Source organism: Capsicum annuum, chromosome 7 (assembly GCF_002878395.1).
Source record: "Capsicum annuum cultivar UCD-10X-F1 chromosome 7, UCD10Xv1.1, whole genome shotgun sequence".
Classification (NCBI taxonomy): Eukaryota; Viridiplantae; Streptophyta; class Magnoliopsida; order Solanales; family Solanaceae; genus Capsicum; species Capsicum annuum.
The window spans coordinates 89772447-89844535 of NC_061117.1; the positions used below are offsets into that span (position 1 = coordinate 89772447).

The 72089-nt window shown below is 36.8% G+C and overlaps 3 protein-coding genes across 3 annotated transcripts; 1 reads left to right on the forward strand and 2 right to left on the reverse strand.

Annotated features, from left to right (window-relative positions):
- Positions 1-11259: 11259 nt before the first annotated feature.
- On the forward strand, positions 11260-14423 carry LOC107877928 (peroxiredoxin Q, chloroplastic). The gene is made up of 4 exons (XM_016724741.2): positions 11260-11698; positions 11795-11932; positions 13176-13265; positions 13923-14423. The coding sequence occupies exons 1-4, from the start codon at positions 11510-11512 to the stop codon at positions 14139-14141; spliced, it is 636 nt and encodes a 211-aa protein (XP_016580227.2). The 5' UTR covers positions 11260-11509; the 3' UTR covers positions 14142-14423.
- Positions 14424-14506: 83 nt separating this feature from the next.
- Positions 14507-19282, reverse strand: LOC107877927 (probable flavin-containing monooxygenase 1). Its single transcript, XM_016724740.2, has 5 exons — positions 18614-19282; positions 17373-17613; positions 15569-15747; positions 15124-15473; positions 14507-15043 (listed from the first exon to the last, which is right to left on the reverse strand). The coding sequence occupies exons 1-5, from the start codon at positions 19055-19057 to the stop codon at positions 14701-14703; spliced, it is 1557 nt and encodes a 518-aa protein (XP_016580226.2). The 5' UTR covers positions 19058-19282; the 3' UTR covers positions 14507-14700.
- A 5367-nt stretch (positions 19283-24649) lies between these two features.
- Positions 24650-25369, reverse strand: LOC124885744. The gene has a single exon (XM_047393996.1). It carries the CDS (start codon positions 25367-25369, stop codon positions 24650-24652), a length of 720 nt encoding a protein of 239 aa, XP_047249952.1.
- Between the last annotated feature and the right edge of the window lie 46720 nt (positions 25370-72089).

Below are 72089 nucleotides of genomic sequence, written 5' to 3' on the forward strand. Positions count from 1 at the left end.
TGGAGGATATGGCTATTTTGGATTCCTTATCTTATGAGGAAGTCCCAATTGAAATTTTGGATCGGCATATTTGTTGGCTGCGAACAAAGAATGTATCTTCGATAAAGGTTTTATGGAAGAACCACAAGGTTGAATAGGCTACCTACGAAGCAGAAGAGGACATAAAGTCCAAGTATCCGTCCTTGTTTCCCATTCTGAATAATTGTTCTTAAGGTATATGTATTCCTGAACATCTTAATTTTCTAACTTTGTTAAAGAAAAAGGTTATTTTCTTAGCATCTTTGTTTTTTGTCCATGTTAAAGGTAAGAGTAGAGGTATGTGGAGTCAATCGTGCTACCAAATGCCCTGTCCCATCATTTAATGACAAATGATCCTAGTGGGGGAGATTTAAAACACCTCGAATTTTCGATCCTTGAAAATTTCTTAAGCTTTGAGTTCACTGCCTTGGTAACAACTAACCCTACGAGTCATAGGGTGTCGGTATGGGTCCTGGGGACCAAGTCGTAACCCAATTAGTAAGTTTGTGTCTTGATGCTTCTCTAAGTACGAGTGGCTCACTAAGAGCTGTAAGAGTATGTCACGAGTCGTTAGGTGTAATCGTAGGTTTTCCAGTGTAGGTCTCAATTTAGGTTTTGTGTTGACTACGATTGGACCCTATAAGTCGTAGGGTCCTATTATGATTGCTACCATTGAGTCACAAGGATAATAGTTTAGGGTTCCTTGGTGGTACTTCCTTGGTCATGACTCATGGTAGTCATAAGGAGTGGCTACGAGTCAAGGGTTGACCTGTAGTCAAAGGCGACACTTTTTCAGCTTTTAAGTTAAGGGCATTCTCAACATTTCCCCTCTTACCCAACTTGAAACCCACATCTTATAACCCTCTTAGGGTGTCATTGGCACTCAAAAACACATCAAAGTAATTTCTCAACACTCTCAAATTCCTCGAGGTCAAAAACACTTAGGGTTTTTAGGAGGTTGATGAATTAGGGGTTTTAAGAGTGATTTATCTTCATACATCTTACTATTTCAGGCAAGTTACTCTTCCCCCATTGTTAATTTTGTAAAAACATGTGTTTTAAAGTATTATCCATGAGATGTTTATGTTAGTTTTGAATCAAATGTTGGGGGTTTTGAATGTTTGTTGTTGAACAATGTTTTCCTATGGTTTACATATAATTAATCATGCTTTGAATATGGTTTTGAATTTATGGGTGCATGAGTATGGTGAATGAACTAGGGAATTGTGATTTTTCCAAAGTGGTTATGACCCCAACCCCATAGTGTGAAATTATTTTTGAGTCATGAGAAAGGTTGGAATTTGTAAATTGAACTAGTCTTGAACTATTGCATGATATAAAGATGTATTTGAAACATAATGGTCTGATATAATGAACAAAGGGATTCAGTGTCCCCCACGGTGTATTAATGAACAAAGTGAGTTATTTTCCCTGAGTTAATGGATAATTATTTTATGTTGTTATTACTTTGCAAGTGTAGTTGGTATAACGATACCAATAATGTATGCCTTAATGTGAAATATGGCTCATGAATGGGATTGTGTGATAAAAGTCTTAATTAGGCTATAATAAGGGTTGTATAGCTGAGTCGTGAAAGTGGAGGTCTAGGTGACCAGTAGAGGTCAAAGTGACCAGGGAGGTTCGAGTACCCCTCATTATTATTTCATGATTATGGAGGTTCAAGCACCCCGTAAATCATTACATGTTCGGGTACTTAAGTCATCTTAATATATGTTAGGAGGTTCGAGTCCCCCATGTGCATATATATGTATTATTCTCAGGCCCGTGTGGCTACACGCATTGGGGACCTACCAGTGGGTGAAAGCTTGGGGCATATAGCCTGTGGGTACTATTATATAACGATTGAGCCCATAATCTAGGTTAAGGTTTTAAAGTGCATGCTAAACCTTGTTCCCTATGCTAGCATGAAATGTATATATGTATTTATATATGGTTATATTCATTGGTTGACTTGGTTTAAATTGAAAGCATTATTTATCTTTATCCCTGAGTTACATTCTAGTGTTCAACCCCGCTAACCGTCTCCGGACGTTGTATCCCCACGAGATACAGGATTTGCCATACTTCTACTTCTCTTGTTTAGTGATCGTGGATTGATCAAGAGTTGACTTGAAGTGGTGAGCTTCTATGCTTTGAAAGGATCCATTTTAGGGTTATGTTTTTCTTTTGAGTTATAGACTATTGGATACTTTTTTTGGCTATAGTCGGGGACTTGTCCCGATACTTTATTGATATTCGGTGTGGTAGAGGCTTTGTCGGACTACTGTGGACTTGGGATGGTTTGGTTGTTTGTTGGTTCGGTTATACACATATCATAATTTCTGAAATTTTAAGTTCTCTTATCTTATTATATGTTTGAAATTCATTCGACATGGGTGTAAGGTGGTCTACGGTTAGGTGTTGGGGGTAGTCTCCAATCCGTGTTGGACTTGAGATACCCGTCATGATTAGGCCCTGATTTGAGTCATGTTAGCTGTTTATTATTATTGTGCTCTAAAGGTAAGGCTAAAGGGGTGGTCTCTGGTCCATGGTGGGCTTAAGATGCCCGTCATGGCCAGGATCGGATTTAAATCGTGACAATTTACTACGTTAAATATGATAAGTCAAACAAAAAAAAAACCAATCCTAAGATAAGAGTCAACAAAACATATCAAGTGTTATTGTGTAATGCAATGCATATGGTGAGTTGATGATATGTTGGCCAATGTACTGGTACACAGTCTATGTTTCTCAATTAGTCGTGATTAATGAGGAATTCGTGAAGTCCACGTATTGTCTTTGGATCCTATTTGTAGGTCATCAAAGATTATAATACCATTGTTCAATTCAGATTATGTCAGTTGGCAATCAGAAAGTATTTAAAAGAAGATAATTATATCTCATAATGATATCCAAAATATTCGGATCCTACTATAGCCCCTCGGATACTAATCATATGATTTATTAATTAAAATACTTTAGGTATGTAAACTAATATGAAAATATAAATAAATGTCCCAGATACGGAAAAACGTAAGTCATAAACTATAAATGCCTTCTCATCAATTTAACACTTCAAGTATACCTCATTTAATGTGTTTCCAATACATACTATATTAAAGTCATGAATAAATAAAACATTTAATATCAATCTTTAATAAGTTATGAATTAGTAAAAATGCAATATAAGTTTCAATTATACACACATACACACACTTTACTATATATATAAAAATTTTAAAACTCTATAGTATATTTTTAATTTCTTGCACTCTTGTTTTCTTGTCTGATAAATTAATTCTTTGTATTGATATTTTAGTTTAAATTATAGTTTTTACTTTATAATTTTAAGAATTTATTAGACAAGAATTAAAAATAATTTTCCTTGGGAAACACAATTTGAAAGAGAGAATCAGGCCATAGTTTGAATCAGATTTTCCCTCCATACCTTCCTGGATCATCACCTTAGGCGATGCCCCAAATCAACTCAAGAGCCCAAAAGCCTAAGATTTCAATTATTAGATCCTCAATTACTGCACCACTTTTAGAGAAAATAAAGATTACCGCACCAACAAAAAAGAATGAAAAATGTCGTAAGTAAAACTTGATTTATAGTTTTCTAGATAAATACTCCATTTGTCCCACCCTTTCCTTTTACTTCATCCAAAAAATAATGTCATTTTAATATAATTAGGAATAGTTAGTTTTAAATTTTACTTTTTACCCTTAACAAAATGATTTAAAACCACACAAATATTTAAGGATTGTTTTAGACCATAAGTTTTAAATTTTTTTCTTAAATATCATGCCAATTTAAATGATGCCAAATAAAATTATACATAAGGAGTAACTTAACATCCAATGAACCAATCAAAGTGCAGATTTCTAATTTTCTAGGAAAATAACTTAACATTTAACCTATTCCAAATTTAGCTTTTTATAGCATGTGTAAGAAAATATTATTATATTAATTTTTAAAAAATATATATATACAACTAATTTTAGAGAGAAACCACAAACCACATGCCCATATTTTAGATATAAGAACGCTTCTTATTGATGTTAAAACGATGAAAAAGTTGAAATTATTTACTAGACAATTCTGAACAGTACTAACTATTTTTCGAAAAGGCAGTTATTAACTCTTTTAACTATAAATAGGAAAGGAGTTGTAGCATTAATTAAAAGTAAATAAAATCCAGTTTTATTCTAGAAGGGTCAACTTACTACTATATATAGTAGGTGATACTCATTACACTCACAAAAGATTAATGATAGTATTTCTCTAATTCCTCATATGTTCTCTTATGTTACTCTTCTTGATATTTTCTTCATTCTGTACTTAGTTACAAAGTTTTTGATATCAAGAATTCTAATTGAGTTCATGGTATTAGAGTCCTATAAATCTAAGAATTGAGAATCAAGATTCAGGACTTATTGACTTTGATTAGATTCTTCTAAAATCAGTAGTTTAAATTGAGTAATAACCTCTGCATACAATGGCATATCCAACTGGTGCAGGAGGTGAACCCTCCAATACCAATGTTGTAGCTACTTGCTATTAATGGGCCATGAAAATTGATTACAATTATCTGTTGTTTTTTATTATACTGATGTAAGTGGACTCTAAATTATTTTTTTTAACTTACTAGAATTGAGAATTTCTTTATCTGGTTTAGATCCATGAAGTTTTATTTGTTAGAAAGAAAGAAATTGGGGTTGGTCAATAGGTCTAGTTCTAAAGATAAGTTTATTACATAAATGGCTAATCATTGGAAGAGGGTAGATGGCATTGTGATGTTGTGGATTATGAATGTTGTAGCTAAGAATTTACTTGATGGGATCATATATGCTACTAGTGCTCAGGTAATTTATAATGATTTTTATGAAAGTTTAAACAAGATTGATAGTTCAAGAATTTTCAACCTACACTAGAAAATTGCTACTCCATCTTAGGGAACAACTTCTATCTCCATTTATTATTCAAGGTTGAAAAATTATGGGAAGAGTTTGAAGCACGTATAAGTGAAACTCTAATACTTCAAGAGATTATGTGACTCATCTTCAAAAATTAAAGTTGTTTCATTTTCTAATGCTACAGGTAAAATAGTGAGGTCAGTAGACTCAATTGTCTCAAATGAAAATCTCAAATGCATCATTGACACTGGAGCAACTGTCACATGGTGTCTAATTTAAGTTCTTAATCAAACTTCTGTGAAGACACCTTCTTTCTAAAGAAGGTTTACTTGCCAAATGGTGATATTTCTGAAGTCACTCATATTGGATCAAGTAATATCATTGGACAAGATACAATAACAAATATGTTTTATTAGACTCGGTTCAAATTCAATTTGTTATTAGTGTCTAAACTCACTGAATTATAATGTCTTATTGCTTTTTATCTTAATTTTTGTATGTTTCAGGATCTCTTCAATGGAAAGTTTGAAGGTATTGGAAAAAAAAAGAATGGTTTTTATCTCTTTATAACCTCTACTACTAGTGATACTACTAATTGGGTTGTGATGACTGATATTGCTATTCGTAATTCTGTCACTTTACACATAGACTTGTGCCATAAAAGATTAGGATATTTTTCTACTAATGTACTCAAAAAATTACTGCCTATTAGCAGTGATGTCATATTTGATAAAGTTAATAAATCTGAAATTTGTTGTTGTGCTAAACAAATAAGAATTCCCTTTCCTTCTAGTTTTATAAAGACTTTTGCTTGTTTTGATCTTGTGCATAAGGACTTGTGGGGGCTTACAAAGTCCCTACATTTGAATGGAATAAATACTTTTTAACTATAGTTGATGACCACTCAAGGATGACTGGATATTTCCATTTAAACTAAAATTTGATGTTTGTGTACTAACATCTTAGTTTATTCAACTTATTGAGGCTCAGTTTAACAAAACTATAAAGCTAATCAGGTCTGACAATGAGAATAAATTTGTTAATTCTATTTGTACTGATCTTTTTTGTTATAATTCATCAAACAAGTTGTGTTTATAGTCCTCAACAAACTGGGGATGCTAAGAGAAGCAGAATCACATATTAGAAGTAACAAAAGCTATTAAGTTCTAAGGGGCAACACCTATGAAATTTTGGGGTTTGTGTGTCAAAGTTGTTATGTATATCATAAATAGAATTCCTACTGATGTGTTAAATATCGTATCTCCTTATGAGAAGTTGTATGGTATGAAACCTTCCATACAACACAAGCGTTTTAGTCTATCAATGTTATGCTAAAATTGTTCAACAAATTTATAAACTACAGTCTAGGATAAGAACGTCTATATTAACGAGCTACTCTGAGACACAAAGGGATTCTCTTGTATGATCTTACTAATTACATATTTTGTTAACAAAGATGTCAACTTGAGGAAAGATGTATTTTCCTTCGAAGTCAGGACACTTGAGCGACAACAACAACTAACCACTAACAAGATCAATGACACTTTAATGAGTCTCTCTAATGACATGCCTATAGAAGTGATGTTTTAACATGAACCAATTGATTATGAGTATGCTCAATAACCTATTGTTGTTGATGATCATTTACCTCAATAGGTTATCAATTAAAAGCAGTACAACTTCGTACTGTATAGATAGAAGTGGCTACTAGAAGGACCACAAGAGATAGGAAAACTCTTTTATGGCTAAAGGACTTTGTCTCTTTGATATTTATAGCAAAGTACCATATGTTATGAAGAAGTTCTTAACTTATGATAATCTCTCAAGTGAGTACCAAACTTATATAGCCAACTCTTTCACTACTGAGGTTGTAAAGGATCCTAGATGGGTAGAGGCTAAAAAAATGAGATTGATGCTTTAGAAAAGAATCAAACATGGTAAATTACTAGTCTGTTTGAGGGAAAAAAAACCTATACGGTGTAAAAGAATCTTCAAGGCGAAGTATAAAGTAATTGGAGAAGTAGAGAGGTTTAATGCAACACCAATTGCTAAAGGCTATAGCCAACAAGGAGGCGACATAGACGTTCAAGAGACTTTTTTACATGTAATAATAATGAAAACAATAAGAATAATGCTTACAAGTGCAACACAAAAGCATTGGTTAATAGATAAAATAGATGTATACAATACTTTCTTACAAGGAAACCTTCATGAAGAGATATATATGGACTTGCCACAGGGGTTTATGAGCCAGGGGAGAAACAACCAGTATGCACACTTTTGAAATCCCTATATGGATTATAACAGGCTCCAAGACAGTGGAATGCTAAGCTACCTAAAGTCTTAATCAACATGGATTTTAAACAAATTCAGTTTGATAGCAACCTGTATATAAAAAAATAAGATGAAGAGACTAATATTGTCTTAGTATAGGTGGATGACATGATGATTAAAGAAGATACTCTGAAGCTAATTGAGGATACTAAAGAGAAGTTACAAAAGGCTTTGAAGATGAAGGATCTTGGAGAACGAAAGTATTTATTAGGAATAGAATTTTCTAGATCAAAAGGTGACGTTTTGATGCTCCAAAGGAAATATGCACTGGAGTTGATCTCTGAATCAGGCCCTGGAGTAGCTAAACCTGCAGCAACACCTTGTGTGTCGTGACCCGAACCAGGGACTAGCCGTGATGGGTATCTCAAGTCAACTGAGGACTAGAGACCACCCCTTTTTGTTTAGCCAAACAGAACATAATATAGCTAGCAGTGGATAAATTTTGAACATATAACAAGATAGAATATTGTAAGCTCAAAGAAGTCAAGAATAACAACGACAATACCCAGTCCACAGTAATCTACAAAGTCTCTAACAAAAATAAATCAATCTAAGTCGGGACATTCCCCCGACAACAGTCAAAAATAAGTTCAAAGCAAAGTCTATGATAATAGATAAAGAAGAAATAACGACCTTCCAAAAGAAGGAGGCTCACCACTTCAAGTTGACTGCTGACAACCCAAAAATCCTACAATTACGCAGGAAAAATAGATATGTCTCTAGTTACTGCATCGCATGGGGATACAACATACGGAGATAGTTAGTAGCTTGAGCGCTAACATGTAACTCGGGAAGGGGATAACAAAATGCCAAGTCAAAACCACAGTAAGAATCCACATGCACATATTTTACAGACATACATACATATTATATATATATATATATATATATATATATATATATAAAATATTTGGGGTAGGGGACAAGGTTTAGTATGCATTTAAAATATTATCCTGGACTATGTAGCTCAACCGTCATAAACAAGAATCCACGTGTTGTGTGGGTTTAGCTCCCCTTACTGAAAGGACCCCATTGTGCATTTGTCGCACGAACCGGAGGTATAAAGGAAGACCAGGGAATGCCCTAACCTCATGTCAATCCAGGTATATATATATATATATATATATAAAGTTTGTCACAACACACGGTCATCAAGACCAACCCTCATGCTGGCAAACGTGAGTTTTCAGTACAAGTTCTTTAAGACTCACCACTTCACGGCTTATTCACATAACCCCCTTTAAGCCCATATTAAAACAAGTTTCACATAACCCTTTCATTAAACCATGGAATTACACATTATGGCACACCACATGTATCTTCACACCTTTATACTTTCAAGCTTACACTTATGCTATTTTAATTGCTTCCCATCATCTTGAGGGAATGCCTCGACCCCCTTTGTTCATTAAATTAAATTTGGGGAATGCCTCGACCTCGAGGCCTTGATTTTAGTTAAAACACGGCTAACAGGGCCTTCAAAATCCATGTTTATTATTTAACCATTTATGCAATGCAATAGTATAGGTGAGTAAGTCAAACCAAGTGACAATTCCATAATTCAAAGCCATTTGCACAAGTGGGTTGAGAGAACATAATTATTCAAAACCAATTCCATGTTCAAAACATCAATTTAGGAAAATACCTCGACCCCTATTCCAATTCCCTCACCTATGCACCCCACTATGTCCAAAAAATTTAATTCAAATCATGAACAACTCATTAAAAATCATGGGAAAATAATTCAAGGATCAACCATTTCAGAACCCTCAACTCGTGTCAAAACCTAAATTCAAATTCATACAAATAAACCATTTAAAGCACACGTTTTTCATAAAATAAGATTTTTAGAAGAGTAACATGCTTGAAAGTACAGAGAATTATGGAGAGAAATCAACCCTTGAACCCTTAGATGACCAACTTTGAGGAACCCTAGAATGTTCTTGCCTTAGGGATTTGAGAGAGTTTGAGGGAGTGCTTATTCTTTATAAGTGTTGAAAATAATGCCCCAAGGGTGATTTATGGTGTGGCTCTTAAGTGGGTATAGAGATAAATGTCCAGAGTGCCCTGCATTAAAAGCTGAAAACTTATGCTAGTGACTACGGGTTACTACACGACTCGTAAGGACTCACTACAACTTGTCACCATGAGTCATAGTCTGGATAATAGCTGAGGGAGCCCTCTCTCGTGACCTCACGACTCACACCATATGACTCATCAAGAGAACTTACGACTCATAAGGTCTTAGTCATAACTAAGACAGAAGTATTTGGGGCACACAGTGGTCACTACGACTCGTATAAAGTCATTACAACTTAAAACCTCCCAGTCGTAGTCACAACAGAAACTTTAGGTCCATACACTAGTCAAGCTATGATTGGGGTCGTAATACCCATGTAGTCACATTACGACTGTAGTCATGGCAGTAAGATCAAAACTCAGGGAATTTTCTAAGGACCAAAATTTGGGGTGTTACATTGTGACACAAATATCAAACTTACAACAAAGGAGTATGATAGTTATGTCTATATTAATCATACAATAGTTAATGATCTATTGACAAATCAATATGGTTATCAAAGGCTCATAGGAAAACTCTTGTACCTTACCATGATCAGACAAGACATTACTTATATTGTACATACATTAAGCTAATTTTTTTTAACAACCAAAGAAGTCTTCCATGGATGAAACTATTAGATTGGTTAGATATATCAAGAAGGAAGTGCTACTATCTAGTTAGGGGAAGAATGAAATAACAACATATTGTGATGCTGATCGAGCATCATGTCAAAACTTAAGAAGGTCTATCACTGGTTATTGTGTGAAACTAAGATATTTTATTATATGTTGGAAATGTAAGAAACAAAACATCATATCTAGAAGCTCAGCTGAAGCAGAATACAAAAGCATTGCTGGAATAGTATCTGAACTAATTTGGCTACTAGGTCTTATAAAGGAGCTGGGTATTAACACCAAACTACATACTGAGATTTATACTAATAGCAAGTCATCTATGATAATTGCCTATAATACTGCGTATCATGAGAAAACCAAACACATTAAATAGACCATCATTTCATAAGGGAAAAAATCAAAAAAGGTTTGATAACAGTCAACTACATATCTACCAAAGACTAGTCTGCAGATATCCTTACTAAAGGACTTCACAAAGTACAACAAGAGTATATTTTGTCCAAGCTAGGTATCTTAAACATTTTTGGTATTATCTAAATTGAGAGGGAGTGTTAAAATAAAAAAGAAAGTTGAAACTATGTACTACGCAATTATGAACAATACTACTATTTTGATTGTGTTAATTGTAAATAGGAAAGGAGCTATAACATTAGTTAAAAGTAGTTAAAATTTCTGTTTATTCTAGAAGGATCGACTTACTTACTATATATAGTAGATGATACTCAAAGTACTCTCAAGAGATTAATGATAATATTTCTCTAATTCCTCTTCTTCTTCCTCCCGTCTTCTCTTCTGTTACTCTTCTTCATCTTCATTCCATACTTAGTTATTGTGATCAATTGGAATATATGTTTGAGAACATATCACATACTTTTAGTAGAAAATCAATTAAACCACAATCAGAAACACCTCAACTTAAAGACTAGTTGTTATACTTAATCATACTATTTGTGTTTCCAAATAGTTTCTCATTTGTATTTTTGTTTATTGAGAAAATTAGTAGTTGAACAGAGAAAGCAAAGGATGTAGTGGCGAATGGAAGGGAAAAGGGTATGAGAATTTAAACTTAAAACCTGAAGATGAGTTTTGAACCCCTTAAACTATCACTAAGTCAATCTCTAATCTTGTATATTTAACGCGCACACACATAGTGTGTGTATGTGAGTGTGTGTATACAACACATTAAAAATTAAAAAAATAACTTAGACATAAAATAAAATTTTTTACCAAGAATAATTTTTTATCACAAGAGTTCAAGTGAACAACCCTGTCCATCCTAGTTCCACCCCTGCCAAAAAAGGACGCTCATCGCATAAAGAGTAACTGATAAAATCTGTGTCCCACACGAAGTAAAATTTCTGTATTTTTTTAGTAGGGTCGCAATCGGACATATACTGAGGGTGAACAATGCACCACGTCAATAATCCCATCTCATCTTCGGTAGCCAAACTCTAGTCACAAGCTTTCCTCTTTCTCCTTATCTGTCTAGTATACAAGACCAACAATCTCAGTTGTGTCTTTCTTCACCATCACATATTCCAAAATGGCTTCTCTATCCATCAAGCACAGTCTTCCTTCTCTGCTCCAATATGCTCAAATCCCTAAAAATCCTCTCTCTCAGAACCTCAGCATTGTCTCCAGATCATCACAATCACAGATTTATGGTCTTAAACTCCTTAATCCACCTTCTTTTCCAACCCCATCTTCTACTAGAACTTCCATTGTTGCTAAGGTAAATTGCATTGCGTTGCATTTTTTGTTTTTCTTTACCTTCTCTTGGCTCTTCCATTTTCTTGTTTTTTCGGATGAATTTGTTTTATGGTTGTAGGTGAATAAAGGTTCAGTGCCTCCATCATTCACATTAAAAGATCAAGATGGAAAAAATGTGAGCCTCTCCAAGTTTAAAGGCAAGCCCGTGGTGGTTTATTTCTATCCTGCTGATGAAACTCCTGGTTGTACCAAACAGGTAAAGCCCATGACACTGATTTTTTTTAGAACTGTGGTGCCCAAGACAACTTGCAAGTACCTCGATTAGTTTCAATGGATACCTGCCACTTTCCGTTAACTTTGTCCACCAAGACTAGACAGAAGAAAAGCAACCAGCTAGCAATATTTCTGTTTCTACTGGGGATTTGACCCCTAGACTTCATGGTTCTCAACCTACCTCATCGACCACTAGGCCACTACCGTGACACTTCTTTGAGTCATTCCTTTTGGTTGTTTTTAGTGTTAGCTGTGAAATTTCACATTTATGGGAAAAAGAATTACAACAAGTTGTTTGAGACACCACTCTGCTCGTGTATTGAATTGGAGAAACAATTATCCTACATAGTGTACTGATGAACAAATTCTTGGAAATCATGAGTTCTAGATTAAACTTAGGTACATGGTTAATGATTATATGAAGCTTGGCTCGGACTAGAAAGGATAAGGTACTTAAGTTGCAAGGTCATGTATTGAATTACCTTACATTCTGACCTATTTGTAGCTTGTCAATACATTAGGTCCTCTGTCTCATTGCATTTTACTCTTTCGAAATATCCTCTGTAGAAAGTTTATTCAGATGTCTCTTGTCTCAAACCAACTAATAGAAATTAATTATTGCAACCCTTTAAAGGACATTGTCATGAGAGGTTGATTTTAAGTGGTAGCCAAACACGGATATAAATGAACTATTTGAACAATGTCATTATGTGCCTAAACACCTTTAGGGCTCATTTGGTACGAGGGATAAGGGACTACTAATCCCCGGATTAATTTTAGGATGAGTTTATTCCAAGTTTGCTTGGGATAAAATCACCGGATAACTTATCCCTGGATGAGTTATCCGGGATTGTAGTGTTATTTTTATCCCTATTGAGGGTGGGTTAACAATCCCGGGATAATCAAAGGCTAGTGTAGGAGACGAATTCCATTTTAATGACTTTGGTTGCTCTTCCTCGTACAAGTAACAAGATGGACTTCCTGTTTGAACCATCGTCTAGAAATCACCGGAGAATTGCTTCATCCTTCTCATTTTATATCTTTCTAGAATGGGATTAAATTTCTACAATCATGACCAAAAGTTTTTTCTCCTTTCTATAGTATAGTTGTTTGTCGAGTTACGGCAACAAATTCATGAGTAGTTGATAGATTTACATTGAGCTATTATTTTCAGTTTCACATCTTCGTAGCAATGATTTTCAAATATATGTGAAAACTGTCTGCAGGCATGTGCCTTCAGGGACTCTTATGAAAAATTCAAGAAAGCAGGGGCTCAAGTTGTCGGGATTAGTGGTGATGGTCCTGAGTCCCACAAGGTATTACAGATTTACTTAGTGTGTTAAACAGCTAAATATTCTTTTGTCCGGAACTCTTTTTCTATTATAGGTTATCAGTTAACTGGAGTGTGCTAGTTCTCTTAAACCAAATTACATTGTCCTTGATCTTCCTTTGTAACGTTGTGTAGGACATTAATTATTTGAAACATCTGTTCTATTCCACAAAGAATTATATATGCGAATAGTTAGGAGTAATTTTTATATGTTCTTCAACTAGTCAACAGGTAAACAATCTGGTGGCTTAGTGTCGCAGAGTTGAGATACAATTTGTTATTAGGGAATTCTAGCATAACTTATGCATTGCCCGGTGAAAAAGGGAAAAAAAAAGAAGGAAAAGTAGTAGTCTAACTGTTCCTTTTAAATTATGAGGATCCTTTGGGTGATTAACATGGTAAAAAAATTTCAAGGAGCATCTGTTATGATTTCTGCCAAAGTACAGTCCAAACGAAATGTCTGAATTTGTGATTGTATTTCATTTCTTCTCATGTCAAGGATAAACTCCAATTAATCCTGTATTTTGGGCTTCTTTATTTATTCTTTTCTGTTGTATTCCCATCACCTTTGTTTAATGTATCTAGATTAAGCTGCATTTGTTGCCAACTCCTTTGAGGATAACCGAGGTGTTTGATTCTGCAGGCATTTGCAAAAAAGTATAGACTCCCATTTACCTTGTTGTGCGATGAAGGCAACAAAGTGAGGAAAGAGTGGGGAATCCCAGGAGACCTTTTTGGTACATTGCCCGGAAGACAGACTTATGTTCTTGACAAGAATGGAGTGGTTCAACTCATATACAACAATCAGTTTCAACCTGAAAAGCATATTGATGAGACATTGAAGTTACTTCAAAGTCTTTAAACATCAAGGTTTTCCTTTCTACATTCATTTCTTACCTCTAGCCAATGATTTCTTGCACTTTTGCTGCCACTAAATGTGTGCCAATTGTATGTGATCTGATAAGCTGTGCAACCCCTTTTATTTAATAGATGTCAAAGGATCTGTTAGTTTAGACTTTAGAGTCATGCTACAATATGTTGTAGAATGTTGAATTCGGGTCTCCCGTGAGAGATAATTTTGTATATGGGCCTTTGCTCAGGTTGTAGTAACTGAATAATGGAGAATGTTCTTCAATTGCTTTAACTTTGACACTTCTTACAGTTGTTGAAACCCCGACAGTAGTGGATCATATGAGTAATTGCAAATGAGAATGGAGTCACTCATCATGATCTTGAAATATTAACCTTTATTCCTTATTCTGATAAAAACAGAATTTAGTCATAAGCTGCGGTATTTTACATTTGTGGATACCTTGCTTGACCCTTCATACATGTGATGTTTATTCATTATGATCAGATAAATATACTGCATAAGCAGTAGGTATACATGAACTAATTAAGTAGGAATCTTTCAAATGACGCTACTTCCCCTCTGCATAATCTTGGCTGTTGTAGGGGCTAAAGGCTTCAGCCAACCAGTTCGTCTTCCTCCAAAATTGCCATCCCATCTCTTGGCAGATTTCATCACTATGGTTGATACTGAAAGTGGAAATGCAATTTCTCTTGTAGAATCTTGTCGTCCTCTTCATAATCTCCATCTCTTGTGTTATCTGTTCAAGCATTTTCTCAACAGATGGAAGTTTAAATAGATCATCTACAAGTCGTGAGAGCCATATGCAACGTATCTCGGCTGAATGCAGGTTTGAAATACTTTCGAGGTAACCCACGAAAGCCATATTTGGAATCAATGGGTGGATTGTACCCCTGTCAAAATAAAGACTTTTCAGTATATGCACGGTGATATTCTCATAGGAAGTGTTTCATTAGGAGAGTGCCTTAATTACCTGTACAAGGGTATCATGCCCGAGGGGAACTCTACCAGACTCCGAAACGGATCTGGTAATATGGCTTTGAGCTTTTTGTTCCCATCAAAACCAGTTGCAAGTATGACAACATCAGCTTCCAACTTGGTGCTGTCCTCGAATTCAACTCCTCCTTCCCAGAACCACCACTTTGATGTTCTTTTGAACACGATTTTACCCTTATCAGCCTCGGTGAAGAAATTCTCCGGCAAGATAGCCATCTGACATGATGCATAATCTTCCTCAAAGGGGTGCTCTGGTTTCAGTCCATACTTCTCTAGTGGAAGTTTCCATTCCAAATATGACTCGATTAATTTGGAAGCAGCTCTTCTCTGTCCCGATATATAAGCACACTTTTGTTAGTCCTAAGCCAAATGATGCACTAGATTGAGAAAGAAAAATACATAAAAAAAAAAATGGGACTCACCATGGGAGAAAGCATGTGACAAAGCATGGTCCTAAACAGGCCTTGATTAGGTCTTTGATGGAGAAACTGAGAAGATCTAGTTGAATAGAACAAATAAAATGGCAGACCCCAAATAGAGTAGTGTGGAACTGTCCAATGCAAAGTCCGAACTACCATTGTACAGGGTTGGCCTTCAGGTCCTATAAGCAGTTACAAACAAAAGTTAATTATGTGTTAGTCTTCAGCTAAATCTGGACCATTATCATTTTTTTCCCTTGTACACAATCATACAGTACTTGGAGCACGTTTTCTAAGGTCAAAGTACCGTTTTCATTTCTACTGCCAAAATTCTGTATTTAATACGTGTGGCTTTGAAAGGAAAACATATCTGTGATGTTGTCGTGATGTCAAAGCATCAGACCTGAAAAATCAAAAAGGTGCCTTTAACATTTTAGAAAAATTTCAAGTGTTTCACCCCTTATTTTGGTCCTCCTTTTTTGTCGACATCTCAGAAAAACAAATATACTGCCTTGCTTTACGCCACGAAAAATTACTCCAATAATTATGAAAGATTTTGACTATCTTATCCTTATAAGATATAATTTCCGTTGATTGAATATTTACTCAATTTATGTATCATCACCCCCGTTGAGTTGTTTGTAGTATTCTTCAAGAACAATTACTACTATTAAGAATAAAATAAAAGAAGAAGAAGATAATTACTCTTATTTTTGATAAATAATTTGAGATAGATATTTTTATAAACCACAGTAGAGATAACTCAAGAGGAGTTGTTATAAAGTTGAGGCTTACTTGGACATTCATGAGTTTGTTGGAGTTGATTTAATCAATATGATAACTATGGCGAGTCACCCACCACAATTTAATTTCCTTTTATGGAGTTAGACAAACCAACGTCCCTCTCGTTGCCCCTTTTTGGACATTACGCTATTTTATATTTTTGATGTTATATTTTGCTGATTGTATCATTCTCTAGTTGCTCAAATTGTTGCCCACCGCACTTTCAGTTACTATTTAGAGCCCAAAATGGAATACAAACACACCACAACACAAGCACACCACCAAACAATCAATAGATGAGAAGCCATTTCATATTGTTAAGAAATTGGAGAAAAAAAGAATTGAATCAGAAAGATGTTGACGTGACACCATCCGATATTGTCTGACATACTGTTTGGAAAAAATACAGGCAAGTTCCCTTCAGGATCCAAGAAAGCAATAATATAATACAAATTGGCTTTGCCACTTTTTCTATGAAGTGGCTTGAATTTATAGATTTGAAAAATAGGCTATTCTGAAATCGTTGATATTTAAAGTTAAACTGAAAATCAAATTTTAAACACTGAAATTACCAAGTCTTTTCATATAAAAAGCACTCCCATGTCCTTCCTGACGTGGGACAATCTCATTTTATATAATATCATAAATTATTTAATACAGTAGTATAAGATATTTAATTTCTTTAGTGCATATAATTTCGGCATCTTAATCAACAAGCAAAATTCCTATTCGATACACTAGGTTGATCATAACTCATATCCTTAATTAGGACAAATGATATAAAGTTTTTTATACATAATCTAGCAATTCATAAAACTCTCTATAGGACTATCAACGTTTTATTAGTTCTTTTAGTTCAAATTTAGGATTTTTATATTCTTTATTCTTTCTTGCATATTATTAATAAAATGTTCTGTTAGGTAATAGTAACAGAAGTTACAGAACAATGTTTAACAAGAAAAAAAATGAAGTTTAATAAGGAGCGTATTGTTTGACTTAAAAATAAGGAAGATAAAAGTTTTACCTTGATTAGCTTCAGCACATTCAACAGCAAGATCAATAGCTGATTTTTTATAGCCCACGACCACAACGCTCTTCCCTTTCACAAGTTTAGTAGAGGCTTCTTGGTCAAGTTTAGAGTAATCAAGGGTATGTAGGACTTCACCCTTGAACACTTCTGGCCCTTTTTTCTGTGGGAAATTCGGTATATTTGGAATATCTCCGTATTTACCGGTACACATCACAAGAAACTGAAAGGCATACCACTGAAGGAAATAAAACATGAAATGTTGATTCTGATTAGCAGAAGAAATTGCGTAAAAAATTAGATAATGTCTTTCCAAACTTTTTAAAAGTATATTCTATAAGAATTTGATCACTGTATTAAAATCCAGAAACCTAACCAAAAGGACCAAACATCACTCGCAAATGTTCTCGGCTGACAAAGAATTAGTGTATCTTGGCCCAAACTTCTGTAAATGAGAAGAGGATAGTGCAAGCCAGAGACCAAATCCCCATCTCTTAGCCGATATGGGAGACTCAACACTGTGGCTCACACTAGAGACTGGATATCTGAAGTGTGAACAATTACAGGACCGGACATCCATAAATCATGAATTGAAATAGATTTGATTCTGATACCATGATAAAGAATGTATATTGGGCTTAACTCAACCACAAAAGTTAGCTTATAAGGAGAGGATTATCCACGCCATATAAATAGACCAAATCCCCCATCCCTTAAATAGACTCAACACCAGCTGACCGCTAAAGGAGTTCTTAGTACTAAATACCATCTTCCCTCAATTTATGTGGCATCTTTCGAATTTCGAGAGTCAAATAAATTTTTCTTTTAACTGCAATTTTTTTTCCATACGCATTTAAATACTATGAATTGTCAATTACTAGGACTTAATAACTTCTTTGAGATAATTTTCAAATATGTATATATTTTAAAACATTAAAAGGTTCCATGCCAGAATTAATATATGGCCAAAACTTACAAGTTAGATTCTTGAAATTCAATTTTCACATAAAATAGGATAAACGGAATTCAAATATTCAATCATTTAAAATGATGGAAAGATTCCATGTCAGAATTTATGGAAAAATTTACAAGTTAGAATCTTGAATTTTCATTGTACCACATAAATTAGGACGGACGGGAGCAACCAAAGGAAACAACTCATAATTCCATACAAAACCTAGAGAGAAAAAAATGGTGTTTTATGATACTTTAAATTTATAATGAAGAGAAAGAAGAACCTGTAGGGTTTCATATTGATTGGTTCGAACAGCAACCTTCCAGACTGGATTGCCAGTCAACAAACTTCCATATTTTCCATTTCTGCTACCAGCAAAATAATTCATTTCTCGGTCACCCACGAACTTGATTTCCACCACCTTAGAGTTGAAGTTGACAAATTTCAAGACATCAAAATGTTGAGCATAGGAGTACAAGTATTCCAATATTTCCTCATAAGTAGGGAAACTGGTATTATCCCTTTGAGTCCATGGGAAATCAGAGAATTCATAGTCACATCGAGGGGTCTGCAATTTAGTGGACCTATAAGAACAGTGCTTCCACACACCTCCTATACAGTCCGTGGCCTCGAACACCATCGGCTCGTACTTGGCTAGCTGTTTAGCGGCTGCTATTCCGCTTATTCCAGCACCAATTATTCCAATTTTGGAACGGATGATCGCCATTACCCAATTTTCAAGGATATTAAAGTAGAAGTTGGAAATGACAGGAGTTTATCGCTAGAGAAATAGGGTGGTTTGGAAGTGATGGTTTAAGGTGGTATTTATAGGTGTTTGCATGAGATGAGATGTGAAATGAAGTGAGAAATAAGAGAGGTAATTGCTTGAAGGCACGTGATTAGACTTGAAAGAAGGAATCCAAAACAATCTTCATATTAGCCAAGAAAGGTAATCAAGTTATACCTGTAAAGAATTTACCATCAGATTATCTTTGAAAATGTGGAATTTGCGACTAGAATATAAAACAAAGTACTTGATAAAACAAGAATAAGTAACATGATGATGTAAAAAACATTCTTATAACACACGATTTTATGATTAACGTAAACTTAATTATTTATACTTAATGTATAGTTAGAGTTAATAAGTACCTCAAACTAACATATTTTATGATATCATTGACCTTTACCTCCTTGGCTATTGTTTATTGTGTTATAGTACTAGTATCGTTGTTATGGGAAGTTTGTTAGTTATGAAATGGAAATTCCTTCGGGTCAAATTATTCAATCTCCTTAATTATATTCTAAAATGTACAGTATCTGTTAAACTTCATTGCATCTTTCGGTGCTTTTCTTTAGCATCTGACTTTCCGAGAATTCCACAGCTGGTCGGAAGATCAAGTTTGCTGCCTAATTTTGTACTTCCTCTGTCCCAATTTAAGCGGCACAAGTAAAATTTCGAGAGTCAATAATCAAGTTTTTCTTTCATTGGAATTTTTCTTATAGCTTTTAAATATTTTAATTGATTAATTAATTTGTGTGATTTATAGTTCTTTTTAACTAGTTTTCAAATATATAGATTTTATTTCAGGAGGCTTGATTAAAACTTCTATTACCATTAAAATTTAAAAGTTTCAATCTCAAATTTCCAACGGTGACACCTAAATTAGGACATAGGGAGTACTATATTATTCTTAAACCTATACTTCCCTTGTTTCATACTAGTTATCAAAATTACTAAAATTATTTGTCCCAACATATACGTGTGATTTTACAAAATCAAAATAATATTAGTAAGTGGGTGTTTGGATTAACTTATTTTTAGGTGCTTAAAGCTTTTAAATACTTTTTTCATTTTGATAGTGTTTCGCAAAGTCAAAAAGTGTTTTTAAACACTTATTTTTAAATCAAAAAGTATCAAAATAAGCCAAAAGTAAAAAATAGGATAGTACCAACTTATGGCTTTTGCTTTATAAGTTTCATCCCGTTTTGCCTTCAATATTATGTTCTTGAAAGCAACAACTACTATAAATCATAGAAATTATAAGTATGATGAGATCAACAAGTAGTTGTTGATTGATATTATAATTGTTCAAATATCAATAAGATTACCATGGCTTTATATATATTTGAGAAAAGGATCAGATCTATCTCTCTATTTTGAAAATTGGCTAAATATATCCTTTTTCAAACTTTGAAATTAAATTTACCTCGTTGTCATACTTTGGGGCCAAATTTACCCTCAATATACGTTGGGGTCATATTTACCCTCATTGTTAAGAAATTTTCACATGTACCCCTCTTTTAACAGAAAACTCAAATCAACGTTAAATGATTCAATTTTTAAAAATAAAACACACCTTAATCTAACCCGCTCGATTTGACCCACAAAAATACACAAATAAATATAACTTTTCTCTATTCTTTTGGTCGAATTTTTTCAATCAAAAAAATATACTTCTCTTTCAACATGCAACACTGGTAGATTGTTTATAAATAAACAAAAGGTAAAATAGAATGGGATAACACAGAAGCATGGAACTAGGAGAAGAAGTATGTCCAGTTCCTGCATTGCATGAGGATATAACATCTAAAGACGGTTAGCGGTTGGGCGCTAGCATATAACTCAGGGATAAGGGCTAAAGTAATGCCATAAATTCAAACCAAATCAAAATCCATGCATATCCACATATTCATGCATATCCACATATATCCACACACACACACACATATATATAAAGATGTTGGGAGAGGGAACAGGGCTTAGTATGTAATTTAAAACCTTATCCTGGATTATGTAGCTTGACCGTCATGAAATCCACCCACGGGCTATATGGGTCCAGTTGTAACCCCTAATCCTTAGTGCGTGTTAGCCGTATGAATCAGAGATACCATCGAAGGCCGGGGATTCCTATGTACCCTTCACCAACCATGATACAATTATATATACACTTTGGGGATTTTCTTATATCTCATAAGCACACAGTCATTAAGACAAACTCTCACGCCGGCAAATATGAGTTTTCAGTATTAGTCCTTCGGACTTACACCCTTACGCCTAGCTAACATAACCCCCATTAATGTCCAATTATGATAGCAATCAACCAACAACACAAGGAAAACAAGAGAACAACAACAATATAGAAACAAGGCCCCACATGGCTTCACTAGATTAAGAGAGAACAACAACAAGATTACAACAACAACAACAAGATAGATAGTTTGACATACAATATCCCAAAGTCTAAGAACCCTAATATGTATCAAATATAGGAACCCTAATACTAAGAGATATCAACTCCAAACTCTTACTTAGACCCAAGAGGAACTCAATCACCTCAAGAACCTAAGTTTCTAGCCAAAGAACAACACAAGTGTCACTACACTTGCTACTACAAGTTTCATGTTTCCACTTCTCAAGAGAGAGAGAGAAGCTTCAAAATGTTACAAGTTTTTTAGTATAATAACAATGATGAACTAAAACTAAAATAACTCAAACGTGTTCTATATATAGTATATTACAAAATGAGTGGAAAATGACCAAGTTGTCCTTGGTCTAATGTGAGTGTAAGTTTAGGTCCATCTTTACACTTCAAAGTCCCCCTTCACACTTTAAAATATGTAATCCCTTAGATGAATTTATAACACACTCACACACGGCCATATTCATGAACATTCCTTAGAGTTTTTATAACTCCCAATCTTGGCTCCTTGTGAATGGTCTTGAGCTTGTTGTACTCGTATTATCCTCTCCATCTTGAAAGAATTTTGATCTCAAATTCATTGCTTGATGACCGTGCCAATAAGAAAGAGATCACACACATTGAATGTGTTGTGCACTTGATACTCCGGAGGAAGGTCAATCTTGTATGCATTGTTATTGATCCTTTTAAGCACTTAAAAAGGACCATCACCCCTCGGTATCAACGTGGTTTTCCTTTATGATGGAAATTGATCTTTTATAAGGTGCACCCATACCCAATCTCCCGATCCTAGAATAAGACTTTTCCTCCCTTTGTTGACCCACTTAGCAACCTCTTGATTTTTCTTCTCAAGTCGTAGCCTCAACTTCTCGTGCAACTCTTCATAGCTTCGACTCATTTGCGATTGCTTAACAAAGGGGTTAGATCTAAAGGGGTAAGGGGGTTTAGGCTGTATACACACTCAAAGGGAGTCATGCCCGTACTTGAATGGATAACACGATTGTAAGCAAATTCGACTAAGGGTAGTGATCCTCTCAAGAAGTCATCTTACTTTTAACCATGGATCGTAGCATAGAACCCAAGGTCCCATTTACTACTTTCGTTTGGCGATGGTTTGTGGGTGAGAGCTTGAGAATAGCAACTTTGTACCAAGCCTACCCCACATCGATTCCAAAAATGACTAAGAAACTTGGAGTCCCTATCATTCACAATGGTTCTCGAAATGCCAAGCAACTTGACAACATTTTCAACAAACAATGAGGCTACACTAGATGCATCCTCACTTTTAAAGCATGAAATGAAATGTGCCATCTTAGAGAACCCGTCAACCATTACAAAAATACTATCCCTACCTCTTCTAGTCCTTGGAAGTCCCAACATAAAATCATAGATATATCAAACCAAGGACATAAAAGAGTGGGGAATGGGGTATACAACCTTGAGGAAGGAGTCGTGACTTGGCACTCCTACAATCCATACATTGGCCATAAATTTTAGCAAATTTTTTGTGTATCTTAGGCTAATAGAATTGTTCCTCCAAGATTCTGAAGGTCTTTTCAACCCCAAAGTGCCCCATTAGGCTACCATTGTGTGCCTCTCTTATAAATAACTCTCTCCAATAACTACAGGGCATACATAACTGACTTCCTTTGAACAAATAGCCATCAAACTTAGAATAAGAAATGGATCCTCTATTTGTGAGCCACTTCTCTCTACCTAATTCTTCACAATACCTAAAGATAGGAGCAAAGTGAGGGTCCTCAGGATATAGTGCTTTGAGGATTTCAAATTCTATTAACTTAGAAGACAAAGTAGACACAAGTACATGTTTCCTAGACAATGCGTTGGCAACCACATTGTTCTTTCCCTTTTTGTATTGAATAACATAAGGGAATATTTCTAGGAACTCAATCCACTTAGCATGCCATTTGTGGAGCTTATCTTGGGCCCTAAGATGTTTCAAGGATTCATGGTCCATTCGGATCATAAATTCTTTGGGCCAAAAGTAGTGTTGTCAATTACCCAAAGCTCTAATCAAGGCGTATAACTCTAAATCATAAGTGGAATAATTTAGAGTGGCACCTTTGATCTTTTCACTAAAGTAGGCAATGGGTTTAAGATCTTGCGTTAAAATAGCCCCTATACCTACTTTACTAGCATCACATTTAACTTCAAATGATTTATAAAAGTTGGGTAATTGTAACAAAGGGGCAAAAATGAGCATAGATTTCAATCTCTCAAAGGCCTTAGCTTGTTTATCACACCACTTAAATGATTGGCCTTTCCGAATGACTTCGGTCAAGGAGGCAACAATGGTGCTAAATCCTTTGATAAACCGTCTATAAAAACTAGTCAATCCGTGGAAACTTCAGACTTCACCCATAGATTGTAGAGTTGGCCAATTTTTAAAAGTGTTTATCTTGGATTCATCCACTTCGACCCCTCTTGAACTAACAAAAAAACCCAAGAAAACAACTTCATCAACACCAAAGAACACTTCTCAAGATTGACATATAATTTCTCCTTTCTAAGGACATCAAAGACACTTCTCAAATGCAACACATGTTCGACTATGGACTTAATACAGACCAAGACATCATCAAAATACACAAAAACAAAATTTCTAATGAATGACTTCATCACATGATTTATTAACTGCATGAAAGTGCTAGGAGCATTAGTTAGTACGAATGGCATGACCATCCATTACAGAGAGCAAATTTGGTCTTGAAGGCGGTCTTCCACTCATCACTGATTGTATTCTAATTTGGTGATAGCCACTTCTAAGGTCAATCTTTGAAAACACACAAGAATCATTCAACCTATCAAGCATATTATCCAATCTAGGAATGGGTTGGCGATACTTTATCGTGGTTTTATTGATGGCTCGATAGTACATACACATGCACCAAGTTCCGTCCTTCTTCGGCACTAACAACACCAAAACCGTGCATGTACTTATGCTCTCTTTGATATATCCTTTGTTTAGGAGTTCCTCAACTTGATGTTGTAGCTCTGGTGTCTGTAGGGTTGCTTCGAAAAGCTGGTTTATTTGGCAATTGTGATCCCGACATGAAGTCAATTTGGTGCTCAATGCCCTGAAGTAGGGGTAACCCTTATGGAAGTTCCTTGGGAAAAACATCCTCGAATTCCTGCAACACAAGAGAAATAGAATGTGGAATAGAAATATTAGAGAGGTTAGTGTTAAAAATATTAGCTAATAGAAGCATACGAGTGTTGTCATCATGTTCCAAGAAGAATTCCCTCTTCCTAGCGAATATCACCATAATATTCTTGCCCTTTGAAGTTGAAACCCTTTTGGTTTCCTCCCTTTTCCCACTCTTAGGTTTCCCCTCCTTTTTGGCCTTCTTGCCTTTCTCCTTCAACTCTCTCATTTGTTGATGTAATTCATTCACTTGAGATGGTGAGAGAGGGTGAAGAGTGAACTTGCGTCCATTCAATTCAAAAGAGTACTGGTTAGTTCTCCTACCATGCTTAGTAGACTTATCATATTGCCAAGGTCTACCCAACAACAAGTGACATGCTTGCATTGAAATCACATAGCAAAGCACTTCATCATGGTAGTTTCTCACCTTGAACCGAATCACACATTGCCTTGTGACTTTTAATTCTCTACACTCGTTCAACCATTGTAACTTGTAAGAACTAGCATGTGGAGTAGTAGGTAGTTTTAAGAAATCCACCATAATGGCACTAGAAACATTGGCACAACTCACACTATCAATCAACACGATACACAAACCTCCCTTGACAAGGAATTTAGTATGGAATAGATTGTCCCTTTGACTAGTATCATCTAAAGTCTTACTAATCATGGCTCGTCTCACCATAAAATTTGGAACTAGACACTCACTCTCTTGCCACCAAGTGTCTTCTCCATCATCTTTCTCCCGTGTTTAATTCTCAACTTGCTCTCCATCTTGAGGTTCGACCTCATTTTTCTTGAATTCAATGCCCACCTCTTCTCTAAGATAGTATATCTTTCCTTTCTTAAGAATCACATTCTGATGGTTTGGACATTCATTGGATTTATGTCTCCACCTTTGACACTTGAAGCATCGGAACCCCTTAGGATTAAGAGTAGTATACTTTCTACCTTCTTTCCTCAGAGGATATTTTTGGATGGCTTTATTCTCGGGTTGGACAACCTTGGAGGGTTGATCTTTGCTCTTGTGCCAACTCGAGGAAGGTTGAGCCATTTCTTTGTTTCTAGACCAACCTGAGGGTGCTTGTCCCTTTTCTTTGTAATTTGATCTCTTTTAAGCTCCCGTTCAATCTCTAGGCCTGCTTGGAAAATGCCATCAATCATATCAAACTTGAGAAGAGTCAAGTGAGTAGAAATGTCCTTGTTCAACCCAACCTTAAATTGGATAATTTCATGACCTACTTGTTCCCCTCGATGATTAAGCTTTAACATTAATTGTTGGAACTCATCATAGTAATCCATGATACTCTTACCACCTTGCCTCAAATTGTACAACTTAGTAAAGAGCTCATTTCTATAGGTGTTGGGTAGGTATTTTTGTCTCATAAGATTCCTCAATCTAAACCAAGGTGGATTCTGCTCATCAATCAATTCATTCCCAAACTGTTTGACATATTCCCACCAACTGTTAGCATAGCCCTCAAAATGAGCCACGACATAGCAACTTTTCTTTTCTTCTGAGAGATTATTGACTTGGAAGATCTTGTAACAAGATGACTCCCAAGCAAGGTAGGCCTCGGGGTCACTGTCACCCTTGAAGATTGGAAGACTCAACTTGATGGTATTGATACCTATATCTCTATCTTGGTGGTGGTTCACTTGTTGGTTCTATTGACCACCCCTTCCCCCATTCCCTCGATATCCCTTTTGATCTATACGGCCTCCTCTAATATCCTCCTCCATCATATAAGTATCATCATATACTCCATACCCTTCATGTTCCTCTCTACCATATTCTTTAAGTGGACTACCCGATTTTGGTTAATTGGAACTTGGTTTGGAGGAATTGGATCTTGTGGAGGTTGTGGCCTTTGGTTGAGTGGATCTTAGAAGAAAGGGTTTGGATTTGGTGGTGGTATTTGGCTACCAAGTACTTCTTGTGGGACTTGAGGTGATTATGGGTGGAATGGTCTATTGGAGTCTCAGTTTTGGGGGTAAGGAGTGGCTTGGCTTGCGGCATTTAGTGGAGGTTTTGGTGGATTGAGCATTTGATGTAAGGTTTCGAGAGCAATGGTAGTGAAAGAGTTTCTATCATGTAAACTTGAAGAAACATGGTAGTGTTGAGGCATAGAAGGACGAGAGTTCCTTTTACTCTCTGCTTGTTCTAACTTCCCACTCATTGTCGACACTTCCCCTTTCAATGATGTCATATCCCCCTTCATCAAAGTCATATCCGTTTGCATCTTTTCTATGTTTCGGCCTATGGCCTCAAGAGAAGCCATGAAAGTACTAAGTGCATTATTGTCCATGGTTTGTGAAGTGGACCCTTCCATTGCTAATGTACCTAAAAGAATACCTATAAAAAATAACAAAAAAGTTAGTCCAAAATAGCATTACCACACTCGCATACTTGGATTACCTAACACTTAACTCCACAAGTGTTGTAAGTTGTGTAGTAACTCGTGAATAGTCAAGGTATGAGTCTAATCTTGGTCCGAAATAGATTTTCATTTGAAAAATCAAAGAAATCTCATTGGACTTAAACCAAGAATTTACAACGAATTCAAAAAGATAAAAGCTCTCAAGCAACGCAAACACAAACCCAGATTCAAAGGACTAATTGACAACCTAGTAGGAGTTTACTAGTTTGTTAATTAGTAATAAGAACAACAAATGAAACTAAGAAAAACTAAAATGAAAATAAGAATCCAAAGTTTGAGCTTAAAATTGATGTGTGAACAGTAAGTGGTGACATGGCAGCCTACTATTGGTTGCAGATTTAACAATTTTTTTGTAATTTACAATTTCAACTCTTGACCAATTTACAATTTGGAATTGGTGGATTTGGTTAGAGGAGGGAAATATATTATTGAAGCCCTCTTTCAAATTCAAAAACAAGACTTGACCTTCTTTGTACTTTTCCCTCAAAACATGGTCCTTAAAACAAGGAAAAGTGGTTGAAAAAGTGGTTATCAAATCTTTGAGTGATGTGAACAAGTCCCTTCACCAACAAGTACTGTAACTTTGTCTTTCACCTTTTTAATCTAATGTTCACTTTATGTTTAACAAGATGTGAAAGAAGTGAAGAACATCAAGAACAAAAACAATATCCACACGCGAATCTTTAATCCGCAACAACAATGTCAACAACACACGGCCAGGGCTTAGGTCTACAACAATTACATCAACAATACAAGCTCGAACTTAGATCTAGACTACTTTAGTGTTAGTGGTGAATGAACTAACACTATAAACATTTAAAATAAATAAAATACTTCTAGATCCAGTCTTAAAGTCTCGACTAAGATTCAAAAAAAGAACAACACTTTTTGGCCAAGCTACAACACAATAACACTTTATTTTGCAGGATCTTCCCAAGATTGATTTTGTTGAAACAAAATCAAGCCTTGATCTTGATACCAAAAGATAGAAATCAACCAACAACACAAGGAAAACAAGAGAACAACAACAATATAGAAACAAGGCCCCACACGGATTTAGTAGATTAAGAGAGAACAATAACAAGATTACAACAACAACAAGATAAATAGTTTGACATACAATATCCCAAAGTCTAAGAACCCTAATACTAAGAGATATCAACTCCAAACTCTTACTTAGGCCCAAGAGGAACTCAATCACCTCAAGAACCCAAGTTTCTAGCCAAAGAACAACACAAGTGTCACTACACTTTCTACTACAAGTTTCAGGTTTCCACTTCTCAAGAGACAGAAAGAGAGGCTTCAAAATGGTACAAGTTTTTTAGTGTAATAACAATGATGATGAACTAAAACTAAAATAACTCTAACACGTTCTATATATAGTATATTACAAAATAAGTGGAAAATGACCAAGTTGTCCTTGGTCCAAGGGGAGGATTTGGAGTGTAAGTTTAGGTCCATCTTTACCCTTCAAAGTCCCTTTTCACACTTAAGAATATGTAATCTCTTATATGGATTTATAACACACTCACACACGGCCATATTCATGAACATTCCTTGGAGTTTTTGTAACTCCCGAGCTTGGCTCCTTGTGAATGGTCTTGAGCTTGTTGTACCCATATCATCAAACACTTACCACATAACCAATTCACCAATTTTAGGAGTCAATTATTAAGGTATCATTGAGTGGTATTGTCATACCGACTATAGCTTGCAAGCAATGTACCCCACAGACTCCACTAATAAAATCACTTAGGGGATTCCTTCATACCCCGTAAGGTTTTCAAAATCATTACTGTTATTATCTAGTTAGCCATTTATGCCAAGCATTAGTTTTAAGAAATAAGCCGCACTAAATGATAATGCATATTCAAAAAATAAATTATGCAAGAGGGTTGAGGTTACAATTAATTTCCATACCAAAAACAATTATTTGGGGATTCTGTTGTCCCCTAATGCTTACAAATTTGTGGAGTTCATTGTACCCCTATTCCATCCACCATTCCTATGCACCCTAATGAGTGTACAAACCAATAATTCAATGCATAATAATAGTTCAATTGTATCATGAGAAAACATTTTAAAATTTTATATCAAAAACCCTCAACCCATAGTTCAAACCCAACATCAAAACCATATGAATAATAAATTAACTTCATGCCATTAAGAAAATACGAGTAGAGGGAAAGAGATACATGCCTTAATTACCAAGGAATTTGGAAAAAGATAGCAACCTTAGAACCCTAGATGACTACTTCCTTTTAAACCCTAGTCCTGACTTGAATGGGGAATTTGAGGGAGAATTTGAGAGTGCTTTAATGTATTATGGGTGAAAAATAAGTCTTCATTATGTTTATAGGTCGTGGGTTTTAAGTGGGGAAAAGGGGAAATTACCAAGATGGCCTTAATTAAAAGACTGCAAAAATACCACCCATTCGCTACAAGTATCCAACGACTCGTTACGACTCCTTATGACTCGTCTCCTCGAATTGTAGTCGACAAGTGCCCCTGAGCACCCATACTGGTCTAGCTATGATTCGTACCATACGACTCGTAATCGGTTCAGACGACTTGCATGAACCACTCGTTACCAAGACAAAAACTTTGAGGCATGCACTGATCACCTTACGAACACCACCAAATGACTCATCATGAGATCTTACGACTTGGGGCCTCAAGTCATAATCAGGATAGCAACTCAAGCACCATTCACTGGACACCTTACAATTAGGGTCATATGACTTATCAAAATACCCTACGACTCATAGGGTGAGTCGTAATCAAGACTGTGAGGATAAATTTTTTGAAATTTTCAAGGACCAAAATCCTAAAGTGTTACATTTTCCCCCCTTAGGATCATTCATCCTCGAATGATGGGTCAAGTCATACATTAGCATGATTTAACATAGAAACACTCCCACACTTACCTTTAACAAAGACAAAAAACAAAGTTGTTAAGGAATACACATACCTCAAGCATGATTATCCAAAATAGGGAACAAGAACAGATACTTGGATTTTATGTCCTCCTCGACTTCCCAAGTAGCTTCCTTAACCTTTTGGTTCCTCCAAAGAACCTTTATCGAAGCCACGTCCTTCATCCAAGATCAATTGACTTGTCAATCCAAGATCTCCAGTGGAACTTCCTCAAAAGACAAGGAATCTGAAATGCCCATAGTTTCAAAAGGAATAACCATCAAAGGATCACCCACACACCTTCTCAATATCAAAATGTAAAACACCAGGTGGATGGAACCAAAACTATAGAGCAAATCCAACTCATATGAAACATTACTAGCCCTCCTTAAAACCATATACGGATCGACATAGCGGAGGCAGAGCTTTTCCTTCTTTCAAAACCACATCACTCTCTTTATAAGAGATACTTTCAGGAACACCCAATTACCAACATTAAATTCCAACTCCTTTTGCCTCACATCTGTGTAGTACTTTTGGCGACGTTGGGAGGTCTTAAGCCTATCCCTTATCACTTTTACCTTTTCCATAGCTTGGTGATCCAAGTCAGGGCCAAATAATCTAGCCTCACCAACTTCAAACCACAAAATAGGAGAACGACACCTCCAATGATACAACGCCTCTAAAGGAGCCATGCCAATACTAGAGTGATAGTTCTTATTATAAGAAAACTCAATGAGAAATAAGTGATCAACCCAACTACCATTGAAATAAAATACGCGAGCCCTAAACATGTCTTCAAAGGCCTGAATTATCCTTTCCATTCGCCCATCCGTCTGCGGGTGGAAAGCGGTACTAAGGGTATCCTCAAACCTCTCTGGAATGACCTCCAAAAATAGGAAGACAACTGGTACCACGATCAGAAATGATTGAAACTAGAGCACCATGAAACTTCACTATCTCTTGGATATAAAACTTTACATAATCCTCAACAGAATAATTATTCCTCACTAGCAAGAAATGATCGGACTTAGTTATCCTATCGACGATCACAAAAATTGAGTCAAACTCATATTAATTATTTCCCATTTCCATATCGATAGTTCAATCTCCTGAGTTAACCTACAGGCCCTTAATTGCTCCATCTTTACTTGTTGACACACCATGCACTTAACCAAAAAATTAGTCACATACCTCTGCAAGTTTTTCTATGAATAAATTTCCTTTAAGTCATGATAAATCTTTGTCAAACCTGGATGAACCGTATAACGCATCTCATGAGCTTTGGCCAAAATCCTTCCTCGCAACCTATCAATATTGGGAATACACAACCTCTCTTGGTACCTTAAGATACTATCACCACCAATCTCAAAAACCATCACCTTTTGGCGACCTATACAATGCTTGATCATCAAAATAGGGTTAAAAATTTATTTCTCCTTCACTTCAGCACCGAGAGATGACTTTGCCACCTCTTGAAAATCACACCACCATCTTTAGAAACTAACAGACAAACTCTAAGATTAGCCAAAAGGTGAACATATTTTTCCAAAGCTTAGTTCTCTTCATCTAGATAAGATAAACTCCCCGTGGACAACCTGCTAAGGGCATTAGCCACCACATTAACTTTTTCTAAATGATAGTGAAGAATCTTTTCATAGTCCTTGAGCAACTCAAGGCATCTCTTTTGACTGAGATTCAGCTCATTCTGGGGGAACACATACTGTAAACTCTTACGGTCTGAGAAGATGTCAACATGGATACCATACAAATAGTAATGTAAAATATTTAAATCAAAGAGCACTATTAATAACTCCAAATCATGCGTCGGATAGTTCTTCTCATGCATCTTCAGCCTTCTAGAAGCATATTCAACTACTTTACTATTTTGCATTAATGCACTACCCAGTCCCACTTGGGATGAATCATAATAAACAAAAAACCATTGGTACTCTTAGGTAGAGTTAAAACTGAAGTCGAAGTTAACTTATCCTTCAATTTCTCAAAACTACATTCGCAAGCATCCGACCACAGGAACTTTACCTTTTTCTGAGTCAACTTAGTCAAAGGTGTAGCAATCGACGAGAAGCTTTCCACAAACCTTTAATAATAGCTGACTAAACCCCAAAAGTTTTGAATGTTGGTTGGAGTTGTGGGTATAGGCCACTTTTTAACTGCCACGACTTTCTGTGGATCTACCATGATCCCTTTACTAGAAACAACATGACCTAGAAAAGTAGTAGCATTCAACCAAAATTCATACTTCAAAACTTTAGCATACAAATGCTAATTCTTTAGGTCTGCAACACAATACGGAGGTGACCAACATGATCTGCCTCTCTTCTCAAATAAACCAAAATATCATCGATAAACATAATGACAAAAAATCCAGGAACTGGCAAAATACCCAATTTATGAGATCCATAAATGCCGCTGGGGCATTAGTCAAACCAAAGGACATGACCAAGAACTCGAAATGACCATAATGGGTATGGAAAGTCATCTTAGAGATGTCCACTTCCCTAATCTTTAACTGATTATACCTAGAACGGAGATCAATCTTGGAGAAATACTTAGCACCTTGAAGCTAGTCAAATAGATCATCAATCTTATGAAGATGATACTTATTCTTCACCGTCAACTTATTCAACCGGCGGTAATCTATACACATCCTAAGGGAACCATTCTTCTTACGCATAAAAAAAATAGAAGCACCCTATGGAGACACACTAGGAGAGTAAAACCCTTGTTAATAAGATCTTTCAACTGCTCCTTAAGCTCTTTTAACTCAGGTGAAGCAATTCTATAGGGAGGGATAGAGTAGGACGAGTGTTCGGAAGAATATTAATCCCAAAATCAATTTCCCTATCTTGAGGAACACCAGGAAGATCATCAGAAAAAACCTCAGGGAACTCACTAACCACGGGTACGGATTGCAACAAAGGACTTTCCGAGTTAGAATCTTTAACTGGGACTATATGATAAAGACACCCCTTGGAAATCAATTTTTGGGCTGTGAGATATGATATAAACTTCCCCTTTTGACTCAATAACTGGCTCATTAGGGAATTGTAAATGAGCTTACTGGTCCGACAATCTAAAGAGACATAGCATAAATGCAACCAGTCCATTCCCAAGATGACATCAAAATCAACTATGTCTAATTCAATCAATTCCATCAAAGTTTCCCTACCACCCAGAGATACCACACAACCCCTATAGACTCGTCTAGCAAACGTAGAGTCACCCACCGGGTTAGAAACATAAAAAGATCCAAAATACACTCAGGATCAAAACTAAAATAAATAAACACATAAGGGGTCACATAGGAAAGAGTAGACCGGGATCAAGTAGACAACATACATCACGAATGAAAAGATTGAGCATACCAGTGACGACATACGGAGATGCCTCTGACTTCTAACAGGTAGCAAGAGCATACAGATAATTCCAGCCAGTGCCTGTATTAGAAGTGGGACCCGTTGTTATAGGACTTGATGAAGAGGCAGTAGGAACCTTATTCGCCTCAGATGAAACCTTACCCATAGGATAATTTCTCAACATATGTCTCAGATGACCATAATTAAAATACCTGCCCTTTTCCTCATCACAGAAATCATGATGCAACCGACTACAAAATTTGCAGGGAAGATATTATAAAGCTAACTGGGCCCTACTAGCCTGAGATTGGGTACCCTATGCCCTAAAAGTATTCCCATCCTAAAAATGTTATTCACTGGACGACATTGGATAAGGAGCACTAGACATCAAATGCAAGTTAGGACTCTCTAATTCTTCTTCTTAGACTATTTCTTGACATCTCTACTACTCTACTTCTGGCTTTCACCCTATTCTAAATATCTAAACCTCTTACTCTGTCTTTCTCCCATCTTCGCTTGCTTTTTATTTTCCTCTTCAACTTGTTGCATATATACCACAAGTCGAGAGATATCCATGTCCTTGTTCAACAAGGCAACCTTACTCTCCAAAACCAACTCACGAGATAAACCAAAAGAAAATTTCCTTATTCTAGCCCTCATGCTAGACACCAACTCAGGAGCGTATCAAGATAACTCATGGATATTTAGAGAATACTGATTTACCATTATCTTGCCTTGCTTTAAATTTATGAATTTCTCTACTTTCACCTCTCTCAATTCCTAAGGAGAAAAGCAGTCAAGAAAAGCACTCAAAAAATTATTCCATAAGGCAAACTTAACACCATCACCCCTAAGCTGCTCCCATATTAGTACGCTACATCCTTTAATTAATAAGGGCAAACTCCACACTCTCTACATCAGTAGCATGTATCACTTAAAAGATCTTTTTCATTTCATCTATGAACCCTTGAGGATCCTTCTCAACCATAGAGCCAGTGAAAATCAAAGGATATAATCTCATAAACTAGCCAGCTCTAGTAGCCTCAGAAGAACTCACAGCAATACCAGCAGGACCCGATTATTGTGACTAAGATATCACCAACTGGGCAACAGATGAATAGACCAACAAAACTCAAAATTGGTAATATTTTCTTGAGGTAACTAGGCAGGAGTGTTACCCACAAGAGAAGGATCAATAGGATCAGTAGAACTCTATAAGGACAATCGATAGTAGCGATCCTACACCAGGTCTTTACCCTAGGGGTAGAACGAGTTTCATCCACATAGTCCTAAGACGGGACAGAAGAATTTCCACGAGTATCAAATCTTCTTAGAGGTATGATCTAAAATGCAATCAAATGGGGATTAGAGAGATTCAAGGCCTTAGACTCTATAGCCCAAAAATAAGACCACAAGAAAGGGAAATATTCCTAAGTACCTGATAGCCTCTCTTTTATAAGTGTAGCATTCTACACACCTATAAAAGAGACTCTACTTGACACGTCTTTGTGGATACCCAATTGATCATGAACCTAGTGTATGATACCAACTTTATCATGACCCAAACTAGGGCCTAGCCGTGATGGGTATCTCAAGTCCTCCATGGACCAGAGACCACCACCTTAGCCTAATCCAATAGAACTAGATACACTTAGTTGCGGATGAATTCTTAAAATATAACAAGATAAAATATAAGAAACTAAAAGACTTTAAGATAAGTCTCTATCCGATAATCAGTACCAATAATTAATAATAATTCTGATATCGACCATCGATACAAACACCTATGTCCATAGTAATGTCCAACAAAGCCTCTAATAAAACCATAGAATATCTAGTTGGGACATTCCCCTGACCATAGCAAAAAAAAGTCCAAAGAAATAGTCAAAATATAAGGAAATCCAAAGCATAAAATGGGGTCTTCCGGAGTATGGAAGCTCACCATTTTAGTCTGACTTACAAGTTGTTCCCCAAATAACCTAGTCACTGTTTAGGAAGAGTAGAAGTATGGCCAATTCCTGCATCGCATGGGGATACATCATCCAAAGATGGTTAGAAGTCGGAATGCTAGCGTGGAACTCAGGGATAAGGGATAAAGTAATTCCATAAATTCAAATCAAGTCAAAATCTATGCATAAGTACACATTCATGTATATCTACATGCTTACATATATATAAGATGTCGGGAGAGGGAATAGGGCTTAGCATGCAATTTAAAACCTTAGCATGGGTTATGTAGCTTGACCATCATTAAATCTACCCATGGTCTATATGGGTCTAGTTATAACCCCATAGTTGGGCCCCAGTGCGTGTTAGCTACATGACCTAGAGATATCATTGAAGGTAGGGGATTCTCATGTACCCTTCTCCAACCATGATATAATTTTATATACACTTTGGGAATTCCCTTGTACCCCACAACCACACAGTCATTAAGACCAACCCTCATATCAGCAAATGTGATTTTCTAGTATCAGTCCTTCAGACTCACACCTTTATGGCTAGCTAACATAACCCCATTAATGCCCTATTAAATAATTTACCACATAACCTATCTACCAATTCTGGGAGTCAATTATTAAGGCATTATTAAGTGGCATCATCATACCGACTGTAGATTGCAAGTAGTGTCTTTAGCCAACACTTTGGAGATTACTTCGTACCCAACAAACTCTACTTATAAAATCACTTTGGGGAGTTCTTTTTACCCCAGAGGGTTTTCAAGATCATTACTCCTATTATCCAGTTAGCCATTTTGCCAAGCATTAGTTTTAAGAAATAAGCCACACCAAATGATAATTCATATTTCAAAATCATTTATGTAAGTGGGTTGAGGTTACCATTATTTTCCATACTAAAACCAATTATTTAGGGATTTTGTTGTATCCCCATTGCCATAGTTTTCAAATTTGGAGATCCATTGTACCTGTATTCCATCTCCCATTCCCATGCACCATAATGAGTGTACAAACCAATAATTCAATGCATAATAGTTCAATTGTATCATGAGAAAATATTTAAAAAATTTATATCCCAAACCCTCAACCCATAAGTCAAACCCAACATCAAAACCATGTGAATAATAAACTAACTTCATGCCATTAAGAAAAAACAAGTAAAGAAAAAGAGATACATGCCTTAATTACCAAGGATTTTTTAAGAAGATAGCACCTTTAGAACCCTAGATAACTACTTCTCTTAAAACCCAAGACCTGACTTGAATGGAGAATTTGAGAGTGCTTTATTGTATTATGGGTGAGAAATAAGTTCCAATTGTGTTTATATGTCGCGGGGTTTAAGTGCGGAAAAGGAAAATTTACCAAGACGCCCTTAATTAAAAGATTGTAAAAATACCGCCCAGTCACTATGAGTCTCGTAACGACTAGTTAGGACTCCTTATAACTTTCTTCTGTCGTATTCAAGACAGTACCCCTGGGTACCCCCACTAGTCTAGCCACGAGTCATACTATATGACTCATAAATAGTCCCTACGACTCACACGCACCACTCATTACCAAGATAAAAACTTTTAAGGCATACAATGATCACCTTACAACTACCACTTGACTCATTATGGGATCTTACGACTTAGGGTCTCAAATCATAATCTGGACAGCAACGCAGGCACCATTCACTGGAAACCTTATGACTAGGGTCATATAACTAGTCAAAACACCCTACGACTCATAGGGTGAGTCGTAATCACGATAGTGAGGATAAAATTTCTAAAATTTTCAAGGACCAAAAATTTAAGGTGTTACATGTATGAACTTTTGTAAGACCCCATAAAGTTCCCTCGTAGTCCGAGTCTTAGAGCGTGTCAAGTAACGTGTAATTCAGGCCTTAAAATATTAAGAAAAGACTTCCTAAGTGATTGGTATTTAAACCATATAGAATTTTCTTAAATTTGACTTTTTGTCATGTAGAGAATTGAATTAGCTTTCTGATACAATATCAAGTCCACAATGCAAGAATCCAGCAAGAACAACAAGATGAACAAACTAATACCAAAAACAACAAGTTGAATAACAAGTGCTAGTAAATCGAAATAGGCCACAAACGGCTTCACTAGGATTTAAGAATCACATTTTTAGAATAAGATGATGAAGTTTTCAACAAGAACCAACAATTCAACAAGGTGCTAGTGAATCGAAAGATCCCCACACGGCTTCACTAGACTTCAAGATTACCAAACACAATCTTAACAAGATTACAAGAAGATAGTAACTTGAGATGTAATATTCAAGATTCTAAGAACCTTAACAACAAAAGAGGACCCTAAGACTAAAGAATATTAACACCAAGTTCTTACTTGGACCAAGAGGAACTCTATGGACTCAAGATCCTCATTTCTAGCCAAGATACAATACAAGTATCATTCTACTTGTGATTTTTCAGATTTGGGGCTTCTCCAATGGAAGAGTGAGAAGTTCCTCAATATTACAAGTGTTTATGTCTCAAAATATTATGAAAGAACTAGCTGCCAAATAACCCTAATATTGTTTATTTATATTACACCATAAATGAAGGAGAAAATAACCAGATTGCCCTTTCCATGGGGTGGCCTTGGAGTGTAAGTTTATTACACTTCAAGGCCCCTCTTCACACTTAAAAACATTTAGACCATTAGGTGGATCAATCACCAACTCACAAATAGCCATTTGCGTAAACAAGGCTTGGAGTTTTTGTAACTCCAGAGCTTGACTAGATGTGTTAGTCATGAAATTTTTGGACAGATTGCTATACTCGTATCACTTTCCAACGATACCAATTTCATCTAAATCTGTCATCGAGGTGAGAAGTTAAGATCGTTTTACTGAGAGTTGTCTGAACCTCCCAGGTACGATGAATGATCCGACAGACTGTTGAGTCTGAGATGGACCATCGTACAGCCCATTGCAACTAAGGTAGTAACTCCATTCTATGTCCCAAGTGCGATGGCCAGGATGATGGACCGTCAAGGCTGCAATGGACTATCACTAAGATCGTCGCCGCTGAGGTAGTGTGGTGCCATCCTGGCCAACATGTGACGGACAATCCAACAGACCATCAAGATTGCAACAGACCATCACTTCAACCATCGCATCAAGATAGTGTGTTCTTTTCCTGACCGACATACGACAGACGATCCGACGGACCATCGGGCTAGCGACCATTACTTTGACCGTCGCAGCCCCCGTTCAGTATTTTTAAGTCATTTTTAAAGGTGTTTTTTGGTATTTTCCACTCTTTTATCAACTAGATATATATTCCAAGTGAAGCAAATGACTTAATTCATTATCCAAAACACAAGAGAGCCAGGGTTTCTCCCTCAAGATCAAATCTAAAACCCTTCTACAAGAAATCCAAGAACTTATCATAGATTCTACAAATTGAGTTGAGATTTGAATTTCCCAAGTTCAAAGGTTGCAAGAATCCTCTCTCAAGAGTAAGAAGAAGAGTTGAAGCAAGCTTGTTCATCCAATTTCATAATCTAAGGTATGTGGAGTTTTGAACATGGGTAATCCTTTCACCCTTTTGCCCAAAGGCTTATATAAACTACAATTTTCTACAACTTATGAGATTTCACATGAAATTGAATTAAGGTTTTTTGCCCCTTGTTATTGGTTGCAATCTTTTGATGTTTCCCATTAATTGAGAGTCTAATGGCATGATTTTTACATGTTTTCTTGAGAAATTAAAGCTGGGTTTATACCTCATGATTTTAATTCTTGAGAAGTTAATAGTTGAAATGTTTGAGATATTAAAGTATACGACTATGTTGAGATTTTGAGATAAATTGCTGTAAATTCCAGATTTCTACATGAATTATTAATCTATATGCTATCTGTTATGCATTATGACGAGTTTTAACTTGAGATTGAATTATGGGTCATTAAACCCTACTTGAGACTTGCAATTTTATGAACTATTGTGCTATGAGCACCCATGATTTGAGTATTTTGAGATTATTGAGAAATGCTTTGACCTAATGGTCATAGTGTTTTGAAATCCACTCTACAACATGAGATTATAGATTTAATTATTGGGTTCTTATTAACCATGAGATTATTTTGAAAGTGGATTTCTATGAGAAGAGCGAGATAAACTAAAGGGAGTAGTATTTAGCACCGAGTTAGGTAAGTTACCACGGTTTCTTACCCCACAACTAAGTTCCACCATAGATTTGAGATTTTTGGCCTGAGGCCAAGATAATTGGGCTTGAGGTGATAAATGATCACTAAATTGAGGTTATACTCCTTGGCAAGAGTATGACATCTCTCTCCAACGTGAGGTTTTTTCTTAGGAGGACAAGACGTTGGACTCCATGTAGCTCGCATGGTTTATGTCGGTTAAGAGAACCTCCCTAAACCAAAGTATTTTCCATTGAGATAGAATATTTTCCCTAAAGCTTTGGGATGAGATATTTTCTAAAATAAATGAACTGCTTTGAGTATTTTCTAAAGAAGGAAGTAGTTTTCTCTACTAATACGAGTTGATCACTGATTTTTAAACCAAAGTTATACGATTCTGAGTTCCAAGTATTTGTGTTCAAAATAGTTATAAGTCGTTGATCATTAAAGCAATTTTACACTCCATGAGATATATGCATGAGTTTAAAGTATTGCCTAAAGTTTCCTTTATCCTATGAGTAATGAGAATAAGAGGGGAGCCAAGATTTTAAAGCTAAAGTATAATGACTCATGAGATTTATGTTACATGCTTCATTCTACATAATTTGTGAGCTTTACATTTTGACTTATTCAAGCCATGTGAGTCATTCTTAATTGCATGCATGATTTGATTGAAGAGTATTGATACTGTTTTTATATAAATACATACAACCCCACATACTCAGTACATTCCCAAGTGCTGATCCACATATACGTATATGTGCTATATTATCTTATCATGTAGGTTTAGATGCTCAGTCCCAGCCTCATCAGTAATTCCCGAGTATCTTTGTCTACATTTATCCAGTAGTGAGTCCTCATGGTTCGAGGGCCTATCTATAGATATTTCAATACTTGAGTGTTTATGTCATTACTTTCAGTTCAGTTTGAGTTAGTTGGGGACCTATCCTAATGGCTCTCAAGTTCATGGAGTAGTAGCGGCTTTGTTGGACTAGTTATCAGACATGGTTGTGTTGAGATTTCCAGTATTGTGGTTATTTGGACCGAGTATTATCTTCGTATTTCATTTTATTTGATATGATAGTTCCAGTGTTTTGTATATTCCTTTTTGAATGAGTTATTATTATGAGAAGTGATAGGCTCAAAGGGTTAGCTTAGGGATACTTGTAGCCCTAAGCACCGTGTGACGTCCCGGGAGGTGATATTAGGTTGTTATAAACTTGGTATCAGAGCCAAAGGTTTTAAAGGAGTCCTATGGAATCTGACAAGTGCATTGTGTAGATTCTTGATCATTGGTGTGTAGCGTGCCACATCTATGAGTAAGAGGCTACAAGATGTTTTTGGAAAAAGTTATTTCTTTCTTTCAGATTCCATCGTGCCTTCAGTTTTCCCTCTCATCTAATAATTTGTGCTCTCCTATTTTAAAAAATGCCTCTCCAAAGAGTGAATGTCTTGGAAATGATGATGAGTAACCCCCACCTATTGATCCTTTGAATGAGACTACGTCTCATGCTGAGTTTTAAGCGTCCTTTCAGGCGTTAGCCTAAGCAGTCATCGTTAATGTTCGGGCCAATAACCAGGTCATATTTGTAAATCAGCAGGGAGGTAATGTAGCTTCTTCTAGGATCTGTGATTTCATGCAGATGAATCCGCTAGAGTTTTATGGGTCCAAGTCAGGTGAGGACTCACAGTTGTACCTTGAGAAGGTGAGAAAGATCATGCAGGTGATGCATATTTTTGAGGAAGAAAGTGTTAAGTTGGCATCTTACAAGTTGAAGGACATAGCTTATGACTGAGTTGTATTGTGAAGGAAGAGAAGAGGTGAGGATACTACTCTTATGACTTGGTATGTGTTCCAAGATGCATTCTTAAAAAAGTTCTTTTCGCCTGAGATAAGGGAAGCAAAGATTGAGGAGTTTATAAACTTGAGGTAGGGCTCCATGACTGTTAAGGAGTACTACTTGAAGTTCAACCAGTTGTCCAAGTATGCTTCTGATTTGATTTCTGACACTCGAGCTAGTATAAGTAAATTTATGACCGGTATTTCTGGTTTGGTGCTGAAGGAGTGTAGGACTATGATACTGTATAGGGATATGGATCTGGCTAGGTTAATGATGCATGCACAACAGATAGAGGCAGATAAGATAAGGGAGAAAGATAGAGTGAGGCATAACAAAAGGGCTAGATCTGAGCATGATACAAGCATAAAGAGCACATGGTTTACAAGGTCTTGTAGAAGGTTCAAGCTTTGGATTGTCAAGGATCAAGTCTCGGATTTGCAAGTGCTTGAAGACCTTTTTGAACTATTCCAAAGACTTGTCCAAATTGGAGAGAGAAGGTGGGATTTCTACATCACATAGGAGCCTCAACTAAAGGCATTGTGATCTTTTAAGACCTCCCTTTTACACTCCAAAGGAGCACCCTTCATTAAGGGCATTTTAGTTATTGTTATGTAATAGTATAAATAGACCTTTTAGCTTCCATTTTCATTAGTTTTGACATAATGAATTTAGTGACTTTTTAGATTATAATAGTAGTGTTATATTGTAGTCTTCTCCTTCTCTTAAAGATAGGAAAACCGAAACTTGGACCTTGAATACATTTGGAATTGGTTTTTTACTTGTATTGGGTTATTTGGCAAGAAAGGTGTGCTTGAGAAAGTGTGAGTCCTTTGGGTCACCTAAGAGAGTGGTTTGACCTCCCATTAGTGAGGTGTGATTGGAGATTTGATACATCTCGTTTTGTTAATCACATAGTGGAAGTAAGGGTCTCTCTACTATCTTTAATTTGTGCATCTCTTCTTCATCTCTTTTCTTCTATGTGTGTTGTTTTTCCTTTTGTGTGTTTGCTGATTTTTAGCTTTTATTGTCAATTTCGTGTTTTAGCCTTCCTTTAGGCTATCATTTGGTATCAAAGCCTTGCTTATGGTTGTTCCAACATCCCTAAATCTTGGTTTTAGTGTTCTAATTAAGAAAATCTCAACAAAAAAGAGTCAAAAATCCGAAAATACGAAAAAAAGTGTTGTTTTGTGTGTTTTTTTGTAGATCCGAAATTTCCAAGTTAGATCTACAAGTTTTTATTGTGTTTTGAAGGTTTCTAGTGCTAGATCCTTTCTCTATATCACATAGGATGTCTAGATCTAAGTTTGGAGCAAGATTTGGTTGAATTTGAGCTAGATCGACCATTGTTGGGCCTTGTTTGAAGCTTTTTCGAGGAGGATCTCCTGGTGGGCATCTTTTTTGTGATGTGTTGTGGCTGATTTGTGGATATTTGAGCTTGCTTTGAGCCAAGGAACCTAGATCTAAAACAAAAATTAAAGTAGGGTTCATTTGCCTTGTGGTCAAACTTTGGTCAACTCTTGAATATTCATATTGTTCTTCACCATATTCATGTCTTGTTGAAGAACAATATTCAAAAAGAGTGTTAGATCCCCAAAAGGAAAGAGGGAGAGTGAAAAAGTTGTTTGTCCAAAAGCATATTCCAAGAATATTCAAGTCTTCCAAAAAGAAGAGGGAACAAGGGACAACAAAGTACAATTGAAAGTACAAGGGGGGGGGGGGACCATTGTATTCCAATCCATTTGAACTTGAGAAAAAGGCTCCAACTCACCATTTCTTCCCTTTCTCCCAAAAAAACACTCTCCTAAGTGGATCTTTGGCCGAAACTCAAATTTGGAATATGAAAAAAAATTACAAACGACAACCAACCACATTGTGCCACATCATCACTAGTTGATTAACCTAATTAAGCTCTAAACTATATTTCTTAGTTTCTCATTTTTGATTCTAGCTTCTTGTGTGTTAAATTCTATCACTAATTAGAAAACTAGTAAGTACCTACTAGGTTGGTAATTAGTCTTGAGTCTATTTGTTTGTGTCTTCGCTTTTTGTGTGCTTTTCTCTTTTTAAAGTCGTAGTATTTTGTTGGTTCAAGTTCGTGCATCACTTTATTTGAGTTGTTTCAAACAAAGATTGATTCCGGACCAAAGCTTCTCACCTCTCAAGTAACTTGCCAAGTATTACCGATTTCCCAACACTTGTGAGGCCAAGTGTGAGGTGAGATTGAGTGTGAGTGAAGTGAGGATTTTGAACTAACTTGTTTGCTCATTTTGTAGATTATTTTGTTTGCTATTTTGTGGTCTTTTTAGGTACATTTTCCATGGAATCCAAAGATAATACTTCCCAACCTTTGGGAAATGATACTATTGGAGCCTTGATGGATCGGTTTGAGGCCTTGGGCCGAAAAATAGATGATAATCACGATGCTATAATGGGTGATATGGATTCTATGAGGAGTGAAATGGCATCCTTGATGGGTGGTGTGATTAGAATGAAAGCGAGGGTTGATAGATTATATCCACCAAATACTCCACAAAATTCAAACCACCAAGTCCCAAATTCACTTTACCAAGGACACCACACTCCACAAAATCCCATGCCACAAATCCAAATACATCACCAATGTAATCCAATGCCTCCTCTCCAAGATCCACTAAATCAAAATCACCTCACACGACTAAGATAAGAGATGGTGATAGTATCCGAGGGTGATGAGGTCGGTTTTCAAGATGGAGAGAAGCTTGATGTTGAGGTACAAGAAAAATGTGAAGAGAAGAAGGAAAGGGAAAGCGAAACCACGGGTAGTGAAGTAGAAAAGAAAAAAAATTGCTTGATTGTGGATCTTGTCCACAAAGAACCTTTGTCACTTCCTAACCCAAAAGGTAGCATTTTTCCTAGCTTTGATTCTTCTTATGTGCAGGTATTAGATGAAATGATAGTCAAGAAGGATCTAAAAGGAGTTCCACATGAAAGCATGAGAAATGAACTAGAGACTCCTTTGACCAAGAGCGCCAAAAAAGTGAACTGCCCAAGCCTTACCTAAGGTGACTTCACTGCTCTCTACACTTCCTTGAATTCAAAATGTTGTGATTTAGTGTCTAGTGAAGTGGTTTTAGGTTTTCAAGTGCTTACCTTTTTCCTTAGTAACTCTTTTGTTGTGAATAATGATCAACTTTCTCTTAAAACTAGTTTACTACTTGAATATGGGAATTGTGGGATTGAAAAGCCTCAAGTTAGTATTGATGTTTATAATGTTGATCTTTATAATGAATACCCTTGAACTTCTTGTGTGGTGAGAACCTTGCTATTAATTTTGTTCTTGGTGATCATGTGTATGGAGAGATTGCGGATGATGAAATTATGTTGTTAAGGAAGGCCTACTAAGCTGTAGGTCCTTATCCTTGTGTTCTAGTCTTCCCTTAAGAAAAAATATTTTGGGTGAGTGTGATACCCTAATAAATGAAATGAGTAGCTTCGGATTATTACCTTAGTCACTTCACCTATTTGATCCCGGTGTACTAGTGGGGTGGGAAGGGATTGTTTTGGCTTGTCCTTATTTTCCCTTGATGTTTACCTTATCCCTATCCTTTGTGATGCATATACTAATTATTTCATAGACAAAACAAGGGATTGCTGGTTGTATTTCAAATATGTACCCCCTTGGCATGATACTCTAGTGCAAGGGATGCTTAACCATGGCCTAGACCCTTGCTTACTATTTCCCTTTGACCTCGAAATACTTTTGAGATGTGAAAGTTATAGTTTTGGGTCATTCTCAATTACTTTTGATGTTGATGCCATTAATTCATTTGTATCCTTTATGCCAAGATTTTCATGCCAAATACTAAGGATACATGGATGTATGTTAAGTGTGAACCACCTTGGAGTAATGATATAATTGTGGTGCTAATTCTAACCCTCTTACCAAGAGGATTGTGTGCTTTTTTTGCTCTCTCTTTGGTTTTTCAAGATCTAAATTTGAGGATAAATTCCTTTCAAGATGTAGAGGATGATACAATCATAAAGAGCATATGGTTTACAAGGTCTTGTAGAAGGTTCAAGCTTTGGATTGTCAATGATTAAGTCACGGATTTGCAAGTACTTGAAGAACTTTTGGAACCATTACAAAGACTTGTCCAAATTGAAGACAGAAGGTAGGATTTATACATCACATAGGAGCCTCAACTAAGGGCATTGTGGTTTTTTAAGACCTCCCTTTTACACTCCAAAGGAGCACCCTTCATTAAGGGAATTTTAGTCATTGTTATGTAATAGTATAAATAGACCTTTTAGCTTCCACTTTCATTAGTTTTGACATAATGAATTGAGTGACTTTTTAGATTGTAATATTAGTGTTAGATTGTAGTCTTCTCCTTCTCTTTAAGAGAGGGAAATTGAAACTTGGACTTTGAATACATTTGGAATTGGTTTTCTATTTGTATTGGGTTATTTGGCAAGAAAGGTGTGCTTGAGAAAGTGTGAGTCCTTTGGGTCACCTAAGAGAGTTGTTTGAGCTCCCATTAGTGGGGTGTGATTGGAGATTTGATACATCTCCTTTTGGTTAATCACATAGTGGAAGTAAGGGTCTCTCTAATATCTTTTCCTTATGTATCTCTTCTTCATCTCTTTTCTTGTATGTGTGTTGTTTTTTCTTTTGTGTATTTGCTGATTTTTAGCTTCTATTGTCAATTTCGTGTTTTATCCTTCCTTTAGGCTATCAGAGCAACATGAGTATAGTGAGCCTACGTTCTATGGAGGGAGCCACTATCAGTTTTAAAGAGTCCATCTATTCTCATGCCTTTATCAGCTAGTGCTCCCACACCTAGAGGCAGACAGGAGCAAGGGAGAAGGTCTTTTATGTCTAGGTCGCAGAACAGTGTTGGTAATAGGCCCCATTATCCTCCTTGTGCTAAGTGTGGTAGGGATTATCCCGATGAGTGTTTCGCAGATTTGAGGGGTTGTTTTGGTTGTGGCAAGCAGGGCCACAGACTTAGAGATTGTCTAGAGATGCCCGACCTCAGGCATAAACTTCTAGTGCACCAACTCCTGTACCTCGTCTCGCCCCTGCTCATGGTACTTCATCTAGCACTGCTGGTGGTCAGTACCAAAATAGATTCTATGCCTTACCACCCCATCAGTAGCAGGAGGACTCTTCCGATGTTGTTACTGGTATGCTCGACGACTTTTATTTTGATATTTATGTGTTGTTGGAACCCAGGTCAATTCTCTCCTATGTAGCCCCACTTTGGCTGTAAATTTCAAAATAAGTCCCAAAAATATTCCTAAGCCTTTCTTAGTCTCTATAATACCCCGAGAAATTTTTCGTTGAAATTTTATGCTTAAACGTGTTGGGTTCTATCTTCTAGAATAAGTTATAAATTTTTCATGTGGAATATCTTTAAATTATGACCCACGTTTGCGTAGAGTATCGAATAATCTTTCCAACAATATGTGGATCATCCAAAACGGACACCCAAGCGACGAGTTATGAACATTTTGATCGAACCGTGAATAGTAGTGAACAGTAAAACGTGCAGGAAAAAGTACTGAGGCCTGGCGTATTTTTGCTCCAACATTAAACGATCATAACTACTTGTACATAATGATCTGGGTGATCTATTATATATCAACAGAAAGCTATGCGAGTCCTCTTTCCAATGAAATTAGTTTAATCCAATTTATCTATCGGACCAAAAAGTTATGGTCGATCTACTTCAGCCTATCAAAAGCAAATTTTTGGATCAACTTCAAAAGATCATAACTCCTCGTACACAATGATCTAGGTGAGATACTATATATCAACTGAAAGATATGAGAGTCCTCTTTCTAATGAAATTGGTTTCATCCAATTTGGATATCAGAGTAAAACGTTATGGTTGATCTACTTCAGACTATCAAAACAGTCCACCAAAGGACAGATTCGAGAATATTTTATTTTTAGGGGCGTTTTGGTCATTCCTCCTCACCCAAAATTCGTCCAAACCCTATATTAAAGCCTATTAGAAGCATTATATGTTATATTTCATCAAATTCCCTCAAAAAGAAAACCTTAAAGCTCCTACATTCAACTTCAAGAACCTCCAAAGTTCACCATTAATTCTGCAAATTTATTCAAGATTCCAAGTTCCTAGTTCAAGAACTCCAAGAACCATGATTCAAAGGCACGATTAACATCTCAAAAATGAGCATCGATCTAAATTTCATCATTCAAGGTATGTGGAGTTTTTCAACAAGAACTCTCTTTCGTTCTTGTGCCCAAAAGTAATTTTCTTTACAAAGGCATGATTTTTATTTTATTTTTACGAATTTGAAGCATGAACCCATATCTTATGATGATTATTATGAAATCTTGATGTTTATGATTTTGAAAGATGAATTTACATGTGTGAAGATATAAAGCATGAATCTTGAACGATATTTATCATAATTTTGATATTTGGATCGTGAATCCCCATTAAAAATTGTGTTTTTTTAGAAAGTGTGTATTATAAGTACGTTATGTTAAATATTTGAGATATTTTGAATGATTTGACCTTTTGGTCTTAATGGAGTTATTTTGAACTCGAGTGTGAAAGAAAACCACAACGTGGTTGATTTTGATAGATGGGAAGCAGATGGCTCCCGATGTATATTTATATATTTCTAAAATTATTTTAATGTGGATTGTCTTTGAAATAATTTGAGCCAATTTTGGGAAAAATCATTAGCACCGAGTGGGAGGTATAAAGCGACCTTACTTTCCTAGAACTAGGTGCCCCTATAGGAGTGAGCTTGAGGCTGATTTATATAGTGATCACTAGTTTGTGTGGATTTGATATCGATAGTCCTACTTCTATGGCAAGGATAGGACGGCTCTCCCCAACGTGGGTTGTACATTGGACTCTATGTAGCTCACATGGTTTATGTCGGTTATAAGATCTCCCAGTGTGTGTGTGTTTCCTTGTGTCTATGGTGAATGGTGAAGTGATTTAAAAGTGAAATTGTGAAAGTTATTCTTTTGAAAGATTTAAATGATATTTACATTATGAGAATTGATATTCTTGATGAACTGAAAGTGATTGACAAATTATATGATGACTCACATGTGTTATTGTACTTATTTCATCATCTCATGATTATAATGATTTTCTTTGGGCTATGTGAGTCTTTCATACATCCTACATATTTCTTATAAATATTTATGATGATGATGTTTATACAACTGCATACACCCCCATATACTCGGTTCCTTTCCATGGTACTGACCCACATCTTTGGATGTGGGCTGTATTTTCTCAAAATGTAGGTTCAGGTGCTCAGTTCTAGGTTTGACAGTGATTCTTTGGGTACGCTGTTCTACATCATCTATTATGGTGAGTCCTCATATTCCGAGGATGTGATGTCTGATGTTGGTTTCACAAAATTATTTACATTTGATAACTGAGTATGAGTCAGTTGGGGCATGTCTCAATGGCTCGTTGGTTTTGTTGATTTTCTTAGAGGCTTGTCAGACTAGTATAGATGTTGGGAGTTAACTAATAAGTCATATTTTGTTATCTTTCTGAAATTGTTTTATTCTTGGATGATGATTACTCTGTTGATGTTTGAGGGTTATTTTATGCAAATCCCATTAATTTGTGTTGAACTGAATGAAAATGGCTCAAAGGGTTAGCTTGGGGCTACTCGTAGCCTCAAGCACCGTGTGACGCTCCGGGACCCACTTTCTGGGTGTTACAAACTTGGTATCAGAGCCTAAGGTTTTAAGGTGTCCTAGGGAGTCTGACAAGCCGCGTTAAGTAGAGTCTTGATTATCGGTGTGTTGCGCACCACTTCTATGAGCAAGAGGCTATAAGATATTTTTGAAAAAAGTGTGATTCTTTCTTTCAAAGATCTATCGTGCTTAAAGTGTCTCTCTCTGCTATTGATTCATGCTCTCCTCTTTTAAAAATATACCTTCATGTCAAGGAAGAAGAAATAATTATGGTCAGCAACCTCAACCGCTGGCCCATTGAATGAAAATATGTCTCATGCTGAATTTCGGACGGCCTTTCAAGTGCTGGGCCAAGCTGTTACTGCAAATGTTTAGGCTAACCCAGCCCTGGCTCCACAGCAGTAGGGAAGTAATTTAGCTGCTGCCAGGATCTGTGACTTCATGCGGATGAATCCACCCAAATTATATGGGTCCAAGTCTGATGAGGATTCACGGTTGTTTTTAGAGAAGGTGCAGAAGATTACTTAGGTGGTGCATGTATCTGACGAGCATAGTGTGGAGTTAGCTGCGTAAAGGTTAAAAGATGCTTATGACTGGGTTGTTGCTTGGAGAAAAGATAAAGGTGAGGGAGCTATCCCTACAACTTGGCAAGAGTTCCAGGAGGCATTTCTAGATAAGTTTTTCCCTTTGGAGATGAGGGAGGCGAAGGTGGAAGAGCTTATGAACTTGCGACAGGGCTCTATGACTGTTAGGAAGTACTGTCTAAAGTTCAATCAGTTGGCCAAGTATGCTCCTGACTTAGTGGCTGATAATCGGGCTAGTATGAGTAAGTTTGTGACTGGAGTGTCTAGTTATGTGGTTAAGGAGTGTAGGTATGCTATGCTGAATAGTGAGATAAATCTTTCTAGGCTGATGACTCATGCCCAATAGATTGAGGCAGACAAGATTAAGGAGAGAGATAGAATGATAGGGAATAAGAGAGCTAGGTCCGAGTAACACGGACAGGGTCAGACTAGATCATGGGAGGGAGTCTCCCTAAGTATTAGGATCGTTCATCTATGCCAGCACCGTCATCTGCTAGTGCTCCCTTGCCTAGAGATAGGCAGGAGCAAGGTAGCAGGTCATATGCATCCAGGTCCCAGTACAGTGCGGCAGTAAGCCAAATCGTCCCCTGAGTCCTAAGTGTGGTAGGGCTCATTCGGGTGAATATTGGGTTGAGAAGAAGGGTTATTTTCAGTGTGGTGACATGGTTCACAGAGTTAGAGATTGTCCATAGGATGGACAAGGGCATCGTGACTATCACCCTCAGACCCAGACTCAGACTGTTAGTGCTCCAGTTCCAGCGACTCGCCCAGCCCCAGCTCAGGGCACCTCTTTTAGCAATACTGACGGGTAGCACCAGAATAGATTCTATGTTTTACCATCCTACCAGGAACAGGAGGACTCTCCCGATGTTGTTATTGGTATGCTTCATATATTTAGTTTGATGTGTATACTTTGTTGGATCCTGGATCCAGCTTCTCATATGTTACACCTTTGATTGCTGTGAATTTTGAAATGAGTCCTGAGATTATTCCTAAGCCTATCCTAGTTTCTACCCCAGTGGGTGATTCAATTGTTGCCTAGAAAGTGCATAAAAAATGTCCTGTTACCGTTCTTCATAGAGTCTTGTTGGCTGATCTGATTGAGTTAGACATGGTAGATTTAGATGTGATTCTGGGTATGGACTAGCTGTATTCTTCTTATGCCTCTATTTATTTCGGACCCGAGTGGTCAAGTTTCAGTTTTCGAGTGCATCCATGTTTGAGTGGTCTGGGAATTCTGTGTCACCCAAGAGTCATTTTATCTCTTACCCTAAAGCTAGAAAGCTTATTTCCAAGGGGTGTATTTACCATTTGGTTAGAGTCAAAGACACTAAGTCTGAGACTCTAACTCTCCAATCTGTTAACGTCGTCAATGAGTTTTTTGATGTCTTTCCGGATGATCTCCCAAGGATACCTCCTCATAGAGAGATAGAGTTCGGGATTGATCTTCTTCTCGATACTCAGCCCATTTTTACTCCTCCTTATTGTATGGCCCCTGCAGAACTTAAGGAGTTGAAAGAGCAACTCAAAGATCTACTAGACAAGGGTTTCATGAGGCCCAGTGTTTCTCCTTGGGGTGCTCCTGTGTTGTTTGTGAGAAAGAAAGATGGCTCTTTCCGTATGTGCATTGATTACGCCAACTAAATAAAGTCACCATAAAAAATAAGCACCTCCTTCCGAGAATAGATGATTTGTTTGACCAATTGCAAGGTGCAAGTCATTTCTCAAAGATAGACCTTCGTTCCGGCTATCATCAACTCAAAGTTAGGAGTGTGACATCCCAAAAACCATTTTTCAAACTCGTTATGGCTATTTTGAGTTTCTTGTTATTTCTTTCGGGTTAACTAATGCCCCAGCAGCTTTCATGGACCTCATGAATCAAGTGTTCAGACCATATCTGGATATGTTTGTCATAGTGTTCATCGATGATATACTGGTGTACTCCCGTAGTGAGGATGAACATTTTGATCATCTCCGAACTGTCTTTCAAACCCTTAGAGATCACAAGTTGTTTGCCAAGTTTAGTAAGTGTGAGTTTTGGCTAAGGTCAGTTTCTTTTCTGGGTCATATTATTTCTTTCGAGGGTATTAGAGTTAATCCCTAAAAGACCGAAGCTGTTAGAAATTGGCCTAGACCTATTTCTCCAACTGATACCCAAAGTTTCTTGGGTTTAGCTGGCTATTACCACCATTTTGTTGAGGTTTTCTTCTCTATAGAATCTCCTATGACTTGGTTGACCCAAAAGAAAGTAAAGTTCTTATGGTCCGAATCTTATGAGAAGAGTTTTCAGGAGTTGAAGACTCGACTCATGTCAGACCCTGTTTTGACTTTGCCTGATGGTGTTGGTGGTTTTGTGGTGTACTATGATTCTTTGAGAGTTGGTTTGGGTTGCGTATTGATGCAGAAGGTAAGGTGATAGCTTATGCTTCTAGACATTTGAAACTCCATAAGAAAAATTACCCCACCCATGACCTTGAGTTGGCTGCTATTGTGTTTGCTTTGAAAATATAGAGACACTATTTGTATGGTGTCCATGTTGATGTTTTCACTGATCATAAGAGTCTGCAGTATGTGTTTACCCAGAGAGAATTGAATCTTAGGCAGAGACGATGGTTAGCATTGTTAAAGGACTATGATATGAGTGTGCTGTACCATCCGAGCAAGGCCAATGTTATGGCAGATGCCCTAAGTAGAGTGTCCATGGGTAGTGTTTCGCATGTGGTAGAAGGTAAGAAAGAGTTGGCTCGTGATGTATCTAGGGGTTAGGTTGTTTGACTCTGCTGAAGGTAGTATAGGGGTTCAGAGTAGTTCCGAATCCTCCTTGGTTTTGGAAGTGAAGGAAAAGTAATACTTAGATGCTAGTTTGGTCAGACTGAAGGAGTCAGTCAAGGACCAAAGAGTAGAGTTTTTCTCCCAAGGGGGAGATGGTGTGATGAGATTCCAGCGTAGATTGTGTGTCCCAAATGTTGATGATCTGAGATAGAGGATTATGGCTAAAGCGCATGAGGCGCGATATTCTATTCATCCTGGTGCCAGCAAGATGTACCGAGACTTGTGGGAAATCTATTGGTGGAGTGGCATGAAGAAAGATATAGTAGCATTTGTAGCTAAGTGTGCAACATGCCAACAGGTTAAGGTTAAACACCAAAAACCTGGTGGTATGATGCAAGAGTTTAGTATTCCCACTTGGAAGTGGGCAGAGATAAATATGGACTTCGTGATTGGTTTACCTCCTTCCCGACGCCATCATGATTCCATTTGGGTTGTGGTTGATAGGTTGACTAAGTCTACTCATTTCTTGCCTGTTCATACTTCATATACTCTGAGGATTACGCTAGATTGTATATCCGAGATCTAGTCAGACTGCATGGAGTTCCCTTGTCTATCATTTCGGATTGGGGTACTCAGTTCACTTCACAATTTTGGAAAGCTTTTCAGAAGGGTCTTGGTACCCAAGTGATTTTGAGTTCTGCTTTTCATCCGCAGACCGATGGTCAGGCTGAGCGGACCATCCAGACCTTAGAGGATATGTTGACAGTTTGTGCACTTGACTTTAAGAAAAGTTGGGACGATCACTTACCGTTGATAGAGTTTGCTTACAATAACAGTTTCCACTCTAGTATTGGCATGGCTCCATTTGAAGCCTTATATGTGGGGAAGTGTAGATCACCCATAGGTTGGTTCGAGGTGGGTGAAGTGGCTGTAAGTGGTCCTGATTCGGTATGTGAGGCTATGGAAAAAGTTAAGTTGATTAGGGAAAGGTTGAAAACTGCGCAGAGTCGTCAGAAGTCATATGCGGATGTTAGAAGGAGAGACCTTGAGTTTGAAGTTGGTGACCTAGTGTATCTGAAAATTTCACTCATGAGGGGGGTGAAGAGATTCGAAAAGAAGGGGAAGCTTAGTCCCCGTTATGTTGGTCCTTACAAAATTCTTAGTCGTGTTGGTAAGGTAGCTTATGAGGTCAAGTTGCCTTCCGAGTTGTCCTTTGTTCATCAAATATTCCATGTCTCCATGCTTAGAAAGCATATTAGCGATGCTGTGGTAGTGGATTCCTCTGTGAGTGCTGACATTCAAGAAAATCTTTCTTTTTATGAGATTTCTGTTGAGATTCTTAATTTCAGTGTCCGAGGACTAAGGAACAAAGAAGTTCCCTTGGTCAAGGTGTTGTGGCGAAACCAATCTTTTGAGGGTGCAACTTGGGAAGCTGAGGCAGATATGCGATCCAAGTACCCGCACCTATTTTCCGCGAACTCTGATCAAGCTGAAGGTACCGTTCTTTCCTAAATCATGCACTTTTGATAAAAGTTGCAGCAGTTTAGCTGTCATTTATTATGTGTTCAGCTGTAGTTTCTTGAATTTATGCATTCTATGTTGCATTCGGAGTGAGAAACGATATGGTGATGAGTCTAATGAATGGTTTCAACTGTATGCTCTATTCCCTATCTAATCTTGGCATGTCTAGCGTCATTCGAGGACGGATGTTTCCAAGGGGGGATGATGTAATACCTGAGAAATTTTTCATTGAAATTATGCGTAAACGTGTTGGGTTCTATCTTCTAGAATGAATTATAAATTTTTCATTTAGAATGTCTTAGATTATGACCCACCATTGCGTAGAGTATTGAATAAGCTTTCCAACGATATATGGATAATCCAAACCGGACATCCAAGCGATGAGTTATGAACATTCCGATCGAACCGTGAATAGTAGTGAACAGTAAAACGTACAGGAAAAAGTACTGAGGCTTGGCGTATTTTTCTCCAACTTTAAATGATCATAACTCCTTGTACATAATGATCTGGGTGACCTACTATATATCAATGAAAATCTCTGCGTGTCCTCTTTCCAATGAAATTGGTTTCATCCAATTTGTCTATCGGACCAAAAAGTTATGGTCGATCTACTTCAGCCTATCAAAAGCAAATTTTTTAGTCAACTTTAAACGATCATAACTTCTCGTACACAATGATCTGGGTGAGATACTATATATCAACTGAAAGATATGCGATTCCTCTTTCTAATTCAATTGGTTTCATCTAATTTGGATATCGGAGTAAAACGTTATGGTTGATATATACTTCAGACTATCAAAATAGTCCACCAAAGGACAGATTCGAGAATTTTTTATTTTTAGGGGTGTTTTGGTCATTCCCCCTCACCCAAAATCCATCCAAACCCTATATTAAAGCCTATTAGAAGCATTATATGTTATATTTCATCAAGTTCCCTCAAAAATAAAACCCTAAGCTCCTACATCCAACTTCAAGAACCTTCAAAGTTCACCATTAATTCTGCAAATTTATTCAAGATTCCAAGTTCCTAGTTCAAGAACTCCAAGAACCATGATTCAAAGGCACAATTAACATCTCAAAAATGAGTATCGATCTAAATTTCATCATTCAAGGTATGTGGAGTTTTTCAATAAGAACTCTCTTTCGTTCTTGTGCCCAAAAGTAATTTTCTTTACAAAGGCATGATTTTTATTTGTTTTTTACGAATTTGAAGCATGAACCCATATCTTATGATGATTATTATGAAATGTTGATGTTTATGATTTTGAAAGATGAATTTACATGTGTGAAGATATAAAGCATGAATCTTGAATGATATTTATCATGATTTTGATATTTGGGTCGTGAATCCTCTTTGGAAATTATGTTTTTTTAAGAAAGTGTGTGTTATAAGCATGTTTATGTTGAATATTTGAGATATTTTGAATGATTTGACCTTTTGGTCTTAATGGAGTTGTTTTGAACTCGAGTGTGAAAGAAATCCACAACGTGGTTGATTTTGATAGATGGGAAGCATGATGGCTCCTACTATATACTTATATATTACTGAAATTGTTTTGTTGTGGATTGTCTTTGAAATGATCTGAGCTATGTCCGGGAGAAATTTTTAGCACCGAGTGGGAGGTATAAAGCGACCTTACTTCCCTAGAACTATGTGCCCCCATAGAAGTGAGCCTGAGGCTGATTTATATAGTGATCACTAGTTTGTGTGGATTTGATATCGATAGTCCTACTGCGATGGCAATGATAGGACGGCTCTCCCCAACTTGGGTTGTATGTTGGGCTCCATGTAGCTCACATGGTTTATGTCGGTTATAGGATCTCCCAGTGTGTGTGTGTTTCCTTGTGTCTATGGTGAATTGTGAAGTAATTTGAAAGTGGAATTGTGAAAGTTATTCTTTTGAAAGATTTAAATGATATTTACATTATGAGAATTGATATTCTTGATGAAGAGAAAGTGATTGACAAATTATATGATGACTCACATGTGTTATTGTACTTATTTCATCCTCTCATGATTATGATAATTTTCTTCGAGCTATGTGAGTCTTTCATACATCCTGCATATTTCTTATAAATATTTATGATGATGATGTTTATACAACTGCATACACCCCCATATACTCGGTTCCTTTCCATGGGCTGCATTTTCTCAAAATATAGGTTCAGGTGCTCATTTTCAGGTTCGACAGTGATTCTTTGGGCACGTTGTTCTGCATCCTCTGTTGTGGTGAGTCCTCATGTTCTGAGGATGTGATGTCTGATATTGGTTTCACGAAATTATTTACATTTAATAACTGAGTATGAGTCAGTTGAGGCATGTCTCAATGGCTCGCTGGTTTTGTTGATTTTCTTAGAGGCTTGTCAGACTAGTATAGATGTTGGGAGTTGACTAATAAGTCATATTTTGTTATCTTTCTGAAATTGTTTTATTCTTGGATGATGATTACTCTGTTGATATTTGAGGGTTATTTTATGAAAACCCCATTGATTTGTGTTAAACTAAATGAAAATGGCTCAAAGGGTTAGCTTGGGGCTACTCGTAGCCTCAAGTACCGTGTGACGCTTCGGGGCCCATTTTTTGGGGTGTTACAGTCTCCACACCAGTAGGGGAGTCTGTTATTGCTAAACAAGTTTATAGAGATTGTCCTATTACTGTTTTTCATAGAGTTATACTTGCTAATTTGATAGAGTTAGACATGGTAGATTTTGACCTTATTCTGGGTATTTAGTGGCTTCATTCTTGTTATGCATCTATTGACTGTCATACCCGTGTGGTCAAGTTTTAGTTCCCTGATGAGCCAGTTTTTGAGTGGTCTGGGCATTTGGTATCTCCCAAGAGTCATTTTATCTCCTATCTCAAAGCCAAAATGCTAATATCCAAGGGATGTATCTATCACCTAGTTAGAGTCAAAGACAATAAGTCTGAGGTTCCAATTATTCAATCAGTCAACATTGTTAATGAGTTTCCAGATATTTTTCCAGAAGATCTCCCAGGGGTACCTCCCAATAGAGTGATAGAATTCGGGATTGACCTTCTTCCCGACACTCCTCCCATTTCTATTCTGCCATACCATATGACACTTGCTAAGCTTAAGGAGTTGAAAAAGAAACTCAAAGATCTTTTAGACAAAGGTTTCATAAGGCCCAGTATTTCTCCTTGGGGCACACATGTTCTATTCGTGTGAAAGAAAGATAGTTATTGAGTATATGCATTGACTATCGTCAGCTTAACAAGGTTATGGTAAAAAATAAGTATCCTCTTCCAAGAATTGATGACCTGTTTGATCAGTTACAAGGTGCAAGTTATTTCTCCAAGATAGACCTTAGATCTGGCTATCATCAACTTAAAGTGAAGGAATATGATATTCCAAAGACAGCCTTCCGAACCCGCTATGGTCACTTTGAGTTTCTAGTCATGTCTTTCGAGCTAACCAATGCCCCAACAACTATTATGGACCTCATGAATCGAATGTTCAAGCAATATCTTGATATGTTTTTTATAGTGTTCATAGATGACTTCCATGTGTACTTCCGCAGTGAGCATGATCATGCAGATCACCTTAGAATTGTCTTACAAACTCTTAGAGGTCATCAGTTGTTCGCCAAATTCAGTAAGTGTGAATTTTGGCTAAGTTCTGTAGCCTTTTTGGGTCATATTGTTTCAGCCGAAGGTATTAGAGTTGATCCCCAAAAGATAAAAGCTATAAAATATTAGCCTAAACCTATCTCTCCATCTGATATTAGAAGTTTCTTAGGTCTAGCAGGCTATTTCTGTTGTTTTGTTGAAGGTTTCTCTTCTATTGTGTCTCCCATGACCCGATTGACCCAAAAGAAAGTTAAGTTCCAGTGGTCAGATTCCTGTGAGAAGAGTTTTCAGGAGTTGAAGACTCGACTTACTTCAGCCCCTGTGTTGACTTTGTCTGATGGTACAGATGGTTTTGTGGTGTATTTTGATGCCTCTAGAATTGGTTTGGGTAGTATGTTAATGCAAAGAGGTAAGGTTATAGCCTATGCCTCTAGACAGTTGAAAACGTATGAAAAGAATTACCCAACCCATGATCTTAAGTTAGCTATTGTGGTCTTTGCTTTGAAAATATAGAGACACTATCTTTATGATATTCATATTATGTGTTTACTGATCATAAGAGCCTGCAGTATGTATTTAATCAAAAGGAGTTGAATCTTAGGAAGATGAGGTGGTTAGAGTTGTTAAAAGACTATGATATAAGTGTGTTATATCACCCAAGCAAGGCCAATGTCGTAGCGGATGCCCTTAACAGATTGTCTATGGGTAGTGTTGCTCATGTAGAGGAGGGTAAGAAAAAGTTAGCTCTGATGTGCATTGTTTAGCTAGATTGGGTGTTAGATTGCTTGATTCAGCTGAGGGAAGTACTTTGGTGCACAGTAGTTCCGAATTCTCTTTAGTTTTAGAAGTAAAGGAGAAGTAAGATAGAGATCCTAGTTTGGTCAGACTGAAGGAGACAGTTAAGGACCAAAAGGTAGAGGTTTTCTCCCAAGGGGGAGATGGCTGTTGAGATCTTAGGGTAGATTGTGTGTTTTATGTGTTTATGATATGAGGCAGAGGATTATAACTGAAGCACATGGCGCGCAGTATTCCATTCATCCCGGCACTACTAAGGTGTACCATGACTTGCAGGAAATTTATTAGTGGAATGGTATGAAAAAAGATATAGCTGAGTTTGTAGCAAAGTATGCAACGTGCCAATAGGTTAAGGTCTACCAAGGACCTAGTGGTGTGATGCAAGAGTTTGGTATACCCACTTGGAAGTGGAAGGTGATGAATATGGACTTCGTGACTGGGTTACCTCTTTTGTGTCGTCGTCATAATTCTATTTGGGTTGTTGTAGACAGGCTGACTAAGTTCGCGCATTTCTTGCCCATGCATACATCTTATACAGCTGAGGATTATGCTAGATTGTATATTTGGGAGTTAGTCAGTCTACACAGGTTTCCTTGTCTATCATTTCGGATAGGGGTACACAATTTACTTCTCAGTTTTGGAGGGCATTTTAGTAGGGTCTTGGTACCCAAGTTTTTCTTAGTTCTGCCTTTCATCCGCAGATAGATGGTCGGCTGAGAGGACCATTCAAACCCTAGAATACATGTTGAGGGTGTGTGCTCTTGATTTTAAAGGAAGTTGGGATGAGTATTTGTCATTGATAGAGTTCGTCTATAATAATAGTTACCATGATAGCATCGGGATAGCACCATTTGAGGCCTTGTATGGTAGAAGATGTAGACCACCCATAGGTTGGTTTGAAGTGGGTAAAGCTATCGTGATTGGGACTAATATAGTGTTTGAAGCTATGGAGATAGTTAAGTTGATTAGAGAGAGGCTAAAGACAACTTAGAGTCATCAAAAGTTATATGCCGATGTGAGGAGAAGAGATCTTGAATTTGAGGTGGGTGATTTGGTGTACTTGAATATTTCACTTATGAAAGGGGTGAAGAAGTTTGATAAAAAGGAAAAGCATAGTCCCTATTATGTTGGCCCAGAGTCTTGAGCAGTGTTGGTAAAGTAGCCTATGAGGTTGAGTTGCCCGCAGAGTTGTCAGCTGTTCATTCTATTTTTCATGTCTCCATGCTTAAAAAGCATATTAGTGATTCTGTTGTAGTAGATCCCTCAGAGAGTGCTGATATTCAGAACAATCTTTCATTTGATGAGATTCCTGTTGAGATCCTAGATTTTCAGATCCGTAGACTAAGGACAAAGAGGTTCTCTTGGTTAAAGTGTTGTGGCGGAATTAGTCAGTTGAGGGTGCTACTTGGGAGGCAGAAGCAGACATGTGAGCCAAGTACCCACACCTCTTTTTCGCGAGTTCAGATTGATCCGAAGGTATTATTATTCCTTAATTCACCTCTTCTAATCTAAAGTTCAGCTATATATCTATTCTTGCATGAGTTCTTGTAAATTCCGAGGTATTTAAGAGTATAGAAAGATTTTGAGCCCGTTTAGCAAATTGCTTCAGCTATGTGTACTTTTTTTTTCTTGTGTTCCTAGTCTAACTAGCAACATTCGAGGATGAATGTTTCCAAGGAGGAGATATTGTAAAACCCCGCAAAGTTCCCTCGTAGTCCGAGTCTTAGAGCGTGTCAAGTGACGTGTAATTTCGACCCAAGAAGATTGAGAAGAGACTTCCTAAGTGATTGGTATTTAAACCATATAGAATTTTCTTAAATTTTATTTTTTTCGTGTAGAGAATTGAATTATCTTTCCAACGATACCAATTTCATCCAAATCCGACAACTGGGTGAGAAGTTATGGCCATTTTATTGAGAGTTGTTGGAACTGCCCAGGTGTGACAAACGATCCAACGGACCGTCGAGTCTACGACGGACCATCACTCAGCCCATTCCAATCATTGTAGTAACTCTCTTCTCTGGCCCAAGTGCGAGGGCCAGGACGATGGAGCGTCAAGGCTGCGATGGACCGTCACCACTGAGACAGTGTGGTCTCATCCTAGCCAACGTGCGACGAAAGATCTGATGGACCTTCAAGACTGCTATGGACCATCTCTTCGACCGTCGCATTGAGACAGTGTGTTCTTTTCCTGATCGACGTACGACAGACGATCTGATGGATCGTCAGGCTAGCGACGAACCGTCGCTTTGACCATCGCAACCTCCGTTCAGTATTTTTAAGTTATTTCTAAAGTGACTTTTTGGTATTTTCCACTCTTTTATCAACCAGATATATATTCCAAGCAAATAAAATGGCTTCATTCATCATCCAAAACACAAGAGAGCTAGGGTTTCTCCCTCAAGATCAAATCTAAAACCCTTCTCCAAGAAATCCAAGAACTTATCATAGATTCCATAAATTGAGTTGAGATTTGAATTCCCCAAGTTCAAGGGTTGCAAGAAACCTCTCTCAAGAGTAAGAAGAAGAGTTGAAGCAAGCTTGTTCATCCAATTTCATAATCTAAGGTATGTGGGGTTTTAAACATGGGTAATCCTTTCACCCTTTTGCCCAAAGGCTTATTTAAACTACAATTTTCTGGAACTTATGAGATTTTACATAAAATTGAATTAGGGTTTTTCATCCATTGTTATTGGTTGCAAGCTTTTGATGTTTCCCATGAATTGAGAGTCTAATGGCATGATTTTTACAAGTTTTCTTGAGAAATTAAAGCTTGGTTTATACCTCATGATTTTAATCCTTGAGAAGTTAATAGTTGCAATGTTTGAAGTATATTAGTATATTAGTATGTTGAGATTTTGAGACAAATTGCTGTAAATTCCAGATTCCTACATGAATTATGAATCTATATGCTATCTATTATGCATTATGATGAGTTTTAAATTTAGACTGAATTATGGGTTTTTAAGCCCTACTTGAGACTTATAATTTTATAAACTATTGTGCTATAAGCACCCATGATTTGAGTATTTTGAAATTATTGAGAATTGTTTTGACCTAATAGTCATAGTGTTTTGAAATCCACTCTACCACATGAGATTATAGATTTGATTATTGGGTTCTTATTAACCATGAGATTATTTTGAAAGTGGATTTCTATGAGAAGAGCGAGATAAACTAAAGGGAGTAGTATTTTGCACCGAATAGGATAAGTTACCATGGTTTCTTACTCCAGAACTACGTGCCACTATAGGTTTGAGATTTTGGGCCTGAGGCCGAGATGATTGGGCTCTAGGCCGAGATAAGTAATCACTGAATTGAGGTTATACTCCTTGGCAAGAGTATGACACCTCTCCCAGTGTGAGGTTTCCTCCTTAGTAGGACAAGACGTTGGACTCCATGTAGCTCACATGATTTATGTCAGTTAAGAGAACCTCCCTAAACTAAAGTATTTTCCATTGAGATAGAATATTTTCCCTAAAGCTTTGGGATGAGATGTTTTCTAAAATAAATGAATTGCTTTGAGTATTTTCCAAAGAAGGAAGTAGTTTTCTTTACTAGTATGAGTTGATCACCGATTTTTAAACCAAACTTATACGATTTTGAGTTCCTAGTATTTGAGTTCAAAAGAGTTATAAGTCCTTGAGCATTAAAGCAGTTTTACTCTCCATGAGATATATGCATGAGTTGAAAGTATTGCCTAAAGTTTCCTTTATCCTATAAGTAATGAGAATAAGAGGAGAGCACAGATTTTAATGCTAAAGTATAAGGACTCATGAGATTTGTGTTACATGGTTCATTCTATATGATTTATGAGCTTTACATTTTGACTTGTTCAAGCCATGTGAGTCATTCCTAATTGCATGCATGATTTGATTGTAGAGTTTTGTACTGTTTTTATATAAATGCATACACCCCACATACTCAGTACATTCCCAAGTGTTGATCCACATATACGTCTATGTGCTACATTTTCTTATAATGTAGGTTCAGGTTCTCAGTCCTAGCCTCGTCAGTGATTCTCGAGTACCTTTGTCTACATTTCTCCAGTGGTGAGTCCTCATGGTTCTAGGGCCTATCTTCAGATATTTCAATACGTGAGTATTTATGTTATTACTTTCAGTTCAGTTTGAGTCAGTTGGGTACCTGTCCCAACGGCTCTCGAGTTCATGGAGTAAAGGCTTTGTCAGACTAGTTATCAGATTATGGTTGTGTTGGAATTTTCAGTATTGTGGTCGTTTGGACCGAGTGTTGTCTTCCTATTTCCTTTCATTTGATATGACAGTGCTAGTGTTTTGTATATTCCTTCTTGAATAAGTTATTATTATGAGAAGTGATAGGCTCAAAGGGTTAGCTTGGGGCTACTTGTATCCCTAAGCACCGTGTGACGTCCCAGGAGGTTATTTTGGGTTGTTACAACTTTTGTGGAATAATAGACATTGGTTATACTGGGTCAAGGTACACTTGGTGCAACAATTGGAGGCTTTTCAAGGGGGTTTGGAAGAGATTGAAAAAGGTCCTTATAAATGATTTGTAAGCTCAGAATCATTCCAAAAATACTATGAATACATGGACAGGATAGGGTCTGACCATTGACCAATGCTACTGGTGTTTAATAATTGACAAAAAAATGGTTACAAGTACTTCAAATTCCTAGACTTTTGGACCATCCATAATGATTTTTAGAATGTGGTTTCAATTGAGTGTAGCAAATATATAAACGACAACCTAATGTGGAGATTACAAGATAAACTCAAAAATCTTTAGAAAAAATAACATAATGGTCTAGAGAAGACATAGGGGATATTAATGAACAAGTTGAAACTTGGGAGGATAAAGTCCAGTACCTATAGGACTTGGATATCATGAACTAAATTGAGGATAGTAGATATGATTTAAATAAAGGGCATGTAGAACATATATATTTTCTCAACAAGCAAGACTATTTAATGAAATGGAAGGCAAGAACCAGGTAGTTTGAAGAGGGTGATTCTAAAACAAATATTTCCATTCTGTCATTAAAGATAAAAGATAAAGGCCATGTATTTAGAGAATTTAAAACAAGAAAGGTAAATGGGTATCTAATTATGAGAAGATTGGGAAGGCTGTTGTTAGCATTATGAGCATATGTTTAATCTTAATCCTAGCACAGTTGATCCAACATCCTTGAGGTTATTTCAGAATATATTACCTATAAGGATAATTTTAATCTTTTGAAATGTCCTCGAGGTTTCTCTCAACTACTACTGAAATTAAAAAAAAAAATCAAAGCTCAAAGGGATAAATTCGCAGAACCAAAGTGAACACAGGAAAAGTACGACAATGACAAAGTTGATTCCAACATCTAGGGATACAAAGAATAGGAAGAGTATGACTACTCTGCTAGGAATTGAACCATTTCCACCGCTACTAACCTCCAAGGGAGAATGCGCAAAAAAAGGTAGATGCAGAGAAGATGTCAGAACAAGGAAGCTCAGGGGCTTCAAAATAGGCTGATCCAGTGGAAGAAGAGCCAAATCCCAAACCACCAATAAGCAAACTATAGATGTGGAGAAATATCATGGAGGGATAGGAGTGAATAAGGATTTGAGCTACAGAATAAAGGTGCATAAAGTAGTACGGTAAAGATTACGATGGAGGATATACAAAAGGAGGTTAGTTTTTGGAAATCGATACTGATTTGCTATGTGATGGGGTCAAATCTGCCTCAAGTAGTAATGGAGGGATACTTTAATTGCATATTGAAAGGAAGCTGAATTGAAAGGGTAGCCCAAGTAATAGAGGTGTCTTCCTTGTGAGATTCAGTTTATAAGACGAGAAAGTGAGAGTAGTAGAAAAGGGTGTACTGTTATTCGATTGTAAGCTTATAGTGGTAAAAGCATGGGAATCAGATTGTGATGCCATAAAGGAGACAATTACTAGGGTGCCAGTATGGGTTCAGTTACCAAACTTGAACCTTAAATACTGGGGTAAAGCAGCATTGACCAAAATAGTCATCCTAATTGGAAAGCCACTGCGAGTGGATAGATCTACATCAAACAAGAAGCATATGGCTTAAGCACGATTTCTAGTGGAGTTACCCATGGACAAAGTGCACCCAACGAGGGTGATGTTTGTGAATGAGGTAGGATGTATTGTTGAACAACGAGTGGAGTATGAATGAAAGCCGACCATGTGCACATATTACAAAAACTTTGGGCATGAAGCTGAAAATTGCAGGACACAATTGAAGAAATATAGATAGGAAAAACAACTGGTGGATGAGAATAAACAACAATAGAAAAGAAAGGAGACACAGCAAGAGGATCGTCCAAAAGAAAGTCTAATGAAGGAAACTAAAAATAGGGAACAAAGGTAGAGTAAGATACAAGTACCATAATCCTTAGGTACAATGATGAATAAAAAGAATAAATATGATATACTGGATAAAAACCCTTATTAGGAAGAAGGAACAAAATAAAAGAAAGAAGGAAAAATAGGTAGGAAAACACCATATAATGCCAGGGATGATGGAAGGCCATCCCCATCCAATGGATAACATTAGATTTTAGAACTCTAGGGGACTAATTAGGACTGAAAAATAGCGAAAAATGCATACTTTTATGCACAACACTAGAGTAAGTCTATTTGGTCTCTTGGATACAAAGATTGAGAGAATAAAAGGTCAACGAGCATCTCTTATTCTTTGTGATGGCTGGTCATATACCACAAATCTGAATAAATATAAAAGAGGTAGAATAGGGTTGCTATGGAAGCCACATGTATATCCAGTGACTATTTTGAAGTCTGCTACCTAAATGATCCACTACTCTGTGCAAGCAAGAAATATAAGGGAAATGTTTGGTATGAGAGTAGTATATGGTTTCAAAGAACCAGAATTAAGAAGGGGGCTATGGGAAGACATTAAGGATATCCATGGAAACATAACGGGCCTATGGGAACTCCTAGGTGACTTCAATTGTATTTTATGTAGGGAAGAAAGAATAGGCAGACTAGTAACTGTGGCTGAGATAAAGAAGTTCCAAATTATGTAACAACTTATGGGTGACAAGACCTGAAATGATATGGGGCTTTCTTTACATGTAATAACAATCACCAAGGGGTACATAAAGCATACAACAAGATTCATAGAGTTCTAGTAAATAACAACTGGATGATAGCACTCTCTGCATTAGAAGCTTAAATTTTACCAGAGGGTCGGTATGATCACTGCCCTGTAATAATTAGATGGGAACAAGGGAAAATAACGCAGAAATCTCAGTTCAAATACTTCAATATGTGGAGTCTTGCTCCAACTTTTAATAATAAGATGGAAAATAGTTGGTCGGGTGCAGCAAAAGGGAGGAAACTTTTCCAAGTGGTTAGGAAGATGAATAGATTAAAACATATACTGTTGAAGTTAAGAAAAGAGATGTTTAGTGCAATATAACAGAGAACTTAAGAGGCAAGAATAAAACTGAATGACTATCAAATAAAGATACAATAGGGCCCAAATAAAAGCTTGATCTTGGAAGAAATGAAGCTATCCAAGGAATATGCATAATTATAGATAAACCAGCTTATATTCCATAATAAAGCAAGAACTTATGGTAATACCCTACATAAATACCCCACATACCTTAATTCATGTCTGAAATCTGAATTATCTACTGAATACTAAAATACATAGCAATGATATATTTGAAATATTTGATAAAAATACTGGAAACTAAATTGTCTGTCTGAAATAACAGATAAAAACTGAAAAAATTGACTGACTGTCTAATTGATTTTGTGAAAGCCTCTAAACATCATGAAGAGTTGATGGGACAAATCCCCAACTAACTTTGATTGGATTGAACATAAGGAAATACTGAAATAACTGAGAAAAACATGTCATGTCCTCGATGGATGAAGAGTCACCACTACTACTGCTGGGTAACGTTGAACGATTTAAGAATGTATAAGGAAACTGAGTGTCCGAACCTATATTATATGATAACATAGTGCAAAAAAAGTATGTGATCAATACTTTCAATGTAATGGTATGTGAGATAAGGACTGACTGAAATTCATGAGATAAGTAAGACTGAATGCTTTTTAATATATGATAATGCAAGACTAAGCATAAAATACTTCTAATATATTCTGTAATCTGAAAGACTGAATTCTATAAAATTGAATAACTAAAAATCTATATGCTTTGATCAAGCAAATTGATCTGAGACATACTAAATACAGATCGAGACTGTGGAAGGTATTATGTAACCAACCTACCCCAATATGAGCTAATTGAGGTCCAAACTATAATCCCAGTTGGAATAAAGTCAGTATCGTGCCATAAATACTAACACTAGCTGTGTGGATCTACTAAATTGGTGTCTTAAAGGACTAGGGAGCCTCCCTCTAGTGGTAGGTGCTCTCATGAGATATGCGTCAACCCTCAACTGGCAGGAAGACATCTCAAACCTATGTTGGATACGTAATTCTTGAACACAGGAACTGCTACTAAAGGTCACACCCTCTACTAGCAGGTGAGCCCCCATCCCTGGGTTCTCTCGGTGTTAAATCCTACTCCCAACTAAACTAACACTGGTACTGAACTGAACTAAGTTTAACTGAACATTATTTATGATAGTACTTATCATGGTCATAAATATCTGAGTACAATGAAAAGATTCATGGACATTACTTGAAAATCTAAAATCATGTAAAACACATAGGTGTCGGGTGTTTATACCCTGCCAACACTGAATGATCATAAAAATATAGTATCATAACTTAAAATGATAGTATGGAATCATTATTCACACACCTAAAACATGAATATTTCACCAAATGAGAGAGAATCATGAACTTGAACATGGAAATATGTTAAACATAAGGAAACAACATGATTACATGGCTAAATTCATAAGTTGATATTGCAATATAAAATTCAACTGGCAGGAAGTACACATTCATGTTGAATTAATATCAACTGATGAATTTAGCCATGTAATCATGTTGTTTTCTCATGTTTAACAAATTCCCATGTTCAAGTTCATGATTCTCACTCATTTGGTGAAATGCTTATGTTTGTCTTTGAACTATAGTTCCATAATAAAATTTTAGATTTTGATATCATATTTTATGATTATTCAGTACTGGCGGGTTATGAACACCCTATACCAATATGTTTTACATGAATTTAGATTTTCAAGTAATAGCCATGAATATTTTCATTATACTCAGATATTATGACCATGATGAGCATTATCAAAAATATTGTTCAGTTAAACTTAGTTCAGTTCAGTACCACTGTTAGTATAGTTGGAGTAGGATTTAGTACTGAGAAAGCCCAGGGATGGGGGCTTACCTGCTAGTAGAGGGTGTGACCTTTAGTAGTAGTTCCTAAGTTCAAGAATTACGTATCTAGCATAGGTTTGAGATGTCTTCCTGCCAGTTGAAGGTTGACACAAATCTCATGAGAGCACCTGACACTAGAGGGTGACTCCCTAGTCCTTCGGGACACTAGTTTAGTGGATCCACATAGCCAATGTTGGTATCTATGGCACAGTACCGATGCTCTTCCAACTGGGGTTACAGGTTGGACCTTGATTAGCTCTGTTTGGGTCATGACATTTACATGATACCTCCTACAGTATCGGTCTGTATTTAGTATATCTCAGCTCAGGTTTGCTTGACCAAAGCATACAAATTTTTAGTTATTCAGTTATATAGAATTCAGTCTAAATTATAGAATATCTTAGAAGCATATTTATGCTTGGTCTTGCATTATCAGATATTACATGTTTATGTTTTTATGCTTAGTTATCTCATGCATTTCACTCAGTCCGTATCTCACATACGAGTATATTGAAAGTACTAATTGCATACTTTTCTTTGTGTTATGTTGTCATATAACATAGATTTTGACACTCGTTTCCCAACCGTTCTTAGACAACTAGCGTTTCCCAACAACAGTAGTGGTGAGTCCTTATCCATTAAGGACATAACATGTTTTTTTGAGTTATTTAAGTATTTTCTTATGTTCAGTTAGTCAAAGTTAGTTGGGATTTTATACTACTCCTCATGATGTCTAAAGGCTTTCAGAAAAATCAATTAGATAGTCATTCCATTCTTTTAGCTTTTATCTGTTGTTTCCAACAGACGATTTGGTTTCTAGTATTTTTATCAGATATTTTAGACATGTCATTGCTACATATTTTAGTATTTATATTTATAGTATCTTGTCATCTTATGTTTTGTACATGTGTTGTGTTTTACTCAGTGCTCCAGCTCATGCGTTGGCTTGTGGAAACTTGTGGTCGTAAGCACCATTGTCTAGATTAGAGGGTAGCCTCGGGTTGTGACAAATTTTAGTATCAGATCCTCAGGTCTTAAAGTGTCCTAGGGTATCTAAAAGTTGCGTTGAGTAGAGTCTTCTGCATGAGAGTGAAGAGCGCCACACTTATGGTTAAGAGGCTACAGGAAGTCTTAGGAAAGTTTCCCTTCTTTCAGTGTTCATGTCATGCAAAAGAGCATGAGTTCTATTTAATTCCTCTTTATGACTTATTCTTTCTTCCGTTTACAGACAATGCCTTCCAAAAGAAATAATGAAAGAAGGCATGGGGATCAGCCTGTCCCCCACCTTTTCAGAAAGATCCCTTGAATAAGCATATGTCTCATATCGAATTCAAGGCTACTTTCACTACTCTAGCCTATTTTGTAGCTGCTCAAAATTACCAGCAGGCTATTGTCCCAACCAATCCAGTGGCAAATACCGCTACAGTTAGGATTTACATTTCCCTTGGATGAATTCTCCTCTATTTTCTAGATACAAGTCTAAGGAGAATCCGCAGGAGTTTCTAAAAATAGTGCAGAAAGTGACAGATATCATGGGTGTCACTTCGAGTGAAAGTGCAGAGTTTGCTGCATATCAATTATAGGGTGTAGCTCACACCTGGGTTAAGCATGGAAGCAAGACTGAGGTGTTGATGCAGGGCCTGTAGAGTTGAAGAAGTTTTCCACAGCTTTCTTAAATTGGTTCTTCCCCCTAGAGTTGAAAGAGTAATCACTTAATTTCACTTAGTTGGCGAGGATGCTTCTACAATGGTTGGATATAATAAGTCTAGAATAAGTAAGTTTGTATCTGGTGTAGCTGATAGTGTAGTTAAGAAGTGTAGGACCGCCATGTTGATTAAGAAGATAGACCTATCTAGACTCATGGGTCATGCTCAATAGATTAAGAAAGAAAAGGATAAAGAGAATACGAGGTCCAGAACAAGTAGTTTCAACTTCTCTTAGCCAAGGTCAGAAGGTGGTATCATTCTTAGTTCCTTTAGAAATTTTTAGCCCAGGTTTCATCTTCAGCTAGTGTGCCAGTGCCTAAGTTCAGGCAAGACAATCGGGATAAGGCACCCGATGTAAAGTCCCAGGGATGTGTGAACAGTGGTCATACTAATCCGTTGTGCCAAAATATGATAGGAATTATCAGGGTGAGTATACGGCTAGTAGTGATATATGTTTTGGATGTGGCAAGCCAGGCCATAGGTTAAGGTATTGCCCAAGGGCTAGTCAGCAGGTTCAGTCCAATCATTCTTTAGCTCTAGTCGGTCTCCTGACTCAGTAGGGTGCCACTTCCAGTATAACTAGTGGGCAGAGCCAGAATAGATTTTATGCTCTCCAGACTCGGCATGATTAGGAAAGTTCTCCTGATGTGGTTATGGGTACGTTATAGGTTTTTCATCTTTATATTTATGTTTTATTAGACCCCAGAGCTTCACTTTTTTTGGAACTCCTTATATAGCCATCAACTTTGGTATCAGTCCTGAAATATTAGCAGAACCTTTCTCAGTTTCTACCCCGGTGGGTAAATCTATTATATCCAAGTGGGTATGCAGAAATTATTCAGTCATAGTATCTAAGAAAATCACTTCAGTTGATCTTGTACAGTTAGAGATGACTAATTTTGATGTCATTCTTACCATGGATTGGCTCCGCTCAGGCTATGCCTCAGTTGACTATAGAAATAGAGCATTCAGTTTCAGTTTTCTAATGAACCAGTTATTGAATGGAGGGTTAGTACTTTAGTACATAAATGTCAGTTTGTTTTTTCTATCTTAGGTCAAGAAAGATGATATCCAAGGGGTGTATTTACCATTTTTCTAAGTCACTGACTCAAATTCTGAGACTTCGTGTCTTGAGTCATTTCCAGTAGTAAATAAATTTCTAGATATGTTCTTAGAAGATCTTCCTTGAGTTCTTCCCGAGAGGGAAATCAACTTCAGAATCGATCTCCTTCTAGAAACCCAACCTATCTCTATTCCACCCTACAGAATAGTTCCAGTTGAGCTTACAAAATTGAAGAAATAGTTAAAAGATCTCCTAGATAAGAGTTTCATCAAGCCTAGTATTTCTCTATGAGGCGCTCCAGTCCTATTCGTGTTTAAGAAAGACTGTTCTCTTAGAATGTGCATCGATTACTATCATTTAAATAAAGTCACAATCAAGAATAAGTATCCACTCCCCAAAATTAATGACTTGTTTGACCAACTTTTGGGTGCCAGTTAATTATCTAAGATAGACCTAAGATCCGGCTATTATTATCTTAGAGTCAGAGAATGTCACATTCTAAAGACAGCCTTCAAAACTCGGTATGGTCACTTTGAATTCCTATTTATGTCCTTCAGACTAACAAATGCCCCTGTTAGCTTTCATAGACTTGATCAATAGGGTGTTCAAGCAGTACTTGGACATGTTCATCATAGTCTTCATTGATGATATCTTTGTCTATTTCTGTAATGAGATTGATCATGAAAATCATCTGAGGGTTGTGTTGCAGACCCTAAGAGATCATCAATTTTTTGCTAACTTCAATAAGTTTGAATTTTGGCTAAGATCAGTAGCTTTCCTTGGCCATATAATTTTTGATGATGGCATCCGAGTTGACCCTCAAAAGACTAAAGTAGTGAAAAACTGGCCTAGACTTATCTCTCTATCATACATCAGGAGTTTCTTGGGTTTGGATGGCTATAACATATGGTTATTGAAGGATTTTCTTCTATTGATCCCCCCATGTCTCATTAACTTATAAGAAAGTCAAATTTTAATGGTTAGATTCCTACAAGAAGAGTTTTCAAGAGTTAAAGACTCGACTCACTTCTGCCCTAGTCTTGACCTTACCAGATAGTTCAGATGGATTTTAGTTTATTATGATACTTCCAGAGTTGGTCTTAGTTGTGTTTTGATGTAGAGAGGTATAGTCACAGCCTACGCCTCTAGAACTATGTTGTAGCCAGCATAGGTTTGAGATGTCTTCTTGCCTGTTGAGGGTTGACACATATCTAATCATAGGACTGGCAGTAAAAGGTGACTCCCTAGTCCTTCGGGACACCAGTTTAGTGGATCCACACAGCCAGTGTTAGTACCCGTGGCACGGTATCGATGCCCTTCCAACTGGGGTTATAGGTTTGACCCCGATTAGCTCAGATTAGGGCATGTTAGTTACATGATACCTCCCAAAGTCTCGATCAGTATTTAGTATGTCTCAGCTCATGTTTGCTTAACCAAAGCATACGAATATTTAGTTATTCAGTTATACAAAATTCAGTCTTTCAGATTACAGATTATCTCAGAAATATATTTATGCTTGGTCTTACATTATTAGATATTACATGTTCATGCATTCATGCTCAGTTATCTCATGCATTCAGTCAGTCCTTCTCCCATAATAGTATATTCAAGGTACTAATTGCATACTTTTTCTTGTGCTATATTGTCTTATAACA

Coding starts and splice junctions, on each gene's coding strand:
- LOC107877928 (XM_016724741.2), top strand. CDS start 11,510: ATGGCTTCTCTATCCATCAAGCACAGTCTTCCTTCTCTGCTCCAATAT. Junction 11,699..11,794: donor GAACTTCCATTGTTGCTAAG/GTAAATTGCATT, acceptor TTATGGTTGTAG/GTGAATAAAGGTTCAGTGCC. Junction 11,933..13,175: donor CTCCTGGTTGTACCAAACAG/GTAAAGCCCATG, acceptor AACTGTCTGCAG/GCATGTGCCTTCAGGGACTC.
- LOC107877927 (XM_016724740.2), bottom strand. CDS start 19,057: ATGGCGATCATCCGTTCCAAAATTGGAATAATTGGTGCTGGAATAAGC. Junction 15,748..17,372: donor ATGTGCTGAAGCTAATCAAG/GTAAAACTTTTA, acceptor AACTGCTTATAG/GACCTGAAGGCCAACCCTGT. Junction 15,044..15,123: donor GGCATGATACCCTTGTACAG/GTAATTAAGGCA, acceptor TTATTTTGACAG/GGGTACAATCCACCCATTGA.
- LOC124885744 (XM_047393996.1), bottom strand. CDS start 25,369: ATGATTAGTAAGACTTTAGATGATACTAGTCAAAGGGACAATCTATTC.